Below are 72,089 nucleotides of genomic sequence, written 5' to 3' on the forward strand. Positions count from 1 at the left end.
ATAGCTGTTCTTTAAGCCCGGGTTTTTTGTGTGTTTTCCAGTTGCTGACTGTTGGTGTTGTTTATCAACCAGTAAGGTAAGGACATTCCTGAGTAAATTCACAAATCATTCCTGTATCAGTCAATAAACACAGGGAAAGATGGGACAGGCAGTGCTGAAATGGAAGTCTCCTCAAGGAAATGAAATTGAGATGTATTGTGACATAGAAAAGATATAGAAACATGCATGATATAGAAACCTCACTTTGGATGAGAATACAAGGACTTTCAGGGTATATTCCTCTTTTTTCTGTCTCAATTGATTAGCTGTCTCTTGATGCAAAGTAAACTTAGGGTGGACTTCCATTAGCATGTGTTGCTGAAATGAGCAAGTGTTGGAGCAAACAGCTGTTTTAAGCACATGTTTGAAGGTAGCATTTTAAGTCCTTACTTAACTTTATGTATTAAAACCAAAATAACCACAAACAACAGGATCTAGGGAAACTAACTTCTTTTTCATCTGAAACTTCTTCAAACTACCCACTTTTCTTTTTTCCCCAAAAGAACTTGATTATAAAGTATTTTTGATAGGTATTCGACAGCACTGTTTGGATCTTCCTCTGCACTGAGATGCATTTGCTGCCACAGTTTCCTGCTCTAGAAAGAAGAGTCAATTACAAAAGGAAATTAGAATCTGACATAAAGGTCAGAGAGTAGGTGAACAAGGGAAGGGAAGCTCTGCAATTACACAGCTATTCCAATTAAGGTCTGATAGTCCTTCTTCTATGGGTCATAGGATCTGTGACAGATTTGATAAATGTTTTAACTTTTATAACAGATCTATCAAGGATAGCAGTGGCAGAGGAAAATGTTCTTTTTACAAAATCACTTACAAGAAATGAGTAAAAAAAGTTTCTCTAGCTTCCTTAACCTCATTGAATGTGGGTAATTCTACTGCCACTTTCACTCTCAAAAGTTCTTCTTCCAGCAGCACAAATATTTGCCAAACTACCAGCTAAATCTATATATATATTTACTGTCAAATTTGACAGAAGATTTAAAGTTTTAGATTTCAGCATAAGTCACCTTTGATTTAGGATGCAAAATCCTGAAAGAATATATCACACTAGATTTCACCTAGGACAGATTTAATGAAGATTGAACCCTATTAAAATTCTGAGCATACTTCATATTCAAAATTCCCATATTTTAAGAGTTTGCTGTGCAAAACATTCTCTGAGTTCAAAACAAAACACTCACTGGTTTTGCTCTATTTGGAAGCAGATAAAGTCACATCAAAAGAGAAAACTGCTGTGATGATAAAAAAGGCAGTGAGACCAAAAGCCTAAACAATAAAAATGAGTTTAAAATAACAGCAATCTTACATTATTAGGATGGTCATAATAACTCTCTGTATTAACCCACTAATTTTGCATTCATGTTACTACTGAAAGTTACTGGATCATATAATGAATTCCGTTTTTGCATCACTGTAAAGCTCCCAACTGAAACTGAACTCTGGAGCTCTTTCTGAATGAAAAGAAGAAAGAAGGGGTGGGGAAAAAGGGATTAAAGAAATCGTTCATTCTCCTTGTAGTTGAACAGAATAATCAGAGCATTTTTATAATAGCTGTACTCACTGTTGCAGCATTGGTGAGTGGAAGATCACCTCCTTACAGCATTAGAGAGAACTACAACACAGCAAATTCTAGGTCTGGATGTGTGCTACTCAGTTAACCAATAAAAAGTAAAAAAGTAAATCCTGTCAAGCCCAGATAAAACGTGGAGTGTATTTTAAGAACAACTAAGGAAAAGATACTGACTACAGGGACAGAGAGGGCACAGAGTGGTTGCAATACTGCAAATATTTTTTTCTTAGGCATCAGAAAGTAGATGGAAGTCAGCGTCAGAGGAAAGGTTACAAAATGAAACCAGAAAGTCTTCAGAAAACACCAAGGGTGAAAGGTAATGGCTACCTTGAATAAGTAGATAAGATTCCTGAACACAGAAACAAAATGTACTCCACTTTCTCCCAAGAAAAGCCTTACAGAGCAGGAGAAATTTGATCCATAAGAGCATAAACTTGGAGGAGAATCCAACTGAAATGTTTTGCTGTCTCCAAGAAAAATATGTTTTAGGCAAATAAGAATTTAGGACAAGCGAAGAGTTAATTGCCTGATTGTCCTGGTCAAGTCCATTTTCTATACATCCCCTTTGGCCATCACCGGATCAGAATTCAAGAAACAGCACCTAATAAATAATGTATGACTTTAGGAATATTACCACCATTCTTAACCTACATTTTTCATACAGTTCTCCACTAATGCATATACTGCAAGAAGAAACAATGAAGAATTAATCTTATAGCCTTATATATCTTATCATCCCAAGTGAGTATGTGTAAAAGTAATTTGGCATAATCGTTTTGGAAAAAAAAATAGGTATTTCAGTTAATTATTATTTTTTTCCACTTTTTAGTATGTCTTTACATGCTATGGCACAAGCAGAACACTTAGTTTGTCCTCATCTGTATGATCTATCTGTACTTTTTCTTACATCTGTCTTATACTCAGATGTGTACAGTGATACAAAAGAAAAATGTTTCCTACATAAGAAATATGTTAGACATATAAGAAAAATCTTTCCTTTGACCTATAATCATGTATAAAATGCACAATTAATACATAAAAGAATAATCTCTCTTCAAATTTAGTCATTACATTCAATTGTTGTTTAGCCATAAAGTGCACTACAGGTTTTACTTTCAAGAAAACAAACAAGCAACAATGACAGCAAAAAGCCCAAACCCAAATAACCAAAAAGCATTTATTTGAGCAAAATGCATCAACAATTCTCAAATAAGAGTTGATAAAATATGATAAAATCTTTGTTTGTACCTTTGTGGTTATATTCTGTGATTAAATGGGACTGGAATAAGGTCACTGTTTTACCAACTGGATACTGTATTCACCTTGCCTTTTCCTTATGGTCTGATGACCTCTACACTGACACTGTCTTTACACTGGGCCCATGCCAAGCCTTTCACAGGGGAACACCATGCAATATTTTACACAGAAATTATGGACCATCCACCAGAACAATCTAGATGCATCAACTTTGCCAAGAAGTCTTGAGACTGATCATTTAAATTCTGGAATCTATTTCAAAATTCTATGATCCTCCATGGAAGAGTGAATGAGATTTTTTTGCATGTTTGCTTATAAAGAATGCTATCTTCTGAAGCAGAGTCTCTGAGCTGATTAAACCCAAGTGCCCCAATTCCTTGAAGCAAAGCCTGACAAGTGCATTTTCCCCACACCTTCTGCGGAAGTCAGCAGAAGGCAGAGTGCTCATCCTCATGAGCAGCTACCATTTCAAATTCCAATGCACGGAAGAGCTAAAAAGCACTTTACAGCTCATTCAGAAGTTCAGCTGTCAAGTCTGTGGAGACTCTTGCTTATTATAACATCTTGGTGTTTTTCTTCTTTGACAGGTAGCACACAGTATCTTAAAAACCTCTCTCTATCTCTCTCTCTCTCTCTCCATCAGTCTAGCATGTCTGTCCCCAGAGTCCTCTCCCCTCAGGAAGATGGCAACAGCTTGCTAAAGCCCTCAGACCACATCAGAGGAGGAGAGATTAAATATACCCAGTGCGTGATAAAGCCAGGGGCAGGAGGAAGGTACCTTCTGCCAGCAGAGCCTGCAGAGTGCTCCAATAAGAGCTCAACCTGGGTAGCAACACAAGAAACAAACCTCATTTCCCTCAGACTCACAGAGACAGTAACAGCTGCAAACACCTCAGAGGCAGTATTTACTGTAAAAATTAAATTGAGCTCTAGGGGACAGATGAGTACCAAAAGGCATTGGTGATCTAAAATCTGAGATAAAAACAAAAATCCAGGGCAGATAATTCTTCACAAGACTGCCCCCTCTCCCCAGCACACACACAGACACATTATGCAATGAAGAATTAGAGGGCAGTTTCAGAATCAGATTAGCAAGATCATATCCCACACTGCTGCTGTAGACAGATAAACTCACTGTAACGGGAATATGGAAGCATGAGAGAAAGAGCTACAAACGCACAGCTGAAATCACATCTAGTGAGTAGGTCAGATTTCCTGTGGGAGTCAGTCAGATATTTTTCCTTCTGTGTTGGAATGAAATAATTTCTGCACAAAGTCCTATTCCTACATTTTACTATTCATCTTGGCCATGATACCTCAGCCCCCAAACTTGCCAATACGATATTAAACATAGCATCTTCTCTACACCAGAAAATTACAGGCTAACTAGGTACCAAGTACTACAGTACCTAGTTCATCATGTAGATGCAGTTCCCTAGCATCTGCATCAACATTGTGCAACCTGTGATTAAATAGATAGTTCCTCATTATAGGTGTACCCTTTTCCAAGAGTTAATCCTGAAAAGAAGTTCATAAATACTATGTAGTCAGGAGAAATAAGCATTTAAACAAAAAACACTTTGCCTATTGATGGGTTAGTATTCAGAGACACAAGTGGAGTGCCACAGTCCTGAGCAGTGGACTTTTCCACTCCATCACTCTCTCTCAAACTCCCCCAGCCCCTTACTTGCATTTAACTTCAGCTTTGAAGTATGATAATCTTATTTCAAACTTTAAAGCACCTATCCTGTGCAATTAGAAGTGGTTAAACACAGCTGATTATGTTGCTGGCCCAGGACCAGAGAGTCACTTCTCATCCCAGCGGAGTACAGACCAGCACAGTTTCTTCAGCTCTGTAATTTCAATTAAGATTTATAGATATTAGTGAGAATAGGAATAGGATGAGGGGGCAAAAGTACTCAATCTACTTTCAGAGCCCCTTAAGCAAGCTCTAAATACACCCAGGCTCACATAAAAGCATTTAATTTACTGCTTAAATGAATTTCCATATATGGCGCTAAATTCAGATTCAAAAAAAGGTTCCAGAGAGGAGGCACTGGAAATGCTGTATGCCCTGTGCATTCTGTAGAGGTGAGAAACCTGCTGAGCTCTGTCCAAAGCACTTAGCCTTACCAGGAATCAAGCTGCTTTTTATGGTGATATTGGCTGTCCTCCAGTTTTAGATGGGAGCAGTATATACTTTCTTCAAAAGTTTGAAACTTCAATCAATAAAAAACCTAGGCTTGATCATGACTACGGTGCAGTAACAATAAAATTTTCCATGAGTAATGCAAGAGTAGACTTCTATATTGAATGAACAAACTCAGAAGAGAAGAAGAAATGTGGAGCAAAAATATTTTGTTCTTTGGTTAGAAGTAATATCATTGTGCATCCAAGTGTTCACAATGGGGGAGCACAGAAGAATAGACAGGTGCAGTTGAGACAACTGAAATATTTGATTTTGATTAATACTGCAATTCCAAATGAATAAAACAATTAAAATTATTAAATTAGTTTCAATGGATGAGGAGCCAGTAAAAATAAAGTACAAACAAAATTTTATGAATACTGGCAGGAACCCATATCTTCTACATTTCCAGCTATTCATGGGTGTGATAGCACAAACACACAATGAGGCCTACCCCAAATAAATCTTATGAAGCGCATCCTGCATTAAAAAAATGATTTTAAAAAATCACTCTGAAAAGAAGAGCATAAGGAGCCTGATGGAAGTTCTTGGGAGTAACACCTAGCATGCCATGAAAATATGAAAGCAGACACTTTGGTCAATGAGTAAGCGTTACACAAAGGAAAAGGAGGAGGGTGAAAGCGCGAGAAATGTGAGCACTGCAGCAACCATATTCTCCCATAACAGAAGAATAGAAGAGGAATGATGTTATATGTCTAACTGCACCTTGGACTCTAACTGCACCTTGGACCCATTCAGTCTGTCTCGAGCACAGCCACCAGATGTGTCACAGAGCTTCTGTGCCTCCCTTACCTGACAACATGGTCCTGCTTCATTTGTCAAATGTTAAGATCTGGCCTGCAAGATGCCATATTTAAACTTCTTTCTATGGGAACCTGTAATGTTACCTGAGCAAAACTTCTGCTTCCATTTAAAGACAGAGTTTATTCAATGATCAAAAGGTTCCTTATATTCTGGATGTCAGCTTAACACAAAGGATCTTTATACAAAATTATGTACAGAAACTCAGTCTAACGATAATTTGGATAAGATTTCCTGACTTCCATCTTTAGGCTGAGTCAGACACTTCCTGTTCTTGTATTTCTTTATCAGCTCAAATTTCCTCATAACTTGTTCTCTTACCTTCTTCCATTGGTCACCATTTTTAGTGACTATGATCCCTCCAGCCTGGGGTTCCATATGGAAATGATGCAAAGTCAGGAAAGGCTGTTCCAACTCAATATTTCTCCTGTTGTGTTCTAGAGCCTTGCTATCCATTTCCTTGTGATTTTCTACCATAACTCCTGTCTGCCAACCAGATGAAAATGAGATACAAAAACTGTGTCCTTTTTAAGTGCATATAACTTAATTTCCCTGTAGAATTCAAAAAGTATGGACAGTAACACATCAAACTTTCAGGCAGCAGAGCAGAGTGTAGGTTTCTGCATACTCTGAAGAAAACAAACATTTAAACTTGCAACTGTTAAGCATATGAAAATTCTCTTCCTTAAATGTTGTTAGAACCTGTCCACTTCAGTTGCATTTGCTTGGGGAGTGAGATGTTACTTTGTCAATCTGAACAAAACTCTGCACTTCCTCAGCTGGGGCTCTTAAAAGGAAGCATTAAATGGATTTTGGCATGTAGAGTTTTATGAAGAGTGGCTCTCTTTGCAATCCCATTTAGCACACATCAGTTGTTCTGAATGCCACTGGGATTATACTGACTTCCAGAAGTGTTTCAATAGGAACTGTATGATTTTCTGTTGCAGAGTAACTGAAGAAAAAATTGCCCTTTTTATTTTGGTGGGAAGAAACCACAAAAAACAAAAGCAAAAATCCAACAACTACAATTGAAGTCATGCACAAAAAAAAAAAAAAAAAAAAAGGCTGATAAATACAAAAGTATAGAAAAAGGTCCAAATAAATAAATACCAGAGAAAATACCATTCACTGTAACATTTGCTGACATCCAAACTTGGAACTTATATGTGCAAAACTAAATTCACTCCTCTTCCATTCTCAAATTGTGGCCAGCTGTTAACCCTCTGGAGACACTGCGTCTGAAAACAAATGAACTATTCAATATTCAAAGAAAGAGCAACAAATCTGTGTAAACTTCGCATTTCTTGGTGAAGAAAGTTGTCTTTCAAGACAACTAGCTACAGACAACTGCATTAGCACAGGAGTGACCAAGACTACAAAAAGTATTTTAAAGAAATAAAGGAACAGACAAATACTTGAGTACTAAAGTCTAAAATGGTATAACCCAGTAAAAAGGCTGGTCTTTAAATAGGAGATTTCAATGGATCTACTACCTATATCATGCTAGAAACAGAATTAAAATTATTAATCAGAGTAAAAATCTGTGCAAACTGGAAATAAAGCTTTTTTCAGCACAATTTAGAAGAAGCATTTAAACAGAAACTTATGGCTGAATTACAGAAAATACCTTTTAAACAAACCATTGAGAACAAGATGAACTCCCTTCTCTGTTTAGAGGCTTCAAAGAGCCTGAAATGGATGCTCTTATATAGAGAGCAATACAAAGCAGGGACCAGTACTGTTCACAAAAAAAATATTTATCAATTTGCTGCTATTTTTTTGTACATCTTTCAAGCTTTTGGTTTTCCTAGCTCAGTATCCTATAGCTGAGAAACAGCAACACCAAACACTAAAGAAAGGATATAAAAAAAAATATAAAAACAACAACCAGATATAATATTGTCCATGCAAATTTCAGCCTACTCCCTTATAATTAAGAACAGGTTTAGATTGCTACCAGCTACAGTGGCTCACTGGTTGGCAATTAGCAATGAAAGCAGCAGAAACATAAACATGAATCAATGCCTTCTGTCTTTGCTCTACTTTTCCCAAATCCTCTATTTTCTTTTTAATTACAGCACATTATGGATACAGCAATAAAATGTCCAGCTCAATAGGTCATACAGGTTTCTTTCTTTCCTTGAACAAGTATTTTTAATTTAGTCTCCTGTAAGAAATCCTAATAGTAGGTCACAGATCAGAGAGTCATCAGGCAAACACAAAGCTCTGAAGAAAATCATTTATAGCACATCTATTATTACAGTGGTGTAAGTTCCAGTTCTGCAAGAAACAGAAAATGCCATCAGCATTTTCTCCACGAATCACATAAGGGCCATCCCTGCAAACATTTACCCATTTTAATCACAATCTACTTACAACAAATCATAGTTTCTTTCTTTCATCTTAACCATAAAAATGCAACAAGTAGTATCATAACTTAGACATCATTCTGATTACATGATTAACTCTGCCAAGCTTTTTATAATGGAATACTTATATACAATTCACACCACATAAAGATAGGCAGCAGAACAGTTAAGATTATTTATGGCATTTATTCTATATTTTGTCAGTCTGACATTCTCTCCAATTATCTATCCAGACTCATTTGATTCAATGTTAACTGAAATAAGACCAAAACACCAAACATCCACCTTTTCTAAAACCATTTTTAGATTTTGATTCAACAGCAAAAATTTTCAAATTTTCTCATTAAGTGAAGGGGGACAAGGGGAGAGAGGGGGTGTTTGCTGGGCTTTTGACGATTTGTTAGTTTGTAGTTTGGGTTTTTTTTAGGAATACAGTGGCTGTGAAAACAAGAAAAATACTTCTATATCATTTAACTTTAATTTTGATGATAAACTTTTATTGAGATGTGCTTACTGTCTGTCCGTTCTTATTGTTCCCTATCAAAATGACAGAAGCCTAACTTTTGTAAATAGGTGGAAGTGATGGATACTGTGAACTGTTGGGCAATTTTGCTGTAATACAAAATTTGAAGTTTTCTTGTAACCAAAGAGAGAAACTGCAATTTACCGAGAAGTTGAAATTATATTAGAAATTATATTAGTTGATCAGCAGAAATCTATCTGATGTTGCAAAATTGCAAAACCTCTTTCAAATGCCTCTAAAGTAGGGAAAGAATATAAAATAGTCTGAAGACAGAGGCAATAATAACCAAAAGGAGAGTAATTCAAATAGATCTGAGACTGCTTGAAGTATGAATACATTGGCCAGAATAGGTCCACTAGGGCAGATTCATTCTAATAAGGGTTAACAAATGGGGCAGGGAGAAGGGAGGTAGCCTGGAAGGAAAGCTCAGCACTGACATGAAAAATCTGCTATTGGAGAGAAGGTAATTGAAGGGTTAGGTGTACAGTGAAGCTCTGATTTATGAGCACGAACAGTTGTGGACAAACTCCAGCATCTAGTCTAACTGTGATCAGTTCTTTAGTCCCAAGAAGGAACAGTATGTCCTAGAACCATCTGGTAAATCACACTCACTTGACCCATTACAAAGAAGAGGAAGAAAAAATTATTAAAAAAAATTTCCATCCACCTCCCAGTTGTTTTATGTGATAGACTCCTCTACAGAGGGGGCAGCCAGGGTCTGTCCCACTATAGAGCATCCACCACCTCTGAATATTCATATAGTTTTGTACATAGCACCAATTCACCCTGGTGGTCCCTGTCAGGCTTTCCAAGTGTCTCATTTAGATGCAGAACATTCTTGCCTCAGAAGGGAGGGAGATGAAAGAGTTTAAATGAAATAGTGAATGAATGGATAAATAAATAAAGTTGACAGTAGATTAAAGGTTCCAGAGAATTTCCAAAAAGTAGCTCTGCTGAAAAATTTCCTTTTCTTGTCTACATATTGCCTGTATGCTGCTCTCAAGACAGATTTTATTGGCAGTGTATAGAAATGAAAATACTGATGCATATGCCAAGGCATTTCCTATTTCAGACCTTAGATGCTAGAGATGCTATGGCAAGCTAAAAATAAAAATTCCAGAAGATTTTATCCAAGTACTACCTGTGCCACACTCAATGCACTACAACAGATGTGTTTTCTACTGTTTATGCCTCAGTTTGTCCATCAACTAATTAAAACCAAAACCAAATAACCTCTTACCAACCTTGCAAAATAGGAAAAATATCCACTGATATTGCCAAGCTGAGCATGATTCTCTGAGGACACAGGCTTAGCTTTTAGATGTATTTTCTTTGTGTAGTGACTATTAGGCTTATTGATTTTAGTGCACCGATTTTAGTGATTTTTAGGCTTATTCATTTAGGCTACCACTGGCTTCTATTGTGATACCAATTCAAAACCAATATAGCTAAGGGAGGTAAATTAAAGTGAGTTCCATTTCACCCTAAATCAATATGGCTGTTTGCTTTCAGGCAGTGGAGTGACACTGGTGTACAACTGCTGTTGCTTTTACTAGCAAAAAAAAGTGTATTTTCAGAGTATCAGAGTTCTTAAGTTTCTTCTAAAACTCTAGTGCATTTATGGCAATACATATTTTCCACAGAAGAACAATTGAAAATTAACACTGGACAGCCTTTGGATTTCACTCAGCTAGCTAAATCCACCTGAACTGGCAACCACTTTGTCTACTTTGAGCTCTTAAAATAAACAAAAATTAGATGAAACTAGGAGAAAACCTCATAGCTGTTCAACCAATGTACACTTATCTTTAGAGGGTCTAAATCTAGGGCAGTATGCCTTTGTAACAGGTGGAAGCCAGAGAAAAGGTTCAGCTTGAACATTCAAAGAAACAGCAGGACAATGAACCTTCTTTTACTTCTAAACCGAGCACATTTTTTTAGGAATAAGAGACATGGAAACTTTAAAGCCCTTCTATCTTCTTTTCAGAGTACAGCCAAACTTTGAAGTTTCCTCCAGAGAACCTATACTCAGAAAATATGATGTGGCCTGGGGTGGGAAGTCACCCTGCCTTGACACTGGGGATTATTCTGTGGCTGTCAAAACAGGTCTCCTACTGACACAGCTCTGCTTTTCTGAGGGATATTTACGGCAGCCCCACAAACAGTGGTAGGGACTGTTGCTGCCCCATCTGTAGCTCCATCCTGAGCACTAGCAGGAGAAGAAAACTTGATTGATTCTCCAAGACCCTCTTTTGAACTTCATTGTGTGGAGAAAAGGACCCCCTACACAGCAAACATCACCAACCTTACTGCTCACTCCTCCCTATCAAATTCCATACTAACTACCCTTAACATTCTGATTTATTGATAAAATCATCGGACAGTTTGGGTTGAAAGGAACCTTAAAGATCATCTCATTCCAAGCCCTCTGCCATGGGTTTTGCTAATTCCTAGATGCTGTCATCGCCTAACTCTGTCTCCTGAGGAAAACCTTTGTGGTCTTCCAGCTATTCCCTCTCTGTCTCCAGATCCTGCATCCACCTTGAGTCCTCCCTGCCTCTCCTCCAGCCAGCCTCAGCATCCCTCTCCCCAGCTGCCCTTGGGATGGCAAACCTGAGTGTTGCTGATCCTACTGAAAAGCTTTGTATCAACTCTGGCCTCATCCTCTCCACATTTCTTCTTTAACAATTAAATAGCTATATGTATTTCTTTAACTAAGTCTCTTTAGGTTGAAGGACAGCTACAGAAGGCATTGCATTTTTAATGAAAGGTAGAAAATTGGCAAACAATCTATAAATACAGCTACAACAATATTTTACTTTTTGACTCATAGAAACATTAATATAGTTGGGTTTACATCTCTGTAATCATTGATACACCAAGTAGAAAGAAGTACATCTCAGAGAAAACAATCATGAAAATTTGACTAATTAAATTAGTGTAAGCTTGCAAATCTTTCTCTCAACACTATTTGTATGAGAGGAAGACAAAGACGCAGAGAAACCTGCATTTCATGGAAGAGCAAGTGGAATATGGAAGAGCAGAAGTCCCTAGACTTTAGTTGTCCTCGAGCCAGTTCTTTACATTTTTTCAGGTAAGTTTAGCCTCCTGGACTTTAGTAGAGACCACATGTACCTGCACACCAGCTGTAGATCTGCTGTGCTAAGCCAGATTCCCTGCACAATTCTACCAGCATAACTGTTAACTTTATTGGAAATGCATTTTTGTAGCTGAGCATACTAGTGGTCTTACTGAATTTATTTTTTCCACTGTGAGGAAAATATTTTTATTTATTCCCTCAAGTCTTTTTCCAAAGCTGTTTTGTTTTCACTGCTCTTTTTTTTCCCCAGTTATCTAGCTAGAACATGAGGTTCCAAATGTAACTTGGCTCCACTTCATAGGTGCATGGTGAGTCTGTGGCTGTTTCCAAAGGTTTTGGAACGGAACTAAAGTGCTTTGCCCAGCTGTCACCTTTACCTGTCAGCAATCACCTGCTCACCTTTGACTATAGTGAAACAACCATGTTCAAATATAAAGTTGTGTCTTATTTTAAACGCAGAAAGAAGCAATACATGAGAGAAACACAAGTTGCTAGGCTGCTGCCTTGTAACTCCTAATAGTAACTTGGCTCCTGGGCCAAGCAGAGTGCACTCCCATTTGATAGATACACAAACGCAGCTGATGGGTAGTTAGTGTTTGAACCTAAAAACTGACCATAATTAGATCTGCCACACAATACAGCTCCACAGTTATCCCCCTGCATGGAAGCTCAGCCTAGTTTCAAGACAGTGCAGGACTTTGATGGAGACACATATGGGGACCCTTGATACTAATTTATTGCCTTCCTTATGGACTAAGTAAAGCTTGGCAATTCACTTGTGTAGAAGACAGATTTGCTATTCATTACAAATAAATATTTAAGAGAGCAAAACATTTCCTTTTAACTTATCCCACCTCCTCCCTGCGGGGCCGGTGCAGAGATAGGTTTTCCCTGCAGAACTCCCACCCCGGCAGTGAGTGGCTATGTTCTCACTGATTAACTGGATTTGCAATAGAGGAGGAGTTAAGATGAACGGCTGCTTTCCTGCCACCGTCACTCAATCATCTGGAAATCTAATTTGTATCTTATTTGGCAGGCAAGCGGCCATCTGCTCCAAGGATATGCTCCAAGGGCAGTTGCCAAATACAGACAGGCTTTCTGCCATGGGGAAAACTAATTGCCTTTATTGGACTAATACAGGTTGAAAGCTAATGATATAGGATGCTTCACCACAAAAGAAATAAAAGTATGGGATTTTTAAAACATAGTTTCCATTAACTTCCGTAAAAGCTGAATCTTCCAAATGAAGAACCCATTCTCATGGGCTTGTGACTCAGAGTTATATGTGCCAGAGCAGCAAATGAGAAGGTTGTCAGTCCCACAGGACTATTTCTGCCCTATAAAAAGTAACATGTGTGTGCAGATGGACCCTGCTTAATCTGCAGCCATGATGCCAATGGAAATGGATTAGCTGCACACAGAACAAGCAGCTTGAAAACATCACATCCCATGAGAGCATTATGTAGCCTACGTCACATATCACATTCTTGCAGGATTTCCAGTTTCAGCCAGATCAGAGAGGAAAATATTCTTGGCATTGCAAGACCATTTTTTGAGATTTTTAAAGCGCATGATACTAAGCCTTTTAAAAGGAGGGGGGAAATGGTGGGTATTGGGGGAAACTTCTCTAAATTAGTCAACATATATTTGCATTGAACATGCAAAGCTCAAGAAATTATTCTAGTGAATTCTTTCAAACCCTCCTTTACAATTCATCCTAGTTTTGAAAATGTTCTTGGTAAGTTTGATCGGAACTGATAAATTTCCAGAAATTTCTAGTTATAATGAATGGAATGTTTTTTTTCAAGTAAACTGCAGGGAGAAACAGGAGAGGGGAAAGGATACAGGGCAAATAGCCAGTTTTAATCACAACACAAACAATCCTGTCTGTTTATGTTTAGGGAAAATACCGGAGAGGTCACTTGCCACTGCTTTTTCTGCAAATGCTGCTTCATTGCTTGCATGTCATCAGCCTTCCCCTCACTGCTTTTTACAAACATAGCAACCACTGCCCTCATGGCTCAGGAGATGTTGAGGAATAATCAATCTAACAATCAGGATAACTGAAAACATTTTCTCTGCATTTGCTCAGGTGTGACTGATGCACCTTGGAATAAGTAAGGACCAGATTACAGACTAAGCTCTTTACAAAACACCCTTCTCTCTGACCATTCTTCCCAAATTAGTATTTCCCAAAGATCTGGGTAGGCAGTTCTAGGATCTGCCTTCTTATACTCATCTATGGCAAGAAATACAACAACAGTACACTGCAAAATATAGAGGCAACTTGTAGACAGAGAAACAGACACAAAGATAAAAAAGACACCATTCATTTCACATGTCCATTGACATTTAGCTGGACTTTTAAAAGAGGCCAGGGATGTCATTCACGACAAATCTAATCCCAGCCATTTCTGTCCAGAAAGAGCAAGATAGAGTGTGATATTTTTCCTGTACAAGCCCTAAAACTAGCAGTTTTTCTGCATTGCTAACCTGGAGTCAGTTTGAATCTTACAAATAAAGGAATCCTCCTATATATCTTTCCCCTAATTCCCTCAAAGATTCAGATGCACCACATGATAGGCTACTAAACCTCAGACCTCTAACTACACCTATTAGAAAGACAGGCACACATTGGTATGATTCCATCCTAACACGGTCTATGTTCATCGACCACCTTTGGTTCTTCACTGACAAAATAGGATTAGTAAATGTTATCCGACAACATAATGTATCTCCACATGATATTTTTGTTTATTGAAATAATGAAAAGAAAGGTGTGGGAAGGAAGGGGAAAGGGTAATGGAGGGAAGGAGGGACAATCCAGACGTGGTTAAAATCCCCACAAAATTATTTGCCAGGATTAGGTTTGTGTAAAAGGACAGAAGGGAAGAAGGAAGATTGATGAGAATTAAACCAACATGCTGTGCAATTCCGAGCATGAAAACAAAAATTGCTATCACGGAGAGGATTCCTTTTCTCCATTTTAACATGCCTTTACCACATTAACAGCAATAGCTGAGCATGTATCCTGCTCATGCCCATATCAAGCATACAAAGATGTATGGAAGGGTTCACTTTGCTGTTATGATGACACCAAGTTGTCATCACTGTCACTTGGTGGTGATTTGAATATCAGCCTTTTGCAGAAGGAGAATTTCTGCTCAGAGGAGGTCGAGGTAGCATAGGAAGGTCACACATAGTCTAGCAGCAACACAAAGTAGCTGATGTTAATGGGAAAGAGGAAACCAGACAAGATGGAAAGGCTATAAAGGTCTAAGAAAACTTAAGGATGTCAGATGGCTGTTTATACCAATAAGTCTTGGAAATGTGCATTGAGGTTGATGGGCTCTTCTCTTGTGCTGAAGGTTTTTCTCAATGGCAATGACACCAGAACCTCATGGAGGATAGTTTTGTTTTAACAAGTCACTGACAGGTAAGGGCATGCATTGTAGCAAACACAGAACAGAAAATCTAGAAAAAGCCGAGCAGAAGTTGTGAAGGGAGGAATAAAACAACCGTTCCAAAGATGGTAAGAAAGCAGGGCATAGCATTCTGCAGGTAACTCTCGTTCTGTATGTAACACTTGGCAGGAAACTTATATCCACATCCAGTAATATTTTTTCAACCGGTTTCTTCCATTACAATGATCTTTTCCTTGTACATATTTATTATTGTTAGGTTAATTTCATCTCAAGGTCCTTTAGTGGAGCAGGACATTGCAACTACAACATGAAACAATTACTTTGTTAAATAACTTCCCAATGTTGCAAGTCACGTTGCAAAAACCATGAGCAAAGCTCCCTTAAATGATCACTACATTTCATTTAGGGTCCTTATTTGTAGCCCGCATTTTTCTTCTTCAGTATGCCATATTGTCAACTGTAATGTCAAATAGTTTACATTAAATAAAAAACCAAAAAAAAACAAACTAGATTATTATAAACTTTCATGACTCAATTAAAATGTCAGGATCACTGCTGACATCTTTCATTTTTCACATAGTGTGAAAAAGCAACACTAAAATTGATGTAAATTTCTATTGTTCAGGATACATACATAAAATCCCAAACCAAAAACTTTGGATTCACATTGCTCTTTTTTATTCTTGGAAATCTGTTTTCTACTATTCATCTTCACAAGGCTCCCTAACTAGATTTTAGCCTACAAATAAATTAATTCGTGTTACGTATGTGTTCTGTTTAAACAAAGGAGTAAAAAGACACCAAGGTAACAATAAGCATTTCATACACACTTACTCCTGTTTTTCTTATCTGCTCAGGTCCTTTGGTGGGGACTAAAGTGTGGGATGCATTTCCTATTCTCGTTTTCCCTTGTTGTACTACATGTACTTAAACCCTAAAACCTCAGGGCACTTTACTCTCTTTGCCACAGCTCTGCAAGCCTCAATGGATGGTTCTTGAAAAACTCACTGTAGGATCAGGGATCAAATTATAAATCCCTTTGAGTAACTATCTGGAAGTGTCTGTGAAATGCCATATGTCTTCTGTAGCACTCATGATAAAAATAAAACCACTGCTCAGAGGAGGAAAGGCAAGTATCAGCTATCTCTCTGAAGCAGCTGATATCTCAGTCTCGAAAAAGGTTAAGTAAGGATATAGGTTAAAAAAAAAACAACAAACAGTAAATGTCACAGCAGTATTTCCTGGAAGAGTCATGTAAATGTTATATTTTGTGCCAGATACATTTCCAAAGCAGATGTCTTCCACAATCTATTTCATTCAGCTACATCAAATCAAAATATTTGCAGTTTCAGCCTTCGAGGCAGTATGTCCATTCACAGGTCTCTGTCAGGCCAGTTCATCCCAGCATGAGAAGAGCAATTCAGCTTGCTCCTCTGTGCTGCCCTTCAGCCTGCACTGGGCTACACTGCCTAGACTATTGCAGAGTGTGGCTGTTTGGGGAATTTGTATGGGAGCTCCTGTCCTACACCTGACCTAGGCACAGACTTCTCTAAAATGTCTGTCGCCCTAGACTCTTCAGTCAGAGGTGCTCGGGCTTGCTCTGCCTTTTCCTTCAGTATTTCCATCTCTGCTTTGATTGTAGGCAAAGATTTGGAAAGTCTGGGGTTTGGTTCAGGCCCAAAAGCTTTGGCATTGCATTTGGGCTTACGTGGCAAGGTTTTGGAAACAGGGGGGTTACAGGGGACCCTTCTGTGAGAAGCTTCCAGAAGTTTTCCCTATGTCAAACAGAGCCAGATCCAAGGGGGACCTGCTTCTGTCCCCCTTGGGGCAGAGCCCATCAGTGACAGCAGTAGCACCTCTGAGATAAAATATTTAAGGGAAAAAAACATTATTGTGCAGAACCACATTTCAGCCAGAGAGAAGTGAGAATGCATGAGATGAACAGCCCTGCAGACACCAAGGCTTGTGAAAAAGGTGGAAGGAGCAGAGATTCCCCTGCAGCCCATGGTGCAGACCATGGTGAAGCAGCTGTGTCCCTGCAGGCCATGGAGGAGCCCCATGGAGGAGCCACTGAAGCTGGGGGATGCCCAAAGGAGCTCATGGGAAGGGAGAAGAAAGAAGCTCCTGGCAGGACCTCTGAACCCCTGGGGAAAGGAGCCCATGATGGGGCAGGTTGGCTGGCAGGACTGGTGACCCCATGGAGGACTCACACTGGAGCAGTTAATGAAGAACTGCATCCCCTGGGAGGGACCCCTGAGGAGGAAGGAGTAGCAGAGACAACATGTGATGAATGACCATAATCCCCATTCCCCATCCTCCTGTGCTGCTGGTGGGGAAAAGGTACAAAATCAGAAATAAGATTAAGAATGGGAAGAAGGGAGGGGTGGGGGAAAGGCATGTTTAAGATTTGGGTTTACTTCTCATTATCCTATTCTGATATGACTGGTAATAAATTCAATTAAATTCCCCAAGATGATTTTTAAATTCCCCAATCAGTTTTGCCAGTGATGGTAACTGCCAAGTGGTCTCTCCCTGCCCTTGTCTCAATCTTTTGTTGTATTTCCTCTCCCCTGCCCAGCTGGGCATGGGTAGAGTGGATGGATAGAGTGGCTTTGGTGAGCACCTGGCATCCAGCCAGGGTCAACCCACCACAGACATCAAGTACAGAAATTTGTAAAAACATGAAAGTTCAAATAGAAGTGTTTTGTTTATCTGAGAAAGATGTGGCAGACAACTACCAGATTAATTTCTTTGTTTTGTGGTTTTAGACCCTACCACTTATCTAATCATATATTTAGGCTTTGTCAATCTTAGAAATTGACCATTTTTACAAGGCCCTGAGGTTGTTAGGTTTGAGTGACAGCAGGCTGAAGAAATTTTCAGTAAAAAAGATATTCTTCAGGGAAATTTTCTGCAGGGACATTTTGAAAGGTACACAGATCTACAACTTTCCTTAGTAAAGCCTAAACAAAAAAAAAAATTGAGCCAACCTGATACAAAGCATAAAGACTTTGATTTTTTTCAAATAAAATCAGCTATTCTGTTTTGGATGAGTTCAGCATTAATTTACATTTGTTTGAACACACTCTTCAGTGACAGATGACCTTAGCCATCCTAGGGTCCTGTTTCTTCTCTGCCCAGAAATCTTGCACAACATCTCCTATTCCACTTCCCTCCCAAGCAAGTACAAGATAAAAGGGAGATGCCACAGTTACAGGGCACCCCTTTGGAGGTGCTGTCTAACTACTGAGATCAAACTTTAGAGCTGAGGGAGCTCAATCAGATGAATACCAAACCCTTGATATTTTACATTGACCTTTCAAGTTGGTCCAAGTGTTAAAAAGCAAAAACAAACCCCCAAAACTAGTCTCTCATCAAGAGTGAAACTTAATTTACAAATAGTCCCATTATAGTAATGATCAAGCTACAGGATCTCACTTAGAATGTTACCGCCCTGTATACCATTAATACATTAATGCATTATAGCCTCTCAACTTCTCGTGTTTGCCTTTTTGTCTGAAATCCAGTTGGTACATACATCTAAAACCCATTAAGCTTTGAAATTGAATTCAGGCAGCACCACCAATAATAATAAGAAGTTCGTTTGTCCAGAGCTAAGGCGCTTCAAGGTTTGTTGCATTTGCAAGAACCTGAGCTGAACTGCACACCACTCAATAATCTCTTAATCTGAATAAAGGTCCTGATGGCCAGTGTCTGCACGCAGGCAGGTGCTGTTACTGCACCAGAGAGCACCACAGCACAGGGATCTGTAGGGCTTTCTTTACCACATTAACAGAGCTGCTTTGATCTACAAAGCTGAGAAAGAGTTGAGTAGGTCTGGTGTCCTCCCTGGGGGTGGCCTCTTTATCACACATTCTCAAAGATTAGATCCTTGTTGCCTTTCCCCATGCCTCCCCTATTTGTTAAATACAATAGCAACCTGCACACAGTGCAATGGAGTCCCACTACAGCAAGGCATACAACTACATCTAATTAACTCTACGCAGCACTGGATACAGTCTCCTTCAATCTGATTAGACTGTTTTCCAGTCTTTGCCCTGCAAATGCCTCCTCTCTATTTTTATATTTCTTCTCTTCAGCTTTGCTTGAGCCTGTTAGTTTACACTACAATTTCCAAAACATAAAAAATATCATGAATTTAGCTCTAGGGAAAGATTAATGGGTTTCAGTGACTCACCTCTTCTGTTTAGAGTCTGAGCTACACAACCACATAACACCCACACTTAGGGCTTCTCACAGGTGCATTGGTGTTCCTGTTGGAGAGAACAAAACTTGTTTCTACGGGCAGTTCAGTCCTTTAGCACAGGGTGTTGGATTTGAGATGTCTGGGTTTTAAGGAGGTTTTTGTAATGTACATGCCACTGCAGCCCTAGTTGGGCTCAAGTTATCCAGTCAATTCACAGACACCACAGAGCTGCCATCACAAGGCAATATAGATTATGATTAAGAGTGCAGGTATGCATCATGCTAATAGAGCACATTCATTGATTTAAAAATGTTGTCAGGAACAGCTCATTTCAGTTCAGTCAGAAGGGTAGTGATTCCTGCACATCATTGGTCACATTGAAATATCAAAGAAAATTTCCCACCCCCTCCCAAAACCTAGTTAATTCTCTCTAGCTCTCTCTTTCATTTTGTTAATGAAATGAATTAATTTCTATTTCTAAAGTGCCAAATGTCCTTATTTAATTTCACAATCCTGCACATAACCTGCATGGTTAGAAGCTGAATATGTGATTTTTAGATGAGTGAGAAGTGGCAACAGAATCCCTCTGAACATCTTTTCTTGCTTGACCTCCAAGCTAGCTGCATGTTTCACATCAAGAGCTATGCTAGTACAAGGAAAGATGTGTCTCCAGATGTCTCAAAGCTTAATCCTCTCAATCATTGATCTGGCATGCTGTTGGGGAGGACTTAGGAATGTCCTTGCATGTCACTCAGGTGGTTTGTCACCACAAGCAGGCTAACTTAGGTCTTCCAATACATGAGCATTCTGCAGTTTGCATATCCATGCTGTGCCTAGCTTGTGCAAAGTGAACAGTCAAGGTTTAAATCTGTACTGAGCATCGTATTCCTCCTTCGTGCAAAATAAATTTTACAACTGTATTTCAAGAAAGACTTGTTCTCCAGGAACACTGAGGTATTTAATCATCAATTAAGAGAGAGAAAAAGATCAGGAATAGTGCACTTTTGAGTCTGTAACTGTAACAAAGAGAGGACTTCAGAGATAGCTTTGGAAAGGCAAAGTACACCTTGTCTTTGTTTCCTTCTTGCAAGGTGAAAGTTTTTAGATGATCTTATAAAGCAGTGAAATTATATAGATCTGCTGCTGTCTGGCTTCACAAAACTCAGATTCGAATAAATTTGCTCAGGCTGAAAAAACTACCTTCATTATATCACATACTAAAGTCTAGACCCACAGTACTGAGAAGTTGAGTAGATATGGATCTACAACCCTGCTCAATTCCATCTTTCATAAGAAGTTCCATAGAAGAAAGATTAAACTCCACTGAAGAAAAATTTTCTATTGCACAGGATCTCTCCTCCCATCATTAATAGAATGGGCTAAAAGAACATCAGAACAATCTAGTCCACACCAACTCTCAGAAAGCAGATCAAGTGAAAGCATTATATGATTTTGTCAAATCAATACAGACACCGTTGAGATGGTTATGGTCCTCACTACAGCCTTTCCTGAATTGGACCATGAATACTGAGAGGGTATCCAGAGCTAAGCTATTATCTCAAGAGTTTTCAGGCAGAACCATGACTAGGGCATGCAGGCAACTGAGTATGATCTGAGTTAGCAATTTCCTAGGAAGAGGTAAGAGAGAAATGTCAATGTCACAAAATAAAATCCTCTGTCAACAAAGTGTGTGCCTGCAGTCCCCTTAAAACATGAGGTACTCCCGTACCAAGGATGTGCTCCAAGGATGTGAGAGAATACAAAAGAATAATAGGTGGCAGCAATTCACTTACAAAAGTAACAGTTTCAGCATGGCTTCCCTCTCTGTTGGAATTATACTGAAGCTAATATAGAACTTCACTGTCTTAATTAGTTAATAAAGGATTACTTAGAACCATGATAAATGGCTTCAGCTCAGTCACATCAATGACAGCAACTAAATATGGATAACAGATAATTAAATTAAGAAGGAAAATGTTCCATTTACCTAGCAAGACTCAGGCTACATTCTGTAAGAAGTGTTCTACCCAAGATTTGCAAAATTCTCTAGAACTGGACACAGATCTGATCTCCCAAAAAAGCATTTGGGAGTGTTTGCAATTATGTAGGGATCAACTCTGCCTTCCACTTGAAGGAAGCATCTGGCTGCATCTGGTTCTATGATGTTCATGTTTCTGGATGTCAGAAGCATCACTGGGAAGTATGACATATTTATCAGAGAAAATATTAATCTATATTATTTGTATCAAGTCTGTCTTGAAATCTGGGTCTGTGAAAGGTAATTGCTGTCCTGAATGAGGCAGTAAGACACCTTTAAGACTATGTCCTTCATTTTCCCTTGCCACCATTTTCAAAGCTCAGACCTGATTCCTCTTGACATTGATGATGACAATTAATGCAACAGTTTCTCTAGCAGCTTAGAGCAATCTTGTTAATGAATCTGACAGTGCCAAGGCTTGACAGTGCCTGACCACCACAACAAACTATCCAGAACCCTGAACTAATGCACTGTTTTACTTGATGGGGTTTAATACAAATTGGACGCCAGAATTTGTGGATAACATTTTACATAAGTCCATTTCTTACGCCAGCTTTGAGTAAATAATCACTTGGAAGCAGACACCAAGAATTAAACAGCAAAAGGTTTTAACCACCGAATAAAGTATTACAAGGATTCTTGCAAATTCTTGATGAGGGCCTAAGAACCACAGTGCACCCCCTGCACAGCCTGTCAACACAAACCCAAAAACCTGTTGGAAAGAGATGACAGTAGTCATTGCTTTTTATTTCAAATATTCATTAGAATTACTGAGCCTCTGAGCCAGGGGTTGACTAGGAGTCAAATGCTTTTCAGAATATGGGAAGCAGATAATGGATATAATATTTGATGTGTTTATACCAATAAACCAATACCGAAAAATTATTTTCTAGTAAAGAATATACATGAAAGAGGCACACATCATAACTTCACCATGTTGAAAGCAGCTGTAACATGCTAAATTATATCTTCATCAGCATTCAATACAATGTGAGGAGAATTTTGATTTAGTCAGCTTACATTGGAAATCTCAAAAGAATAAAACCAAAACACATCCACACCCTATAGTGCAAGACATGAGGATGACAATTCCCTAGGCAATTTTTCTATGAATACTAAATCTGTTCCCATTAAAGTCACTGGCTGAATTCATGCCATTGGACCTACTTTCTGACCACTCATTCAATAAAGATATTTAAGGTTTCCCTGGGATGGTAAGGAAAATCTGCCTGAAGCTCTGCGTAGACACACCAGGTTACTTACAGCTTTATTATAGGTAAAGTTGAGGCCATTTTATTTCAAGATTACCTGAGCCTTCCTTTTGCCTACAATCACCAGAATCTGACGACGTAGCTTGAAGCATTTTTTCCCCTTGAGCTGAATTATTTTGGAAGTTTTCAGTCACACTGTTCCATCCATTTCTGAAAACACCACCAGTGGAACATCTGTTTGGTTCCTATTAAAATCCAAGATGAGATACGAATGCAAATTGCTGCTTTCCTGTATCACTCTAAAGAGGCTGCAAGACACATGAAGTTATCTTTCTATTGCACTGAGCATTGATAAAACCTCATTAGGAATATTTCATTTGGAGGAAGACACTTCTAGAGTTATAAAATTCAGTCAAAGAACATGTAGGTGAGAGAAATGAAAATGATAGAAAGCTAGAACACATTCCCTACAAGAAGCAGATTAGAGAGATAAGCACTGTACAGCCTTAAAGGCTAAGAGAAGCCAAAAGTCTTCAAATATGTAAAAGGTTGCTACTAAAAGATAAACCAAACCCCACCCAAACCTCTACAATAGTATGACCTCAGTGTCCTCTAAACCTGTTTGTCTTGTCCTGTCCATTATAGCAAGATGAATATTAAAATTTAAAGATTAATTTAAAATTAAATTAATTTTTTAATTTTTTTGTGTAATAAATACTGCAATAGCATGCTGAAGCTGCTTGCTTGGTAGATTTGTCACCCCAGGTTTTAAGAAAAAGTTAAACAAACATCGTTAAGACTCATAAATGTATAATTGAGTCCACCATGTGATGCAAGACAACTCTTTAATTTTCTTGCACTTTATCTGTCTGTAGATTCCAACTACCTTCTATACAGTCAGTGCTTCTGCAAGTCAAGTTATAGGTGAAATACACACAAAAATATTAATCACCTCTGATGAAGCATAACTGAAAGGAAAGGCTTTGCATAACACAGAAACAGCTTATATAACAGTATAACACAGAACTGTGTTGTCCAGGACAGTTTTTAAACCATGGAATCATAGGATTATTTGGGTTGGAAGGGACACTTAAAGGTCTTTCATCTCTTCATTTCTTTAAGTTTAAAACATTTTACCCCTTGTTCTATTTCAACAGGCCCCACTAAACTTTTGTCACTATTTGTTTTTGTAGGCTCTCTTTATGTACTGAAAGGTCTCCCTTCAGCCTTCTCTTCTCCTGGCTGAACAACCCCAAACCTCCCAACCTGTCTTCATAGGAGAGGTGTTCCAGCATTCAGATCACCTTCCTGGTCCTCCTCTAGGCTCACTCCAACAGATCTGCATCCCTCCTACGCTGGAGAGCCCACAGCTGGTTGCAGTACTCCAGATGGAGTCTCAAGGGCAGAGGAAAGGGGAAGGATCACTTCCCTTGACCTGCTGACAACCACCTGGCCTCTTTAGGTACAGCACAGGATACAATTGGCTTTCTGGGCTGTCAGTGCACGCTGCCAGCTCACACCCAGCTTTTCACTCACCAGTACACCAAAGTCCTTCTTGGTTGGGCTGCTCTCAATCCCTTCAACCCCCAGCCTGTATTGATGCCAGAGCTTTCCCTGACCCAGGTTCAGCATTGTGCACTTGGCCTTGTTGAACCTCATACAGTCCCACTTCTTGATTTTGTCCAGGTCCCTCTGGATGGCATCCCATCCCTCAGGTGTGTCAACCCCACCACTCAGCTTGGTGTCATCTGCAAATCTGCTGAGGGTGCACTCAGTCCTGCTATCTGTGTCATTGCTGAAGATACTAGGTAGTACTGGTCCCTTTTATCTGTACACTTTGTCTGCCTGCAGAAGCAGTGCTCCTTTCCTGTGTTCCTACCTCATCCCTTTGTTAGACAGCTGCTGTGCACAGGCTGATGCAATTCCATACTGGGGAACCACTTAAGAGAAATGCAATTAGGGATTACATTGGGAAAGATACATGCTTACAGATGAATTAAGGCTGCACGGCCATGCTTCATGCTGGAAATATTTGAGACAGGCTTGGCCATGCAACCTTAATGATATTAATTCACTAGGCTGCATGTTTGAGCTACTTAATTAATTAACTAGCTGCATGTTTCAGCTACTGTTACTATGCAGCCCATTCAGTGTTCCTGCCCTTCTCTGACTGACTGGAAAAATTCTAATTCAGGTGGAAGAGAGAAATTCATCTGCTCCCCAACTCCAGGATTATTTGCCTGAAGGGTAACCTGGCCTCTCCTGTGGCTGTTCTTTACTGAGGAGCACAGATGATACCCACAGAATTGTGTTGGCAATACTCAGTTGTTTATAGGATTTTGCAAGATTTTACACAGTGATTTCCTGTCCTCCTTCCCAGTAAGGTTATTGATTTCTCCTCCCTCTCCTTCTCTACAGAAGGATTTGAGAGAGTAATTTCTGAAAGGGCTAAGGCCATTTTTGAGAACACAGTTTATTTAAGACAGAGATGAAACATTTGCCTCAGAAACCAGATGCAAAATGACAACAAGAATGTTTACACCTCTGACACACCAAAAAGAAGAGCTGGGACTGCAGATTTTTCTGACAAGGAACATATCTAACTCTGCATTCATTTACGGAAGAATCTTTGCAAAGCCCAGCAAGCAAAAGGGACAAGTGAAAATGGGGCAGGGGCGCGGAGAGAGACAGAATGAGAGAAGGATCAAGGAGCAAGAAGTTGTGTAGGACAGGACACCAACGAGGGAGTTAGGTACCTAGCAGAGCTAGATAGAGCTGAGAATAGGCTGAGGGCTAAACAGTGAAGCCAGTTGTCAGCAATATTGTGAAGCAAAGACAACCGCAGCAGTAAGCAGCTCAGGACATGTTACTCCAGAGACAGCATTACAGAGGCACCCTAACACCATTGCCACTGCCAGAAATGGGCTACATTACCAATGTCCATAGTTTTGCCTTAGATGGGCCCCCTGTAGAAGTTAAAAAACAAGGCATGATACATTTGGTTCTCCATTGGATTTCTCCCTCCAGACAAAGCAAGACTGAACTGCAAGTGCTAAAGCCCCTATCGCTGTAGGATTTGGGGTGAGGTGGGGGTTACAGGTAACAACAACAAGGACCACAATTATTTCTTCAGACAATAATTTGAGCTGTTATTTGCAATTCATTAAGGGCAAGGATCAATATCTTCGATGTTGGAGCAGCCACTGTGCCCATCTCCGGTTTCATGGTTTGCAGACCTTGCCAGCACACACAGAAGAACAGCAATTCCCTCTGGTTCTAACAAAACAGAGAAGAGATCCTGCTAGTTAGCAAGCACAGTCTCAAAAGCACCTATGAATTGTGAACTAGCGAGCTCAGGGATGACCACCACCACCTAAGGGTGTTCATACAGGACTTCTTGCTCCCAGTATTCTGCAGGCTCCAACCACCAGAGCAATCTAAAGTTTTCCAACACAGGGAACAACTGCTAGGGTCGTAACCAGAGCGCAAACAACTGACCTCCAACCAGCAGAGAGAAATCATGCACGTGGCAGTCATGCATATTTTGTGCTTTCTAGATCAAAATGAACACAAACTTTTATTGAAACTTATTTCACCCGTTAAGGAAGAGCAAAACTAAGCACACGGTTTTCAAATCCTACTGCGGTGACACACAGGCTTGCGTTTCCTTTATTCCAGTAGAGGGCAAGAGCTACACAAGGAAGAGTATTTGAGAAGGCAATTAGGTCTGAGTAAAGGGAAAGGTAAAAGAAAAGATTTTCCAGACTCATGTCGTCTAAATGTCATTTTTAATAGCATTAAATAGAATTTTTTGCAGGTTTCTTTCAGCTCTTACAATAACATGCAATACAACAACTAAAGCTTCTCTTCATGCCTTTAAAAAATCTAATAACATCACAGCAGTTCACTCACTGCTTTGATGATACATAATTCCCATCCCTCCAGACTGCATGCACTCATTTGTTCCACCAAGTTTACAGTGAACTGTTTGGAAAGATGATCTGAACTGACAACAATTCCATTGCACAAATTGACAGTGCTGTGCTTCACACACACCCCCCTGAAAAGCTCATACAGAAGAAAGATGCACAGGTTCCTTCAGTTTAACACTTGATAAATAACAATATAAATGTAAACGGCAATCTGGTTCTGTTTACTGGACAAATACACAGAAACACTAGGGCTGCACAATTATCAGGGGATGTGGCCCTCTTTAGCCATGAAGGAGGCAGTGAAGTGCTGATTGAGCTCTTGAGCACTGCTAGATTATCTATATGTCACTTTGGTAGAAATATCTGTGTGGCCAAAGTAATAGCAATAGCAATTTAGATCCAGTTAAAATACAACAACAAAAGCCAGAGTCTTTTAGGGGTAACATTAGGTTCCAATTCAGCAGTTTATATTTGATAGCATACATCAGAATTTTTAAAAAAAACAAAACAGGATCAGAATCTACGGAGTGCATCAGTTAAGTTTTAAATTTATAGAGTATTTAAATATGAGACTCATTCAACACATACTTTTTTATATCACTGTGAATGAAATTAAGGGAAATAGAATGCAATATGAACATCAGAAGAAAGTATTGCAAGAGTAGAGAGAAAGGGTGACATCTTCCCTCACCTAATTCCTTTAAAATTGAGCTGGACAAGCCTTGAGATCACACTGAGTGAAGGGCAAAGACATTCTGTAATAAACTGTGGAAATGGACTGACACGATCTGTCTAGACCAATCCTTTTTGTCTTTGAGGGAATTCTGTGGATGTAAGCATACTGTTGGTATGGCAATTAACATATGAATATTTGGCTCTGACATTTCTTATCAGCTAAGTATAAATTCCTGCCAGGTTGCTTCCTGCAACATTTGGCAAATGAACCCATTTTGATTAGAAGGTAATTTATTGCACACTGGAGTTCAGTGGGTGTGATCATTGAAAATGACAGATTAACAATCGACAGTTTGGGGAAATAATAGGAACAGCAACATATTTACACACAGAGATGGAGATGACATCTCTAATGTAAACACTTGCAAGCAGCTTTTCATAATGACACAAATCACAATGACTGATAAACCCAGGAGCCAACACTCTCAGCAACAGGACTGCAGAGATAGGCAGACTCCTAATCCCACAGGCAGCTTGCTACTCCAGTGAACAGAGTTCCCAAAATACCAAGTAAGCATTCTTCTGCTGAGAGAGGTTTAGGCTGCCTATAAAACAACCCAATGCAGAGTTAAACTAGCTCATTTGGGCAGTGGTGGCTATGCAGTTATAAAAGGAAGAACTGCAAAAGCAACATAAACTGAATAAATCCTTAGGGAACTAGTCCTGAATGGCTGCAGTTGATTTAACACCAAGCATAAACATTTGTGTAAGCCTAGGTTCTGAGATGCATTTACAAGCTGAGAACCTCAGTCTAGGCTGATTTTCAGAGTGCCACATCAACTTGAGGAAGCTGCCAGTGAGCCAGAGATACCTCATAACTTTGTACAAAAGATGTCAACAAAAAAAAATCCTGGTTATGCCAGCAATTTGTTATGCTTCCTTTGAGTAATTCTGGGTTTTTCTATATTTGGGGTACTTCTGTATAAAACATATTCCGACCTCTAACAGAATTGCTTTTAGAGGTTAACTTTTCCCAGTGAACAGTCTGCAAGTGAAAAGCATTTTGCTGCTGTTTAAGGGCAACTTTCAAAATTTGCTGGGAGGAAAAAATAAACTTGCACAAATGTTGTTACAGAGGTTTACAGTCCACAAATGCACAGAAACTTTGAAGGAAGAATCACTTATAAAACCACCCAGAAGACAGCAGACTGTTCAAGCAATGGTTGTCAGATAATGCAACTAACTGCTGCTGCAGACTCATCATAAATTTAGCAGGAGACAAATGCACTTCCTATTGACCCTTGCTAAATCTTTAAACTAACATCTTCACAATCTCTCCCAACCCCCTTCAGAGAAACTCATTCCTTTCACTGTTGCATCAACTAAGATGAGTATGACCAAAGGCAAAATGTGTTCAACAAGACCAGAGGAATAAGAGTGCACAAGATAGACAAACCTGGAATATGGCCCAGAAGCTATTAGCTAGCCTACAGGTTAGGCATGAACAATTTAAGTTTATATGAATAACCTAGAATTTAATAAAAAAAACCACCATCTTTATTTATATTTCAGCTTTCTAAATATTTAAATTTAAAAAAAAAAGGGCTCCAAAGACTGCTTAAAAGTTCCTCACCATTTGCCCTTATTAAGCTAAGAAGGAAACCAAAAAGTAAAACAATTGAGATGCATTGATACACTCAGATATGAAATCACCAAAAATGTCTTTAGACATTGGAGATTCCTGCAAAGAGGATTCCCATGGCTGTATTTTATTTAATGGGAGCCTAAATTAAGACATTGGTGTCTAACAAGCTATAACCACATCCAACAGGCATTGAAGTCAGAAGAGTCAGGCTTTTCTTTAATTCCAGTAAAACTAGTCTTGACTGTCACTGGAGAAAAGCTTATAAGCAGAGTTGATTTGAGTATTCTTAGCAATGTAAACACTACTAGAGGAGAAGGTATGACTGGCTTTATTATTGCTACCAGGTGGGATGAAAAGCAGAGTTAAACATTTGAAAGGAGAAATTTTTCTTCCATTGATTTTTCATTACCTTTTTTTCCTCAGCCAACCACTGCTATCAGCTCCCATATCCCAACACCTCTCCTGGCAGCAGGAAGTGGCTGCCAGGTCTAACACTGGCATAAAGCCAGCTAGGTAGCCACATTTTGCCTGCGCTTAAAATTAGGGGTAGATATAAACAGAAGAAAAATACAGATACAATTGCTTTATTAAGGAAATAAATTGAAAAAGGAGGTGGGAAGAGGAATAAAGAGAAAAAGAAAGTTAAAATATAGACTTGAAACCCTAACCTTTGCCTTTTGGAGTAATTAAGCAATGAGTCAGGTTCATTCTCAGGTCTTGTTGAAGACAGTGTTTAATTTCCAGCTGAGACTAAACAGAGCCAGGATTTCTGGTTCTCTTATGATTTCTTATACACACCTGTTTCATACGAAGTATAAACCTCTCCTTGACCAAGGCAGAAAGAGTTGTCTTCAAACACAAGCCTTTGAATTCCAGGTCAGATGAATGCAATATGACACTGGAAATGCCTGTTTGCCAGGACTGACATATCAGGTCTGCCCAAAGAGAAATTCAATGGCTTATTGCCTCCTGTAATGCAAAGCAGACACAAGATAGTCACTTAAAACAGGATTATGCATCACAGCTGCTGTGCAAAACAGCCATGCCACATTAGCAAATTCTTATCATCTAAAGGAGAGAAAAGAATTCAGAGCCAGCACTCCTACCTTAGTAACATCACCATACAAGTGCCTGTCCCAGGAGACAGAGCACCTCGAGGCACTCACAGGATCAAAAGAAAAGCAACTTTGATTAAAAGAACATGCTGACAGACTCAGTATCTATCTGCAAAACATGTAAACAGTAAACAAATACCATACTTCAAACACTGTCCAACACTTCCTTAAGTTACAGCTGCTGCACGATCAGGTCAGATCTTAAGCTCATCCTGCTCACAGAGCTCAGGATCACCCATGTCTGGAACAGAAGAAGGCAGAGAAATGCACATAAGGTGTGTGAGAAGCAGGTGTAGGTAGAGGTCCCCATCAGAAGCTAGAGAAGGCAGGTTCTCGCTTGGTTTATGGGTAACTGGTCACCTGCTGGGGGAAGGGGCTTTACTCTTTGCACCTGAAGGTTGACTAAAACCCTCCTCACCCCCTACTCCAGGTGCATTGTGCATCTTGGATCTGTCTTCTCCCCGTCTCCATAAGGGATGTGTTATGTATTTGCTTTCCTGATATTGATCTGAGAGTATTTGTGTTTTCAGAGTCCCTAGAGGAGAGTTTATTGCAATTTAAATATATATTGCATTTGCTTTTAATGATTTTTGTGGGATACATGTTTTCATCTGCAGCCTCTTCCTACGTTATACTGTTCTGCTTTCTAACCAATATTTCTAAACAGAGCATGTGGAGGTTTTTACTTGCCTTATGCAAATTGTATATTCCTACTTGAGGTGAAGACAGGAAAGCAGTGCCATGAGGTCAGTGTTCTTACAGAGTACAGTAAAGATGACAGAAGAAAAAAATACAAAGAAAACTCAAGGAACTGATGATTATTCTCAGCAAGAGAACTTTAAAAGCTGACCAAACATAGCAGAATAAAACTGGGAACACATAGTCAGGACTAGTTTTAAGTCCTCAAGTACTAATAAGAATTGTATAAAAGTTTCTTAGGCCGCATTAAGTGCTGGCCACTAAAAAAAAAGTGGAAATGGAAATAAGGCATGGTTTTTTTTAGGGACCAGATCTCCATGCATTTTCATGGTTTTCAAAGGGAAAGTACCCACATTTGTAGGCAGTTTCATCTTATGAGAATATAGCTGAGTTCAGCAGGTTTAAAGGATGGTACAGCACCTCTGCATGGTGACTGACCTCCTTTTCCTGGGATTGTGGCATGCATTTAGATTCCCTGCTCTGGATAAACCTTTTCATTTTGGCAGAGAGGCCATCAAAATCACCTGGAGAAGGGGAACTGTTTTACACAAACTGCAGAGGCTGATCATCTGTAGCACCTGGGAACAGGAAATCAGGCCTGTGCACCTCAGCCTGGTATTTGTTTCTGCCCTGTGGGTAGCAACCCTGTGATCCGGGGGTTTTTTTGAATTGCAGAGGGTGTGAGCACCTCCCAGGTTCCTCACCTGGAGGAGTTTGTAAAAGACACTCCAAGGCAGGAGCATAACCATTAAGGTAGAACAGCATAAAGTATCTCCTCCTTGGTTTTGGAAGTGTCCTACTCCCTTTTCAGACAGAAAATGTCCATTTACAAAGCCTTCAGGAACTCAGCAGGACCCACACTGTGCTGGAGAGCATGGTGAGCTGCACTGGCTCCCCAAGAGAGAAACAGAGAAATCACTGAGCCTCTGGGATGGCTCCTGCTGCTGGTTCAAGCCACACGGTTCCTCCCCTGCTGTGCGTGTCAGGCTCTGTGAGACCCAGCTGAGTCCTCAACTCACCATCAGATGGAAGTCCTCGCCTCTTATCACACTTTGATTCTGTGAGAAGCAGCTGCTTTTATTTCCTACCTTTTGCTGAGACCAGACTGACTAGGTTACCCATTTCTTGCCAGTTTGAGGTCCCCTCATCACTGCAGCCCGCAGCTCTGCAGGTGAGGTTCTGCTGACCCTGGAATCATTTTGCATCTTTTCAGTACAACTCTCAGGTTTCTAAAAAGTGTAGCCCCTTGCTCATCTTTCCTCCTGTACCTCTAAAAGCACAATACACTGCCGTATCTCTCAGCTAAGATTTATGAATAAAACAGTGTTATGAACCTACAACTCTGTTACACCTATGACTCATTTCAAAAGCCTCTCAAGTGGAGTGGCCCAATTAACAGGTACCTGTGCAGTTTCCTATGGCTCACATCTGTTAGACACTTTTCAAAAGTAGAGTCTTGCTGCAATATCATCAGAGCAGCCTCTTACCCTAAGGCTGAAACACAGCAGTTTTTCTTTAGAGTCTCTTTTTCTGTCCTTGAAACACAGTATCTTCTGCCTGCTCTATGCAGTGTCACACGTTTCTCGCTAGCACGGATTTTGTCCTACTGGGGAGTCAAGCAGATGTGAGAGCCCCATGCAACTTCACAAAAAATCAAGAACAGCCACTTGTGTTGAAATACCTGGAGTTTAATATGTGTTCTCAAGCAGTGTCCCCTCAGAGTCAGTGAGCAAAGCAGACAGGCTAATCCTGGTACACAATTTACAACACCCATCTCACATTACTGCTGTCCCCAGAGCAGAGGATTCTCAAGGACACTGTGGGGTATACACAATATCCATGACATGACACAAAGCAAAAAATCATTTCACAGGTCATTAAAACTCTCAGCATTCAGCCATTTTGTTCTTCATGTGTTGTACATTTAGTAATTTCAAGAGATTTCACGTATTTTAGTCTTTCAGAATTTGATTATTCTCTTCCTGCAAAGAAAGCTGAGAAATCAACTTTGAGGAGGTCCAGTGTCAGCACTGGAGGAGAAAATTTTGCTTCCAAAACAGCAAATAGGCTTGCATGCCTCCAAGCTCTTGTTCTTCCCCTTTGACATGATCTGCACTGGAGATGCCATTCATTGTTCAGGTGAACTAGCTCTAAAACACGAAGAGTGGTTTCCAAAAAGACTCCTCTCTCAGGAACTGCTGTGACTACAGTCTCACTTGCTGCTCTTCCTATTCAGACAAATCCAGAAAACTCTGTCCAGTCTTTAACCTTTAACTGCACATCTAGAGCTGAACACCTTTGGGCTGCCAAAAATCCTCAAAAATCCTGGATTAGCTATGGTAGCACATCACTTCTCACAAGATTTGAGATCTTACACCTCCTCATGATGGCAGAAATATTTGCACATTTTTAGTGCCACGACACATTGTTAAGACAACCTCATTTACTATCAGGCAGTCGTCTTTATTATGAATAATTTCTGAATCCCTCATTTTACTTTGATTTGAAGAGCCAGGGACATGCCCATAAATTATGCTAAAGCCACTATTTAAAAAATGTTCAGATTTTTCAGCCAACAAATCTTCATCAGTCTCAACCTCTTTGCTTTGTGAATCAGGATATGACCACATCCAAGAGAATGTAAGGTGAAGATTTATGTTAGGTGGCTTAGGTGCACAAGGCAGTCTGCAAAATGCTCCTGAGAAGAAAAGCAATCCCAGGCAGAACTCTCTGCAGCCACTGTCAGCTTTCAAAGTTATTTCTGTGGGCCAGTATTTTGCAGTGCAGATGTACTGGCAGTTCCAAGCAAAAATGCTTTGTGTACTGGGCCCAGGCTTTGTCTCTGTTCTGTTAGCTGTTGAATCCTTTGTGCATGCTCTTATTCTCCATAAAATCCAGCACTGCCCCTGGCTGGATGCTCCTCAGCTCTTATGTCAACTCCCCGCCTCTTCATCTGCTCCTTCTCTGCCCACTGCAGAGAGCTCTGATTACAGCGAACCTCTCTCTTTGCAGGTGGCATTGCTCTAGTGAGCTGGCTGCATGTAGACAGTCATGTCCCCACATGTTAATATCTCCATCCTTAGCACTGTAACTCAGATAAGAGTTTTGTTTCCCATGCAGTGAATGGGAAGAAGCATAAGCTGAAATCCATAACACAGGAAATACCGATCCAGTTTCACGAGCGCTACCGTGTGTCCTTTGCCACACGGACGAGAGAATTCCTTAGCAATCTGTCCACGCTTTCCTGGTTATCACAACTCAATTCCTCCTAATTTTGAACCTCTATGCAAAGATCTGGGACATTTAGAGACACGCAATTATAAATAGCGTCGCCCCATCTTGACCTGAGCCGGAGTGCCTTGAAGGGCAGCCACAGAGCAGAACTGATGGCTCTCATCAGTCACACGCGCCCGCTGCAGCAGAGCTGTGCAGAGCAGGATGCTGTGCTCCGGCCTCCTGCGCCCCTGCTGAGCATTAGCCTCGCTAACAGACCTGTTGGTAGAGAATACCTTTTCAATCGGTAAAGTCACAGCTGTAAAGGCTCCTGACCACAGAAATACAAATCCGTCACGGTCTTTAATAGCCGTGTTTTTACTGTCTGCTCTGGGCTTTGAATTTCTTATGTACAACCCAAAATAATTTAAGTAATGTGCAGTTAAATATAACCCATTTTAATCAGTTTGGGAGAGTAACCAAAAAAATGTAGTTATTATTTAAGTTTCATGCAACAACACCCAGCACAGTTAAAATGTTAAAGCCAGGTATGAACCTTTTGATAAATACTATTCTTAAAGGATTAAATTTTGTACTTATCAATCAGCCTTACAAAATAAGACATCAACATAAGGCTATTTTCTGTCTACCCAAAAAATCTCATGTAGAAAATTTGTTAATTCATCTTTCTTCAAGACATTACTCCCCCCTTTCAGTTATCCCCAGAACTCCCCTGGAGGGAAATAACACTTAGGTTCTGTCTTTTTAACTCGCCTGATTTACATAGCTCTAATGATATTTAAGTGCCTTTGGCTGCACTTTCCTTTCTTTTCCTCATTTCTTTACTCCCAAACTCTCAAGGCAGATGAAGTAACAGTTGGCAGCATCTTGCTCATTACGGCATTGCCTGTGCTGTTCTGAGTCATGCCACCATGGCTGCAGCTGGCTGAGGAGCTCTCCAGTCCTCCCAATAATTCCAGTTTTCCTTTGGGAAGACACTTCTGACTAAGTGTCTTTTGCAAATGGGGGAAAAGAGCTCTTCTTTGGAGTCACATTGTTCTCTCAGGAGCAAGGGCTGCAGGAAAGCAGAGAGGTGCAGAAGATCAGGGCAGTTCTCTCTCAAGCCTGACCTCTCCACTTGGATGAGTGATGGGGACACATCCTGTGGGCCTTTCATCTGCACAGTCTATGCCAGATATAGAAAACACAGACATCACTCTGCACAACAAGGCCAGAGTAGAGAAAAATTATAACTAACATTGATAAAAAATAACAGGACTGAAGAGATGCACAAGAGGACGGATTTGAATTTGGGAGTTGAATTTATAGCTTAGGGTTTGGGCAGACATGGAGTTGAAGAGTTCCTGTAGACAGAATGAACGGAATCTTGTTAAAGACAAGCACTCTCTCTCACTTGCTAAGGGTAAGTTTTGAGGTAGCCACCACACACCACCAACGTCTTTCAGGGATGAATATATTTCAATATTCACAGTCATCCACTGATAATTGCCCTTCCTTGTTATTCAGCTTTCCTTTCTTTTCCTGTTTTGATTTTCTTTCCATTTTGTTTTTTCTCTGTGGAAAGAAAATTGAAGCACGGGAAACAGAAATAACTGCTTTTCTTCACTGCTCCCCTGATAGTCCATATGGGGAAGGAAAAATAGAAACCATTCCTGTCAGTCCCAAAGTTGTGCCGGCAGTCAGACGTATACACAATTTCTGCTCTCTGTCTTTCTAAAAAGGGACTGGAGTCCTCACTGCACACACGGGCAGAAGATGTGGATGACAATCCCTGACTCATGAGCCCTTGTGATTGTCTCTGAAGTGATGGTTTCCAAAGGAATACGTGGACCACAATTGATATTTAAACTTTTTGAAGTGCCTTGAAAAATATCCTCAAAGGTGCCTAAAAACTATTTTAATCCATGCTGTCTTTCTTTCCTTTTGTCTATGACAGCCACATGCCACCTTCTGCACAGATGCCTGGCACAGTGTTGTTGAGAGCCTCTGCTGTCACCATGTCACCGTGATCAAGCATAGCTCTCTCTCTGTGATGGAAATCCAAGCAAACTGCATTCAGGAATACCTGAATTGTTGAACTTTTTGCTTCACACAGAATAGGTAGGTGCAAGAAGTGCAAGCTTGCAGCAGTTCTTATCCAGGATCTTAAACAAGAATACTGCTAAAACAGAAAAGCTGTCAGAATCACTTAGGTTCCCATGTGATCTCCTATCACCAGTCTCAGTGTATGCATCTGTGCTCTTAATAGTCCCTCACCCCTTCTTTTTTTTTTTTTTTCCAAATGTGCATTTCCCAAGAAATATTTTGCCCAAAGTATACAAAGTTATTTTTGTTAAACCAAAAGGAAAGTTTACTGTTCCATTACTTTCAGACAGCTAATAAAAATGCTTCTTTTTAACAGAAAATGACAGTGTTTCATGTAAAATCTAATAAAAGTAAAGATTAATGCATTCCTTTTATAGGTCACAATATCATCTCCTAAAATTTTGTGAGGACTGAACTATTGTGTGTGATTACATTTAACCAATAAAATCCTTTGAAAGGCAAATTCGTCTCTCTCAAAGGTTTAATGGGAACAAGACCCTTCAGGGTATTTATGTTATTACCTTTTTGGCTATTGTGAGTTTACTGTTTGGTTTAGAATAGATCAGTGTGGAAACATAGGAGATTATTCTCTTTTTACATTTTAGAAGAAATCTCTACCATACCAATGTACAGTTGGTACAATAATGGCAGAATAATCTTACAACCAATCCAATATATTAGGGTGTGACCTTGAAACCATAACTAAAACCATCACACACATCAGTGTGCTAGAGGAGGGAGTGCTTCTTGGCACACAGACAAAATGTTCCAAAGGATGAATCTACATCTCCCAAGTTTCTGGTGCAGACTCTGAATCTCTCTATCTGCCCACCAACACATCGTGATCTGCTGATCTTGTTTTCCAAAAATTAAAAGATGCAACCTTTTAATTATCTTAACACTGCTAAGGAACATACGTTCCTAGGTTGGGATGAAACCCCTGCATTATGAAAAATATTGGTTTGGTTTGGTTTGGTTTTTTTTAAAATATGATGCTCTTAACAGACAACAATTACATCCTTGCACATCTTTCGTTATCCCTGGATCACCCAGCCCATCATCTCCACAGCTCTTATTTTAAAATAGAAGCATTTTCTCCATTCCTGTCTCCCAGAGGAACACAATTTTTGTAATAGCAAAGGGCAAGATGCTGCCTGGGTACAGACGCCACCAATCCCTGTAAATACGTGAGCAATTTTCATGTCAAGAATTAGAACTAATCTAGGCAAAAGTTCATTGTCTTGGTTTTGGAAGACAGGTGTCTGTTAGTGAGGGTAGGAGCCTCCCTTGAAATGAAAGAATGTAGACTCCCTCCCTCCGAATGATTATAAATTTGAAATCAAGGGGCTTTCAGGCAGAGATCTGGGGATAGGAATAACAGTTCTTTACTAGTATAACCAGGCAAACAAATAACAATAACTACAGCATTAACAAGAAAACAGAACCAGGGACCCCGGGACAGCTTTCTCGGCTGAGATGGGAAGGGATGGAGGAGAGGCTTTGTTTCACAAACCCCCTCGGGCAGTCAGTTCTGGTGCTCCTGCAGGCCTCTGAGGAACACTCAGCTGGAACAGCAGGGATGAGCTGAGATCCTGGGCTGGTGGCTGAGGTGTATCAGCAGAGACGAGCTGAGATCCTGGCCCGGTGGCTGAGGTGGATCAGCAGCTCCGCGGCGATGCCTGGCACTGCCACACGTCCCGGCAGGACAGGGGGTGCGAGGCCACCGACGAAGAGGGAAGGAGGAGAAGAAGCAGCAGCAGCTCCGTCTGGGTGATGGCGAATTTCCTTCTCTCCACCGCAGCAGCTCTGCGCCCCAGCAAACAAATGTCTTTTCCCGAAACCGAAGAAAGCCAGCCAAAAACTGTCCCCACCCTCCTTTTTCCTGCCCCGCTTCCCCCCCTGGGCCCGGCCACTCTTTGTCCTTTGTCGAGCACCCACCAAGTACCCACAGTTAGGTTGTCCCCGCAACTAACGGGTAAAAATTCCACGGGCAAGCCAGAACAACAAAAAAAAGGACACCTAACCCCCAACATTCATATAGTACCCTCAATAAAAATAGCAACACATCTCCCACCTCAGACATTTTGTCCCCCCACTTCTTACTTTCTATTGGGAATTAACAGAAGCCATCCTCATACCTTTGCAGCAATCCTCAAGCCTCCAGCACCCACCTGGCTTTCCACTGTGTGGCTTGGTCAGAGCAGCACACTGCTCATACCAAACCATCTGACCCCACACCAGTCTCATCTTCCATCACACAGCTCAGAGAGAATGGTTTCTGGACCTAGAGAATATCATAACAGTAGAAAGGTAGCACAGGAGACCCAATCTCTGTTGAACATATGGTTTTGACCCAAATGGACTTCCACTGATCTGTGCCCAAGGGAAAGTCTTTTGGGAACTTTTTCTCTCTCAAGGACTGTTGTGAAAACAAGGTTTTGGTTTATCAAAATAATGACACACATGTTCTGAGAGTATTTTCTCTCTTGTCCCACCAATGGGATAAGGGAGGCATTGTTCCTTGTACCAATCTGGTTAACCTGTATCGGAACACCTTATAAAAAGGGTTAAAAAAACCCAAAATAAAGGCTTTTGCCTCCTGAAATAAACCTCAGATGTTGCGTGTGATTGAACCCTCGCTCTCTACTTCGTGTCCACTAGCAACAGACTTAGTAGAATATGCCTTCAAGTATAGTCTTCTTATTTCTCAAAAAAAAATAAAAATCTAGTTATTATTTAAGGAACTGGCTAAATTCCATCCTGTCCCACTATAATACCTCTGCATTTTCATTTGAAGACTTGCTTCTCTTTAATTTCCAATGTCCATTTTTTAAGCAGCTGCAGTGGAACATGGCAGAAATGAATGCCCATTCTTAAGGATGGGAAGTGAAGAAAAGCTTTAAACCCCTGTGGGATGAATGTTACTGTGACAATGGAAGACACAGAGATCTTTTTAACAACTTTCTGTTTTGTAATTAGGGAGCAGGATTTTATACTTGCTTTTATTTTATTTTCAGAGCAGTATTGTAATAAATATCTTCCCCTGTCGCTTTTGTTCCTGGAACTGCAGCATCACATAAGCCCAGCAGGACAAAGTGTTCTTGTGAAAAACTGATTTATTCTCTCATCTCTGACAATCTAAGATGGAAGGATTAAGTGATGATCCTCTGATCTTCCTTTTCCCTTGTCTCCATGCATATACTTTGCTTTTGCTAGCTTGCTGACCAGTCTTCAAATATATTGCTTGAATGGCCCCATTCCATTAGGGAGCTGACATCTCTCCCTTTAGAGTGTTATTAATATCAGTCCTTGAAAGCATTTAACCAATGACAATCTAACATTAGCTCACAATGGGATTTAAAGACATTACAGTTCATTAATTTATGGTTTAATGCTGCCTTCTTCCAATCTGTTGCCCTTTCTCATTACAAATGGCAGAAAAAACAAGCTATAATGTCCACAGTATCCTGCATAAAATGCTGCATAAGGACTTTATTTATTTGTTTACTGGTATGATTGAAACACACAGATCCTGTTCCTGTTTTGCAAGTCAATTGCAAAAGAATAACTGCTGGTTGTCTGGCAGATACTATTTTTGCTTCACTTTTCCTCTTCTGACCATTTTTTTTCCTGCCCAGTCAATTTACATATTATATTTACCACTCCTATAAAATATCAGTAAAATAAGAGAACCATAACACATTCCAGTCAAGCAGAATTCAATAAATAGAATAATATAGTTTAAAACATTTTCTAGGACTTCCTGAGGAAAAGGATAGATTAGCAGTTACAACTGATTTAAGAAATGCAGACAGAATGATGTAGCATTCTGTCATAACCCTAGTTCTTTGCAAAATTGGATCAATGTAATTGAGCTTTACTTGTTCAAACAAAACACAAAGAACAAAAATATGTCTAAATATCTTTCTTGGGAATCAGAATAGAATATTCCATGTCTTCATTTCATGATCTGTACTTTGAAGTGTGCTTCCTGGCAAGCAAGAGAGCGGCTGTGCTGCCAAGGTCCCAGGAACCTTGGTGGACACGGTTTGACAGTGTGTGCTGCCAGCAAGGAAAGCCAGCAATTTCCTGGGCTGTGGCAGCAGCAGCAGCAGCAGCAGCAGCAGCAGCAGCAGCAGCAGCAGCAGCAGCACAGACCAAGGGAAGTGATGAACTGCCTCTGCGATGCACATGTTGGACCACAGCTACAGAGCTGTGTCCAGGTTTGGTCTGCCAGGAAGGATGATGAGCGAGTTCAGCAGAGGGTCATCAGGACAGCTAGGGGCTTGTCCTCGGAGGAGAGACTGAGGAAGCTGTGCTTGTTCAGCTGGAGAAGCAGGGATTTCAGGAGACCTACAGCAGCAGCCTGTCTACAACCTTAGGAGGTTATGGGAAAGAGCCTGGATCTTCACAGAGCTGCATGCTGGGACACAAAGGGCATAAACTGTAAGAGGAAAAGTTCAGAACGGACATAAGGAAAAACCTTTCTCCATGAGGGCAGTCAAACAACAAAAGAGAACTGCCCAGAGAGGCTGTGCTGCCTCCATCCTCTGAAGTTTGCAAGGCCCAGCTGAGTGTCCCAGTCCAACCCCGTAGCTGACCCTCACTGGAGAAGGAGGCGAAACTGGAGATCTCCTGTGCTTCTTTCCAGTCCAAATTGTCCTGTCATACTGTAAACTCAACTGACTTCTGTTCCCAAATTCTTTTATACACATTCTACTGATAAGACTCTGGGGAAACAAGGCCTGGCACTAAAACTAAATTTATCTGATAAAGCAGTAAGATACTACAGCGTTCCAAGGTCAGAAAAAGGATGGATCTCTCCTTGACTCCAAAGTGTCCTTTTTCTCCTAATTTTTTCATTAAGTCTTGTGTATAATTGTTCTACTAAAGCTTTAGATATCAAAACTGCCTCCTTTTTCCAATTCTGCAGTATTTGAATTCTGGAGTTAATAACCATGTGTTATGAAAGTTAACAAGGAAAGCCAGAGATTATTGTATGATCTGACTGTAACCTCATGATATATGAGTATGTTAATATAAGCATTAGCAATGACAGTCATAGGATCAGAGACAGAACATGATCCCTGAATTAAGATGCTTACTTGAACATAGCCAGGAGTTTCTAGCCTCATATTAAAGCATAAAAACCCTGATGAATCAATATTACTTATATATATATTTTTAGAACATATTTTTCATTTAAGTAAACCTCTAATTGATATAAATCACTCCTGCCAAAACTAAATAAAGCTAATATTTTGGCTCCAGGGATGAGTTTATTCAGCAAGATTTAGAAGCGAAAAAAATATGAGTGGTGACATGCAACATTTGTGTAACTCTGTCCCATCCATAAAGTGTCAATTCTGCTCAATCCTCACGTTTCTCCACAAGGGATCCATGACATGCACTGCTTAATGGGAAGGGATTTTTCCTAATAAAAATAAGCAGAATATGTGTGTGGGCAACTTGGAGCAATCTCTTATGTCTTCCAGTACCTTAACAAGAATGGACTCTAACACCATTTTCATTGCCCTTATTACTCTTTTTCTTGCTGTTTATTGTCTCCTCTTCTGATTGAAACACACAGGTGTAATGAATAATTTATAATATTACACATTTACTCTTACAGAAAATGCAGACCATCAACATGTCTATATCAGTGATAAAAATGGGTAAGCAGATCCACTAAAAAGAGATAAATAACAAATGCTTACAGAGCTTCACCAAAATCATCAGCCATCCGTCCTTCATGACTGTCCTGTGCTGCTCATCACAGACCACTAATGCTTTAAGAGCCAGAGCTGCTCAGATCCATCACTGTGGATGCTGTGAACAGGCCAATTTCCTTTGAAGTCTATGAATACAACAAGCATGAGACAGTAAAGGGGGAACTTCTTATTTTATTTTGTTATTTAGCAAAGGCCTGTCCAGAGAAGACTGGGAAGACACCACAATTAGGGTACTAAATATATCAGGCAGTCTTTGCTTCCCCCTAACAGCTTCACAACATATGCATTTGTTTCTTGGTGAATACCTGTGAAGGATGTTTTCTATGAAAAAGAGATGGCTGCAGAAGAACAGGAATTAGAGAATTAGGTTTCTGTGCATATGCATCATCAGCATTCCTCAGTATTCCCCTCCCATCAGACACTAGAAGACTAATGTGTTTTTTTAGACAGAAGTGGGTTTTTTTTTAACTTGAAACCAATTAGTGATTAAACAGTAGATAGGAAAATGGTCCAGTTAATTGATCATTTTTAATCAGATGCAGGCTAGAGAAGTATGGATTATTCAAGCTTAGTTGATGCTTCTATTGAAAATAAAATGCAAAGTTGGTTACGTATCCAGAGTAGAAAATGTTCATTGCTGAAAAAAGAAAAGGTTTTTCCTTGCAGTATTGTTCAATAAATAATCAATTTCTCCCCATAAAAGTGAATCCAGAATACTGGAAATAGGAAATTAAATTTTATTTTAAGTTGCTGACACAGATCTAATGAGTTTGGTACTGATTCAGGCATTGCTACCAATCTAATTTTGCACACACAATGCTACCACAAGAAAAGAAATATTACCTTTGTCATTAGTTTTTAAAAATGTCAAAGAATTAATACTTTGCATTGTTATAATACCTCCTTTTCAAAAAGAACTCAGTGTTGGCAAAGACAAATATAATAAAGCTCATATTTTCTTTTAGGATTAGGTATCATGCAAGGAGAAATACTAAAGAATACTCATGGGCTTGTTAAAGGTTATTTAAGGTGTCTGTAGCAGAGTAAGGAGCAACACTCACACATTCTGATTTCCCCACCCTGTGCTTTTCCTACCAGGTCATCCTGACTCAAATTTTGTTATCTCTGCTTCTGTGCAATCTGGAAAACATTCAGCACAGAAATTGTCTGCTTTAAAGAGAAACAGACACTGGGATGTTCCAGTAAAAAAGTCAACACAGTGTAGCCATCTGCCTCCATCCTCCCAGTGCTACAAAAGCAGCAAGGTTTGCAATCCTTCTGCCACCTTCCTAGTTCAGAAATTCAGGCTGCCCCTGCTCTTGTTGCAGTGAAATTACTGACCATGTGTTCCCTAATGTGTCATATATTCCACAAATGAATAATTAAAAAAAAAAATAAAAATTATGCTGTCACTCATTTATTTAAGTGAATAAAGAATCAAAAGTAATATATATATATATATGAAGAGGAGAAAGTCAACAGTGAATGAAGTGAGTATGAAGAGGAATTACGACTTCAAGTTTCCTTTCATGTAGGATTCCTACACAAGCAACATTGACTTAAATGCTCTTAGATGTATTAACAAATCTGTATGCAAGATGCAACAGAGTGCATAATAAGGTGATAATCATTTTCCAACCTTGGCCTCATGCTAATATCTTGCTATCAACACGGCATTGCATGATTTCTTCATCTCCCCTGAGATGGAACACTAAGCATGAAATGCCCAGTATCACTTTCAGGACTATCATTCTTCTGAAGCATTTTTACAAGAGGAAATGTGAACAATCTGCCACCCAGGAAAACCAGCTGCCACAGCAATACCAGAACTTCATGGTCAGGTGCAGATGAAAATCTTGAAGCAGGTGCTTAAAGGAATACACACAAGAAAGTTCATTTTAAATACAATGTTTACTGATTTTTATGCTGCATTTATGCATCTGGAAAAATGCATAATGTGATAGCAAAGGATATTTACTATTATTAAAATTCTTCTTTAAAGGAAAGTGCAAGATTTTAACTACCTTTTGAGTCCCAAATAGAATATCTCAAAACTTTCTGCTAGAATGGAGTACTAATCTGTAGAGCTCCCTAGACTTTTTGGTTAAAATTAAGATACAGCAATTGTCATTATGCTTTCCTTTCATGAGTTAGAATAGAGATTATGAATCATCAGGTAGAATATGGTTTATTCAACTACTATTATCAATGAGGATACCATTTTCATAACCACATAGGAAACATAACACTACTTTCAAGAACAAATTACCAATTTATAAGTATAAAACTAATTAAAATATGAAAACATTAAAATTTTAAAAATACAAAAAATTATTTAATATTTCTAGAACTTTAGATGATGTTTCACATTTTTGGTGTGATGTGGAAAGATTCTGTCCCTTCTGATTGGCCATTTTTTTCCCTAATGATTTTTGTATAGATTGTAAGTATGAAATTCCCATATGGGGTCTGTGTACATGAACTCAGAGGTGTTTTCTCCCCAGTGTGGACATCAGGGGGCTGCTGCAAGGGGCAGGGTCTGCACAGAGGCAGAGCCCCTCCAACAGGAGGGGTGAGTGTGTGGGGGAAGCCGCTCAGCCCAAAGAGGGACATTGGGCTGTTGCCCATAGAGGTGTGGAGGTACAACCACCTCCCTCCCCCTGGGGCTGTACTGAGACCTCAGAACCTGAGAGAACAAAAATGAAATGTGTTTCATGGGTACAAATGTGTTTCATGGGCTGCAGCAGCAGCCCATGTGCCCCCAGGCACTTTGGGGGATGCACAGGTGGCATTAGCACATTCGGAAATAGGTGAAGGAGAGTATGCAGGCATTTGCAGATGCTCATTAACATTTGAAAGTGCCTGATAGTGTGTTGTACTATTGATACAGCTTCTGAATGTGTAGTCCAAATTATTCACATTATGTACTTCATTGTCCTTTAAATACATGTTATTAATAAATCAGCCAACTGTTTCCATCTTATTTGGTTTAAATCACTTGAAATGACCTGTTCTACTCTCTATCAAACATATATGCTATCATGCCACTGCAACACTGTGTTCCTTCACACCTCATTTAACCCTGAAGCAGCTTTTTTACTAAATGTTTTGTTTCACTCAAACGTTTCTAAAAATACTCTTTTTTACAATGTATAAAAAAAATCAGTGGCAAAGCTGAAGTATGAGCACAGAACTTTATGACATAATGATGCAAAGGTAAATTAAAACAAGGACTTGATGACAATATTTTGGCATAAATGTAATCCTTATCTAGAAAATTAATCAAAGGGAACAACACTTCAAAATTATTTCATGCACTAGTGTTCATTTGGCTTGAAACACTTCTTACTTTACTGTCAATGAATAAAATTGCAGTAACTTCATTTGGCTACTGTAGTTTTTATTATTTGACTGAGGAACCCAAATTTAGTGTGACAGCTGAGAGGAACTGGGTCTCCTCCACCCTCACTCCTGTTCTCTCACACTTGCAAGTACTGATCACTCAATCCCCTGTTTGTAAAATAGTTATATTCTGAAGAGGAAATCTGAATTCTTTGATTTTTTCCTAATGAGTTTAACTCCCTGAAGCAGCTCATTGTAGAATACTGAGAGACTCAGTAACGAGCTGAATGAGGCTGGTGGGAACTAATGAGGCTTGCAGGAACTAATCTAGTTCTACCTCCGATTCTTAATTCTCTTTATTTCTTAAGGTTTGAGGAACTTGCTCAGTCCATTCCTACCTCAAATGCAGCAGCTGAAATAACATTTTCCTCATTTCTACAGATATGGGCAGACTGCAGAAACTTGTTACGTGATGATTTTGCTGAGGTTCGGATAAAATTTAATTGCAACTGTACATATAAAGACTTTAATGAATTGTGACAAAATGGATTAAAATGTGTTAGTATAATTTAAATGCTAAATTCCAAATTACAACAATTGGATTGAAATTTGGGAATATTTAAGAGAAGACATATGACTTGTTTCAATTAACGTTGCTTCCAATGATAATTTCTAAATTAAACCTTTGTTCCTGGGTTCTCCTTTTGTTTCCCCTTCGTTCCATTTCAGAGGTCAACATTATCTCACCAATGCATCTGACTCACTCTCTTTCCTAGTTCTACACTGGGCCATATTCTAAGTCTCTGTCCCTACCTGTGAGGTGCTCAGGAACATTGCTAATTGCACCAGAGAAAATCCAGGGCCAACAGTCCACACACACAAGAAGAGCTCACTTCATTCCACCAGTGCAGAAATCACAGGGTTTTTAGCAATCATCATAAGAGAGTGCAACCACCACCCAAAGAATAGGAAACCTACTTATCACAGAACTACCATTTTCTGCTCAGGCTGCCAGGCACTGATCTACAGCCTTCTTTCCCTCAGGAAAACATATTGGAGGATGTACATTTAAAGAAATAGGCTGGATTTCCCTGTGCATGCCCTATGAGAACAGAAACAAATCACAGGCATGATTTCTACCTCCCCCAGAAAGAATCAGAGAGAAGCAATTGTGCTGTTTCCCAGATTAAGTGAAGGAATATCAGCTCTGACTGGAGTGCTAACACTGTGCATGGAGCAGAGCAGGTTACCTGTGACTCTTAGCTTCAGCCAAAGAAACATGCAGGGAATGATTCACCATCCTTTCAGGAACCCACTGTGCTGCAAAAAATTAAATCTCAACAGAATTACCTCAGTGTGTAAGTCTCACACTATCTGGACATACAGGGCTCAGTTTCACCCTCATTAATAGTTTTTACTCATTTGATTAAAGGGGTATCTGGTATTAGCTGCCCTTAAGTCACAATTAAAAAGCATTTTGCATTTAGTCAGTTATTTGATAACACAGACAATTTTTCTCTGTTAAGGGACCTATTCATAAAAATCTAATCTATATAACAAAGCCTGACTTAATTTGTCTTTATGGAAGGATACACCTTTAAATTCAACCTTTAATCAAAGGATATAAAAACATCTTACAAGAGCAGATGAGAATTATTATGCACTACCAGAATTTGGAGAAGCTCAGGTGTGGGGTCTGTAATGATTTTTTCAGCATCGTGTTTCAAGTCAGTGGAAAAGCAGAGACTAAAGGAAGATCTCCTGGCACTCAGGATCTTTACATCAGCTGTTGTATTAAACCACTTCTCTGTTCCCTGTGTGGTCTGCAACTTGGAAGAGAAAAAGGAATAAGGTAAACAGTCACCTTAGTGGGGTCTGACAGGTTACCACAGCTCATCCAAACCACACTCTGTATTTACCCTTATTCTGCCCTCAATATGAAGAAATCTGATCCAGTTTAAGATTCCTCTAATGCTGACTAAACTAAATCAAATTTACTTTATGATTGCCATGGGCTAAGAGCAAACTCATAAATAGTACTGAAATCTGGCAGTATGTGGTAGCTTGGTAAACCATTTTCTTGGTAACTTTGCTACCTGATAAACCCTGTCTTTTGATGAGGTATATGTCAAGACCTAAAAACCCTAATAAGCTACTGACATAATTTATATTGACTGATTACTGACTTATCTGTAAGTGGTCGCTATTTCAATCCCTGATCTGATGTCTTTCCAAAATATAATATGCGTTTATAATGTACGTATTCTAAGTATATAGAGTACGTAAAAATATGTACCCATCCTGTACCCATCACCACATCATGGAAATAAGCAGCCCCAGATTTTTCATGCCCCTTCTTCAAGCAGCCTTGCAGAGGGTAAAAATCAAGGAAGATATACAACAAGTATTTGAATCTTCAAAAAATTTAAGTAGCAGACAAGGCATGAAAGCAGATTTCCCCTCCTGCCTTTCTCATTCAATTTTGCCTTCTGGAACCTGTTTTACTTTCTGTACTAAAGAATATCAGAAGCTATTTTCTAACTGTTCCATTTCAATCTGTGATATAAAATACCTATTACCCACAGTGTCAGACTGTAGAGGACTCTCCAGGGAAAATCCTTTTTCTTGAGCTACAGACTGGACTAGAGCACGAATTACAGTGGCTAAAGCAAACAGACTGAACAGGATAAAGGTCCCTCCATCCTCATATTTATGACAGGATGAGTTGGACTATTTCAGCTACATGATACTCTCTATGAGCAAACACAAACACAAACAGATGCCAAAAGAAAACACATTTCTGTTTGTGCAATAACAGCAGATGGAGGATTGTCATGGAGCCTGCAAGGTAGGGCATTCATTTAATATAGATTCATACTTGCTGATGATGCTCATGCTTACTTCATATCACCTCATCTGGTGTTTCTCTTACCCTAGTTTTCTGCTTGGAATCATAAGAGTGAATATTTTAATGTGCTGATCTTCTAGAGACAAGCACAGACAGAATAGTTTCCCATCACTTTAATTATTGGATAGCACACTGTCTGGAGTTCTCAACAGCCACAGTTTCTATTTATTGGAAAACCTTTAACTCTCTGTGAGGAAGATCATTATCTGATACTCTGCAAATGAAGTGTTTGATGAGAACATGATTAATCAGAAAGTATTCTGAGCAGCTCAGCTCTTGGTGACAGGCCCATAATCAAAGAGGCAATAAGAATATGCACTAAAGCAATTTTGTGATTAACATATACATGATTCTGGCCACTCCTGTATGCAAAGCAAAATGTTGAGGACAAGTGGACAGAAAATGAACAAAATGTCTTATTTCCATAATTTTTCAAATGAAACCTGAACTGAGCAGGAATAAAACTACAATAACCTTCTGCCTTTAGCCTATGAGAACAGTAAATGCAAAATCTGGTAAATAACACATCTCCTTTTCTTAATTCCAAAACTACTGGTACTCCTTATTCATTTTCTCATAGCCTAGAATATGTCATGCAGTCGGATTTCAAAAGAAGCTTTATATTTAGCTGAAAGAAAAGCTGGGCCAGGCATGGCAAACAGGCATTGATTAGTATCCACCTGCCAAAAAGATTCTGCAAAGATCTTGCCAAATGACAACATCCTCCCCCACACCCCTCATCCCCATCTTCTTTGCTAGCCTGATAGTTTTTCTGTTACCTGTTTTCTTTGTTCATTTTCATCAATTAATTAAGGTGGCAGTTTGTCTTGCAGTCTTCTGGGCAGCCTAACCAAGAGCCATGACAGAGCAGTGATTCTATCCACCTGCTGGGGACAACTGAAAGATTTCCAGAAAGAAAATATTACTGAAGGAAAGAAGGAAAATAAGCTCACATCCAAAGCTTTCTTTCATATATAAAGAAAGCGGGCAAAGGACCAAGACCTAAAAGTTTTAAATTCTTTTGTTTCATTGAACTCCTGTGTTCCTTATCATATTTAAAATATTTGCTACAATATTGCAGCAAAAATTAAAAATATGATCACTTAACTTATCAAAATACCTGAAGGTATGAAAGAGTTATTGCAAAGTTCAGCTGGGGTATTAATTTTTACATTGTTTACAGTAAATAACATACTTAATCCTTCTTCACTGGCAGATAAACTACCTTAGGATCTAAGAATATGCACATAAGCCACAAGCTGCGAAGTAGTGTCCTGCAAGTTTGTACCTTTACTAACATCACAGTAACTTTGCTCTGTGACATGTTCTAAGAAGGGGAACTGTGGATATATGTGTTAGGGGTGCTTCCACTCTTGAATTAGTAAGTCTATGTCTATAGGCAAAAAAAGTATCTCAAAAATTGTTTAAGACAGATTCCCCATTGCTGCAATCTTGGTACTACCCTTCACACTGGCAAGGAGTAGGTTTAAAATACAACAGCAACTTTCAGCCATTTTGTCTTCATTTTGCACAGATGTAAATGACTGCAAAGGTGCAGAGTTATGGAGAATCTGGCACTTAATAAATATTAATTAGCAAAGAATTAGACTGCCCCGTTGTGGTGCTAAGCATTATCATTCACACTTAATAAATGGTTCTGCAGTCGCAGAACAAGGTTAATTTACTAGTTCACAACAGCACCAGACAATGACAGAGCCAGGAATAGAATCCAGGTGCCTAACAGCTACTTGTTAGTCCTGTGAGCCCCACAGCTGTGCTTTTCTTGTGTTTGCTTTTCTGACTGTGTCTGTTCCCCAAAACAGCTAAAATTACATCATATTGCTGTCTCTTTACCTGGGGAAAATATGTGAAGATTCCCTGCAGCAAAAAGCTGTCAATGTCACAACACAACACAATCAGCCAGGGATGGTTTCCCCTGGGACAAGAGGCATGACAACCAACAAGTTAAATGAGCAGCTCAAAGGGATTTTTTTTGTTGACAAAAGGTTAGTTTAAAAATAAGTAATGTCATGTTAATCGTGGTATTTCCATTGACTGTCCAACATCAAAAGACTTAAGAACACACCCTGCAGAGTCCAGTGTTTGAGATATTTTATAAATTGTAGACAAAATTCAAAGGATTGAAAGGGTTGATTCTGCACCAAGAAACTTTGATATTTTGATGAACCTTGACTTTTTGTGACTTGCAATGCCAAGAAAGCTTTTCTGTGCTCTGGCCAGAAATATGGAGGGTAAGGGAAAGAAATAAAAATAAAAGCAACTTCTCAGGAAAAAAGGTGTCAAATACTCTCAGTATTTGACAATATCTGTCACATCAAGACACAGATAAAAGGGACATTGTAAATGAAATGTTTAGGAGCAGAATAAAACTACACAACTGTTCTTTAATCTCTTCCAAAGACCAAATAGCATTCCTATTTTAGAGATGTCTTATGTCAATTAAAAAAATTCTTTTTAGCAGACTGAAAATTACCTGACTAGAATTCCATCATCAGAAGTCTCTGTTAATTTGACAGGCATAAGTACAGGATATTGGGGGTTTCATAGTCACACTTCCCTATTACAAGACAGCTGATGCAAAAACTTGAAAGTTCATATGAAGGACATCACCATCCACCAAAAAATACGGGAGTTAGTCCAAAACTTCTGGAATAAGCAAGAGGACACTATTCTGAACACAAGTTATCACTGAAGAGAACTGTCCATACCTAGCATGAACTGCTAGGGAAGCAGAGAATAAAATGAGTAGCTGAAGCTTTCTCATCTCTACAGGTGGTAATGCAAATACCAGCTTGGTGGTATTATACAAGTACTTTCTCAATTCCTGCAGGAAACAGAAAAGGTAATTAAATTTAACATTACACTGTAGTGACACAGTCAGGTGAAGGAAGAAAATCAAATATGGAGCAACAGTATTTTATATCCTACCAGCAGTTATCTAAAAGAAAACTCCTCTTTTCTTTTTGAAAACAAAATTCTCCAGAAGGATTTTGGACAAAACGATAATGACAGATCTGAACATTCATTTGCATTACCAAACCACTACAATCTAAAATTAAATATATTAAGACCAAACTGTTTCTCTTCAGCTCCACTTACATTTTAGTGATAAACTATCCTCAGTATGAAGAAAATCTGAAGCAAATTGAGGTGAAACAGAACTGACATGGATTGAAAGCTGGCTGGGTGGCAGGGCCCAGAGGGTGGTGATCAGTGGCACCAAGTTGAGTTTGAGGCCAGTAACCAGTGTTGTACCCCAGTGGTCAGTACTGGGATCAAAACAACTTGACATCTTCAAGCATCTTGACAACACAGGGGGCAATGGGCACAAAGTGACGCAGGAGGTTCTGGCTGAACTCATGAAAACAGCTTTTTCCTGTGAAAATGTGAATGACTGTGCACAGGCACAGGTTACTCAGAGGCTGTGGAGTCACCGTCCCCCAACACATTCAAAAGCTCCCCAGAAATGTCCGTGAACAACTGCCTCTAGGCAAATCTGCTTGAGTTGGGGTTTGGATCAGATGATTCCAGAGGTCACTTCTGACATCACCGTTCTGTGATTCTACAAAATATAAAATCTTAGGTCCCAATATTACTACTTATCCTATCAGAATTAGCACGGAAAATGGCAATGAGTGAAAAGCTATTACTTGACTCCTCAAAGACATCAAGTGAGAATATGCAACAGAGGCTTAATTTTTTCCATAATCTGCATGTTAGTTCCTATTTTTAAAAGGAATATAGTACAATGTAGAGGTGTTTCAAATATTGGTGACTAGTGACAGTCTCTAGTGGTGCTCCACTTCCTGGGGATAGCTGGAACTTGGCAGACAAACAAGAGCCCAACTTTTATGAGAGGAGAAACCCCCACTGCTCTACCTTCCATTTGGAACAGCTCTGTTTCCCTGTCAGCCACGAAACTGGGGCATACTGAGCTTTAGTATTCTGTGCTGCATTCATCTTGCACTGAATTTCTGTTGTCACAAAAGGCATACTGCAGCTTTGTCTGATATCACTGAAAAACCCTTCTCTTGACCTCAGCCTGCAATGAACAGGTACTAAATTTATGAAAGTGACATCTGGAAGACAATAAAAATAGTCAGGTTTGGGGACCCTTGGCATGTTGTTTAAACTCCTCAGTTTTATCTGTGTAAACAAATAAGCAAACAGACTACATTGAAGAGCAGCTTTATTTATATGGGATTCCCAGACAAGTCATTAGAGGAAATTTTGGTTGTTTCATGACAGTATTCAAAAGCTAAATGTCAGCTGAAGTATCAACATTTCTTTGCTGATCACTTAGGCAGTTTTAGAATGTGATGAATAAAAGCAAATAATCCCCAACATTCCTTTTACTTGTAAAATTCCTGTAATGAGTCAATAAACATTCCTCTGAAAAGGAGTAGGGGACATATTAAAACTTCAACTAGGCAGTTCTTTAAACAAGCAGAAACTGCAGTAGGAAAGATTAAGTTAACACTAGGGGTGCAACTCACAGTACTCAAACAAAAACACACTTGCACAGTTTTTGTCCCAGGCATTCAGTGTTCTTTTCATTCAAGTTCTGAATACTGGATCTGCTATCTACCTTATTCAGCTCTCACCTCAAACAACCCCTGAGATATATCTCCTGTGTCCCCATTTGCTTCTTGTATCTGACAGTGTAAAAATACAGCAATGTTACTCTGTGAAAAATTTTTCATGCAAAATGTATCTCAAAGCAGTACTCAAACTTAAATTAAACATTGTATTACAATATAGAAGAAAGATGTTATGCTGCCAATTTAGTCTGAAAAGTGGTAAGAAAAACCTGAGGAACCTGCATGCTTACTGTGTCTCATTAGCTATACTAAAACTGCTCAGTTTACCAATAAAAGTGCCCTTTACTCCCTAACAACACTGCTCTACTTAATACCCTAAAAATTAGCTTGATCAATGCACTGTGTTGCTTCTTTACTCATCTTTCCAGCATTTCATTTTGCAAACTCCCTGCTAATATTCATTTTGAGTGCTTTTGGTCCTGGATTCAACCAAAGGTTAATGATACTTTAATGGAGACTGCATGTTTCTCCAAGCTGATGACCATCACTGACATTTTGACTCAGATTCTATACTGCTCTGTATCTTTGTAATTAGTGCTCCTGCACAAATAAGATGCAACATTAGAAAATAAAAATGGTTGTGTTTTAAACTCTGTAAGAAGAGTGTAAATGACCATATAGAGAAAAATATTTTTATATCAGAAAACAGAATTATGTCCTGTGTTGTTGAAGAAAATACATGCATGCCAAGACTAAAATTTTGAGAGCAATACTTTTGAGTGCAAAACCACATCAGCACATTCACAGAAGAAAGATATAATACAGAAGAGTCTTGGCTGCCACCTTTTCAAATACTACAAACTCTCACTATTGGTTTAAGGATTGCAACTTCTTTTTTTTTTTTTCCTGACAGCTTTTCCTGTGTAACTAATGCACAAAAGTAAGGTAATTACTCATTTCATGCACCTCTTTCTCTTCCTTTACTAAAGATATTAAAACCCAAACATTGGCTGCAGACCATGTGGAGAAAAAAAACCAACAAAAAAACAACAACAACAAAAAAACCAACAAAACCCAAAAAAGGACAGTCCTTGACTGTACCCAGAAACAGAAAGAAGCAGATGGTGACCTCAGTATTAATGGCTCATAGCAGTCAAAATTCCCATTGGCACAGAGAGGGGTCCGTGACATTGTAAAGAGCACATGGCACTTCATAAAGGCAATGCTGAGTAACACAGCAGTGTCCTTCCCACCGTGCTTAGGGGAAATGCACCAGCATCAGCACTTCCCTAAGCACATTTCCCCAAAGGAAATGCATCCAGAGGGTTGTTTAGACATAAAACACTTGTGTTTCCCAGTTCATGATCCCTTCCTCATTTGTTCCTTCAGTGTGTGAATGCAGGAACGTGTCCTTCTCTTCCCACAAATCACCCAAACTCAGGGCTCTAGATGAATGATGTACTCTACACCAGCATTTGACCCAAAAGCCAGCTGAGAACACTGAATTCAACAGTACAGTCTAACGCTATGATCACATAGAGAAACATAGCAAACAATGGGAATAAACGCCACACAAACAATATATGTAACAATGCACTTTTAGAAATATTGAGGAATACATTCAGTGCCGGTAGCAACACTGCTTCCCCTGAAAAGTGAATTTAGCAATCCTACTTGCTGTTAATAAAAGCAGACACTTCTCAACAGAATATACATTTTTAATATTGAATTAGTAGTGACAGGGCTCCTTACCTACCCACTCACATGTCAAGGAAAGGAACTATGATGCTGTCCTCCTGCTTCTTCACTCTTAAGTTCTGAATTACGCATACTCAATATCAAAATATTATGAGCCTCTTCTCCTACCTCTTTTAAATGTTATATCACTAACACAATGTAAAATTGGTATTTCTGAATTTAACTGATGGCACCAGTGTTACACAAGTATTGTGATTAAACTTAGTGAGAGACCATAAAGAGGGAATTTTTTTTCAGTCAAAATTAATTTCACTCAGTCACTGTCCTTCTCTCATGGCTTTAACTCATTAATTCTTGTAGAATCACTCTTTCATATCCATATATTCACAAGCACTAAGTAGCCTGGCCATGATGGACAAGGACAGTGATTCTCAAAATCTCATAATGTCTTCTAGAGCCTTCTTACACTGGAGATTATGGTCAAATGTTTGGACGTGCCTTTTATACCTTTGGCTTAAGGACTTTCATCATTAAGACTGATAATGACTGTGAAGCACTGTCTTTTCATATTGTCCTTCCTGTCTGATGATTTCTGATCTGTCTGATCTTTTTGTCTCCTTATCTGGGTGTTTTATAGCTCTAATTCCTTCTTCCTGCCATATTTTCTTTAGATGAGAATAGTCTAGCAAGAGTACTTAAAGACGAGGCCAAGACTTGTTTGAAAGGTCCTATGAAAGGACCCTAGCAGAGAACAGCAAACACACATCAGCTAACTACACATTGCTACAGCTCAGGACTAGCACATGACTCGGAAGAAGTCAGGACTAGAAAGGTCCTCCCACTGCACTTTCTGAATTGGCAGTAATTAGAAATGGCAATCTTTATGCTGATGCAGTCCCCAAGCACTAGGACCAGATGCACTGAACACTTGTAGTTCTGAGACCACCTGCCAGGGACAACGTAAAGCTATCATTTGCTGAACACAACAAGGGCACCTGCTTGATAAGATGCACTTCCTGCATAACAAGTTCACTGTACCACGTTCCCTAAAGCACTAAATAACATCATGATCTTCAAATCTACTATTAATTTTTCATGCAGATTGTCAAATTTGTGTGTGATTGTGCAAGTGTGAGAACGCTATGAGTAAGTGTGAACAAAAACAGAGCTGAGCTGCAAGAACTGGAACGAACTGGGAATAAATCAATCTTAGCCCTACGTGACAATATAAATACTTCTCCAGTCCCATGTATGGTGAGAAGACACTAGACGCCATTTCCTCTCACAATCCACGCATCCTAGCAGATTTTCTGAAGCACAGGAAGAGCCCTGCTTGCCTACAATCTGTCACAGTCAACTATTTCACTTAGGTCTCTTCCTCCTTGCACCACAGAGAACTGCACATTTCAAACAAGCCGAGTCATCAGAAGCTTTACAGACCTTATCACATAAGCAGAATATCACATAGCAGGATTACCTAAGAAAAATACAGAGGCCAGAAAAGAAAGAGATACACATTTCTGTCAAAATCGCTGAACCAGGCACAGTGTTGGTGCAGAAGGGAGCACTCAAACAGCAAAAGCTGCAAAGCATAGGTTACACCTGCAGGAAGTTATTATCAGCTCTATTATCACACCAAAACCAACAGAGAGCCACACCAAAGATTAGCTGAGAGGTTTGCTTGCAGACAGGAACTATAAAAATACTAAATGCCCAGAAATGACTGATTTGTAGAAAGGCAGCAATTGTATGGTCTGGATCTGCCTGAATCTCATTCTATAAGATAATGTAAGAAGACAAAAGGCTTTCAAACTGAAGAAGGGATATGTTATATGAAACAAACATAAATAACCCAGTTTTTAAATTGCAAAAAATTCCAAGTGACCACATCAGACAGAATGAAAATGAAACAGTTTTCCAAACAAATCTCTTCTTCTCATTGTGACCTTGGAGAGAGATCCTTGCTTGTAGGAATCACCCTAGAGAGCTCTGTGGCTTTCTGGATTGCACCACACATTGCCAGTCTCCTCTGATCCCGAGGAAGTTCACTTGGTTGTCTCTGGGTCCTGCCTGTGCCCCTCAGGGTGGTCTCTGTCACAATGAGCTGCACTGACTGCCACACCTGGAACCTTCTCCCCAAAACAACACCCATCCCCTGCTGTCCTTTCCAATGGCTCTCCTTTTCCAGACACTTCATGTAGGGACACAGCACACAGCTGAGAACATGCACACCAAACACATACCATCTGTCACATTTGGGAATTTAATTTGTGTAGGCATTGACCTGAGACAAGCTCTGTGGGCAAGAACTGAACTACGTGCAATCTCTCTGGCTGAGCTGAGAGGCACAGACATAAATTTCCTTCCTCTAAGCCACTTCCTTCAAATCTCACAGTAAACACAACACATTTTCTGCAGATCTTCTATTCTACAGGGGGGTGAATTATTTTTGGCACAAGCAAGTCCCATGGGCTTTGATGGAAGCAGCTGGGGCCAGATCTCCCCATCCCCTCTACATGTATGAAGTTATGTCACAATTACACTAAAAATATCAGTGCATTCCACAATGATGGAGACGAGGGTGGTTGATCCTGTAACACTGCTGCTGCTGCACTGAGAGGGCTCCTATGGCAGGGCTTGACATCTACTCTTCTCACACAGCCAAACCTGCACCCATCACCTGAACTGCAGCTTCTGGATGGCTGTCTCATCACCCATCCCTTGTGTGATGGGGGTGGGAGGAGTAGAGAGAGCAAGGTTGTCTTGTCTTCTGAGGGACCCTGAGGAGTCTGGCAAGAGGAAGGCAGGTTGATCATTCCGGTACGAGAAATCTGGTCTGCACCAGGGAAGCTTCTCACACTGCCCTGCAGTGAGAATGAATGTGCTCTAGTTCAGTTTGAATTCCCTGTATCTTATTCAGTTCCAACTGCTCCCCATCAAGTGATTAATTCAGTAGAGGTAGAAAAATGAGGAAAAAAAAGCCCAGCTGCACCAAATCCTGCACAGAAAGTCCTGAAAAGAAAGTAAAAAAAAATCTTCCAGATTTGGGAGTCAAACTTGTAGCCATGGGCAAAAAACCTGGTTTGAATTTCCTGTGCCTAAGGATTGAGTGATGGTAATTTTCTGGAGAGTTTGGATAAGGAAGCCTGTTCTTTTTCAGAAAATTTTAGCTGGGATACATCTAAATAGTTCTTAAATCAGAAGGCCAAACTTTTGGCACACTATTCTAGCCTTTGGGCCTATTGAATTTAAGTGCTTTCAAATTCTACTTGGACAAGTATTCAAATTCTATTCTATTCTATTCTATTCTATTCTATTCTATTCTATTCTATTCTATTCTATTCTATTCTATTCTATTCTATTCTATTCTATTCTATTCTATTCTATTCTATTCTATTCTATTCCATTCTATTCTACTCTACTCTACTCTATTCTCTATATCTAAGGTTGCATGAGTTTAAATCTGTTTGTAGATAGAATTTCCCCCTTTTGAAGGGAGGCATACCAAGATTTCATAGTGTAGAACTGAACTACAAAGGGATGGCAATTTCTATTATCTGTCTGATTTCTGCATGGGATTTGACTTTGGCAAACAATCTGGGTATCTCCATGTGAATCAAACTATTTCAACAACTATGGGCATCATGGCATCTTCTCCACTCTAAAAAAAAAAAAAAAGAAAAAAGTTTGCAGTGGCAAAACAGCATAGCTTTATTAACTATTTAAGAGCTCAGAAAATTAGAGACACATTCATTTTTATTGTGATATGCTATGTCTCAAGTTCGTAAGTAATTGGAATTTTCTATAATAATCTCTGTGACTGACTAGGCATCTGGGAATATGGAACCACAATACCAAGTGCTTCCTCTTTGAGAAACATATAACTGCCATGTCAGGTGACAAATGTGGCAGCTTTATTGATATTACAGCCAGAAGTGGTACAAATGCCCCTGCAGCCAAGACTGCTTTTTTCTTGTTACCCTTTATATTGATCAGGAACCCAAGGAAAGTCTAAGACACTGTACTTCTGGCAGTGAAAAATTACAGACTCACTTAGCAATTTCTTAAAACTCCAGTGAATTGTCAGTACAGAAATCAGGCAGGTGGCTTGGCTATCCAGTTCTCATTAATCTGCCCTCTGGCACATGTCAGTGCTCTGAGAGAATTTTGTTTTAATGTGCTTTATATGCTTTATTAAAGCCATTCAAGAAATATTGAATATATAAGCATTTTTTCACTGAAGGACATTCATGTGGCAGTCCCAAGACATGAGCTAATTATTTTTTTCCTTGAATATTTTTAAAATAATATCTGGCTTCAATAAGGAAAGAGTAATATTTTGTCATCAATCAGACTCATGTTATTGGATCTGCTGGATATTTAGAGGACACATATAACATAAACAACACATATAATCTCACTCATTTAAATGAGACAACCCTTCTAAGTTATTATGCCTATGTTCATTCATTTGCAATTTCCAAATTATTAATGAATGAGAAACAGAGTTGAATAAGACACAAAAGGATAACTCCCTCAAATTCTAAAGAATATAGTCAAGGTAATATTTTTTTTGTTTCCATGCCACTTCTTTATTGAACATTTATATCACTACCTCAAGCCAGTAAAATATCAGAGATGGAGGAGATAGGGAGAGGACCATGTCCTCAGTATATCTATGTGGGTGTGTTTGCTATCTTTAGCCCAGATTTGGACTTTCACAAGTCTAAAATAACAATCTTTTTTTGGTTTTTGCCATATCAATACTTGGGACCTGTTAGAAGAATTCTAATGATATTGTTTATAAATGTTCCACTCGAAGGAAGACTGGATCTTATAACTTCAAAGATTAATAAAGCCTCAGTATAAAATGTCACTGCTCATTTCCAAAATTAATGATATTTGATGTGGAGAAAGGAGAAATGTGAAGTCCCAGAAAGTGTGCCAATTCAAGTGACTGCAGCACACACAAATGAAATGCCAGTTAAAAGGCCCTGAAAAATTTCAATGTTTCAGAAAGGTCATCCGTTTTTTTTCTGCTAGTGCATGGGCAGTTTGCCTGACTTATGCAGTGCAGAAAAAGCAGGTTATATTTTACAGTGTGAGAACCATATGATGAAAGGAATAACCATTTAGCACATCTGCCAAGAAGAAAAGCCAGAAGGAAACATTTCCATGATCTATTTCATATACTTCTCTGCAATTATATTTTTTTTAACAGGTGCACTGTAGGACAGAAATGTTCTGTCAATTCACTGTAGATTAAAATCAATAAATCAAGCACACCAGAAATTCTCTTCTGCTGGCTTTGTAGATTGTAAGGAACTATATAGGTACTTCTGAGTCTTTGCTGCCTCTTTCTCAAATATGTTTTGTTATTCTTCATAAACAAAACTGTGAAGGTATTTTGTGGTTACTCAACAGAAGCATGTCAGGGTAGACCAAGACTGTCAGAAAGTTTATGGTGTAGAATCGTGCAATTTTAACTTCACAATAGCTAAATGATACACTACAGACCCTACTCATCCTGATGGCCCGTCAGGCCCTTGGGCAGAGATATTGTAGAAACCATTACAATGAAATCCCTTCTGCCTTTCCTCTACATATTCTTAATGATAAAAAGTTTAAAGAATTAGTTTCTAGAGAAATTTCTAAACCTTTTTTCTTTTTCCCAGTGCGGTGTGGGGAACAAAAAAATCGATGATGATGATGATGAGGATGATGATGATGATGAAATATATAATCTGAAAACTGAATCTGGTAAACATTTGCTTGGCTGACTTCCATTCCTCTATAGAATAAAAAGAAGTTCCACTACATATTCACTTCCCAATTCTTATTTTCCCATTACGGGTACTAATCTCTCAAACCTATCCAGTCTTGTAAAGCAGACAGTACTGGCTGATAGATCTAAGCAAGCAGCCCTTAAAAATAAACAGAACTGGAAGGCTTCCAAAACCTGGAAGGATTTGTTTGTCAGGGACATTTGAACTAAGTAACATTCAGTCAATCACTCAGGAGTAATTTGGTTTGGAAGTAAGAATTTTAAAAATCCTGCAGAAACAACAGTTATTCAGCCAGTGTTCACTCTTGTAGCTTCACAAAGCACACAAAATTTGAAACATAGATGGACCTCCTCAAAGTTTGTCATGCACTGTCTTGCTTTCCAGATTTCAAATTCATTATCACCTACAGGTGTCTCCCCACCCACATCTCAGATAATGTCCAGCATGTCTGTCTCGGCTCTATCATGTTAGCTTTTCTCCTTGACAAAGGAATACTTACCTTATCTGAACTTTCTTGAGAACTATGGCTAAGTGTTCTTTTATGTACAGCCTGACAAGGTGCCCTGAAAACTCCACAGAGAAAAAGTTCTGAAAAATTTACATGTTCCCCTGCTTTTAGATGTCTCAAAAATTTTCCTGTACAAATCCTGTAATTAGTTGATTTGACATAAAATGTAACTTTAGGTGTATGTGTAACTTACAAATAATAATGTTCTCCTGCTCTCACGTAGGGAGCACTAAAAGCCCCAGAGAACACCTCCTTTCAGTATGACTCCGGTATGAGCAGCCAGAAGATGTACTTGATCTGTGTCTGGTCAGCTGATATCCTGTTGGACATGTATTTATTGTGCACCCCTGTGAACTACACAGAGATCTCAAAATTACAGCTTGGTGGGTTGATACAGGCATTGTTTGTGAACAAGGTGCTCTGCTGCTTGTTTACAAATAAGGTGAAGGCTGAGGCACACGGGTGTGTGAAGGGTGGGGGCTGCCCTGCCTGCAGAGACCATGAGATGGTGCAGATCGGGATCCTGAGAGACTGGAGAGAAGCAAGATCACAGCCCTGGACGAAAAGGAAGTACACAGAAGGTGAAAACAGGGACAGGTAACCTGGCAGGAATAGAGAGACACTGGCCCAAGCATGAAAAGACAGCCAGAAAAGCCAAAGTCCACTGGAAGCTGAACCCAGTGAAGTCTTTTACAAGTGTGTAAATGGCAACAGATGTAGCAAAGAAGTTTGGGGTCCAAAACTGTTTGGCGTTTTCATTAATGATCTGGATGATGGGGGAGAGTGCATTTTCAGCAAATTAGCTGATGACACAAAGTGGGAGAAGGGGCTAAGCCAGAGGATTGTGCAGCTATTGAGAGGGACATCAGTGCCAGGGAAATGGATGACGGGAATCTGATGGAGCCCAGCAGAGGGAATTGTCCAGTCCTGCACTGGAGGTAGAATAACGCCATCCACCAGTACAGGTTGTGCAGCTGGAAAACAGCTTTGCAGAAAAGGATCTGAGTTTCCTGGTGGACAGACATTTAACATGAGACAGCAATGCCCCCTTGAAATGAATAATGACAGTATCTAGATCTATATTAGATCTGGGTTTTCCTACATTTTCAGATATATCTGTTATTTCCTTAACAAGATCACAGCCCTGGTAGAACAACATATTACTTATATTTTTAAAAGGAGAGGTAATAGAGAAAAAAGCAGTCAGTCAGAAGAAAAGAAAGGTAACCTAACATTACCTAATCCTTCCTTTGTTTCATATCAAGGTTCTTTTTATTTTATTTCATTGTGCAATTTCTAACTTTTTAAACTACATGACTCAGAAAACATTTAAATTATGAACACTGCAAGGGAAAAGCTTTAGTAACAAAAACAGAATATCAGTGACTTTCAAAACAATTAACTTGAAAAGGTCAGAAATATTTTGGCACTACCCCACTGTTGTAGGTACTTAATAGAGCCTTTTTTCTCCAATCCAGGCTGTTGGAACCAACATTGCTACTTTCTGACTTTTCTTAAATTCACTCACTAAAGATTTTAAGGCTTCTTCAGAAAAAAACAATTTTGTAACAAGAACAGAAAATGCACCAGGTATAAGTAGGTAATGACATTTATAGTACTGCTGGTTTTTCTACACTTCATTAAATGTTCACCTTTATGTTGTCTCAGATGGAATAGGATTAATTCAGACACGGACAAAACAAACTTGCCTCTGTTTTGCAGTTACTACACATGCTTTACATCCTCCAAAACCTGAAAACAAAGCTGTTGCAGTCTAAATAACATAGATGAAAGGGACATTTGCTCAGAGGACAGCTATTTAGTATGTTATGAATGCAAAAATCAGGGAGATTAAAAAAAAAAAAGGTTAATACGATAATGCCCAATCTCAAAAATGGCACATTAAAAGATATCCAAGAAAAACTAAAATCAAAACATTCTCAAACCCTTTTTATCATATCACTCTGACACATGAAGAATTTCCATTCTTAAGCTTAGGTTTGAAAAAGGTCTGTCCACACAACTGAGAAAAAATGCTGGGACTGTCCTATATACAGAGACTGAAAGACAAGCTGTATTTAATCATCATTTTAATTCCCATCCATGCATAAGGTACCTAATCTTATGTATTATCTTTGATTACAAGATAATAATTCTCTCCTAGCATAGAAGAAGCAAAATATATTTCTTTTTACTTAGAGGTATTTATCTGGAAGGGTTTATCTTCATTTCACCACAGAAGCAACCTTGCCAGCATCTTTGACACTTTAAGTGATATATGCAGCAAAAAAATCCCCATTAGTATCCCAAACAAAGCAGTTGAAAAGACATCCAGAAAAAAAAGAACTTAAATGTAAACCTGGCTTCATCCATTCATACAGCAGAAAAAACAATATCTGCATATGATCATGCCCAGGAATATCTTGTTTGTTATGTCGGTAAACAAGAAATCTTGTGTGCAGTATATGGGATTTTCATGTATAAATTACAAGTTCTGCAGAACCTAACTAGGCTGGTTTTCTCTCACATTTATGGGTGTCTCTGAGATCCTCAAGTAGAAGATACCAAGAAACATAGAGCAAAATTTTGCTAACACAGTGTATATATATTTGTTGATAAACATGTATTGTGCACAATACTGTTAAAATATATGCTAATAAAAAATTGATTATATTTTAAACTAGCGAGGATGACCAACAAGTAGAACCTTAAATGGATTCTATTTAAAAAATTCTTTCTTCAATTCCTATTTAAAATTTATTTCTTCCAGAGAAAGTAAATCTGGGCATTGTAACACTGCTATTACAATTACAGTGACTCAATACATTTTGGACTGGAAAAAAAGAAATTGTCTTAAACTGTGTTTAATTTGAAATATAGACATCACTTCTATGTCAGAAGCAGTTTATAAAACAGACATCAGGGATGCTACCTAACAGTTGGGGTTTTTTTGAACAATCTCACATACTCAGTTATTATATCTCTACTCAGTTATTATATTCTCTATGGCCAGAGTTCATTTTTTACATAGAATATAATCCGTACCTTTGATTTAATTTAGAAAGTAAATATAATCTGTTTAAAATTAGCAGGATTGGTTTTCAGGATTTTTGTTTGTTTTTTTGTTGGTTGGTTTTGTGTTTGTTTTTTGACATGAACAATGCAAATAGATTACTTTTCTGAAAAGACTTCTTAGAAAATTTAATTATGTGACAGTGCTAGCTAGCATCAAGCACAAGCAGAACCTATGGAACCTTTGTAGCACATAAATACATTTTGAGCAACAAAGCTATCAGATTCCATGTGTTTATTCCTTTTGAACTTCAAATCACAGATCTGTGCAACCCTAGTAATGCATATACTTGTGTTCTGACTCAAATTTAGAGATTATTTTCCCAGAGACTCTGAAAATGGACCTAGAGAATGACATATATATCCTACTTTCTTCGCCTGAAAGCTACAGACACAGCTTTACTCCATGGCACCCTAATATCCAAGTAACAGGATTATTATAGAACTTGGAAGTCAGTTGTAACAAATGACTTGATGATTCTCAGAGGCAGGCAAGTTAATCATTAACAGCTCTGCACTAACATCAGTGCATTAACAAACAAGAACAAATAAAACTCTGAAACCATTGGCCCTTGCTATTGCTGAGGATAAAAAAAAAAATCTGACATAAATTATATGCCTACAATCCCACTTAAGGATCTCTGCAGATTCTTAGGTCATTAGTGTTTCCTTCATTCTCTGCATCTGCAGCCCCCCTGTCGTCCAGTTCCTTTCCTGTACGGCTCAGAGCTGGTTCAGTCATGCCTGACCAAGCTGTATTGAGCAGAACAAACCCAGCCGAGGTAAGCGCAGCTGTGTTTGGCATGTGCAAGGCCTAATTGCACATCTCCTTGACAAACCAGACAACTTTCTTGCTTTAAATTACTAACTGCATCGGGAAGAGGGTTTATTCCATTTGCCTACTTGCAAATGTAATCATGTCATACCTTCTATACATTTCAGAATAAATGCAGAAAACATACAGTCCCCAGAAATGGAGAAAAATCTGCATCATTGGCATTTCTGCAGCTCGTGATTTTGCTTCTCACCAAAGTGCATTCCAAATGATTACCCAATCAGTGTCAGCACAGTATGCATTTTTTCATAATTTGCTGTTATTTACATTATGCATTATGCATTATTAACAAAACTTGAAATACCCCCATATTTTTCCTCTCAAATGCTGTCTATTTTTAGGGCCATATTTCCTCCAAAGTTCACAATAGAAACTGAAGGCTGAATAAGACAATGTGATAATATAGTTTCAAGTCATTGTCATAAATTCTTTATCATTCACATTCAGAGCTGCATAACAGAAAGAATTTATGCATCAATTACTCAGCCTTCACAGCATCTGTGTCAAAATTAGAGGTAAATGTAAATTTGCCTTAATTAGTGCAGGCAGAGTATTACACCAAGCCTCTCCATATGAATGTTTTCTCTGCTTAGACTCCACTGGGTGTTTCACCAGTACCTTTCATTACCAGGGTGCCAAATATCATCCAGTAAGCAAAAATGGGAATCCTAACTGGTTTTTCTCACTGCTTTGCTTGCATTTTCTATTTCATAGGGGCTACTATCAACAACAGAATTGAAGATTAGAGTGTCAGACATCAGCAGTGACAACACCTACCTTCTGAGAATTCTCCACCTTTAGCAGTCAGGGCCTCAGTCCTCTATTTTTATGTAGATGTGGGTTAACAGAAAAAAAAAAAAAATTCTTTTTTTCATGCAGGTATCTCACTGAACACATTTTAAAACAAGAAGGATAAAATTATTACCATATATATATACATATATATATATATAGTGTTTACTTCTTAAAAATTTCCAAATACTGCACTTATTATGTACACTGACTAAATTTAAGATCCTGATTTTTTTTTTTTTTTAATCTAATTACTTGCAGTAATTTGTAATAATAGTTTGTTATCACATCACAGCAGCAGCATGGACTTGCAGCCTTTATATTCAGTAACTTACAAAAATCTCTTTCTGAAGTGCAAATTAAGTAAGGGAAGTAGTAATTTGTAACGTTTTATAACTCAATGAGAATTTTGAAGTATTTACAAGAAACCTGTCTCCTGCTGCAGGTCTTTGAGCTGGGAAAACTTTAAAGTTGATGAAAACAATAAGGTATTAAGTTTTGAGGGAAAAAACCTAATATACTACAAAAATCTAACATAATGGAAAATGCTAGGCAATTTAAAGAGATGGTTCATTATCAGTGTTCCAAATAATTATTCCACATTTCTTATTTTGTTTCTTTCATAACTAAATTAGTAGTTCACTGTTCATTTTCACTTTCTGCCTAATAAGGTCTATTCTTCCCTTGCAGCCAAAAAAATTTGAAAGTCCTTTAGAGGTCTTATCAAAATATGTACCTTTTCAACTTCTAGCATACATACAAGCTTATGGTAGGGTAAAAAGAGCTCAGGCTTTTCAATGCAGTGCAATAAATAAGCTTTTGGTCCTTACAACAGTCCAACAAAATTGTCTCTATTCTGAAACTGTTATTTTATACTTATTGATGAAGTTTATTTGAGATTTCTTTGAATGAGCTAAAATACTTCACAGCATTGAAATGTTTTTGCCGCATGCACATATAGTCACCCAAAACCCTAAGCCAAGCTTTTAGGTGTTCCTACAAGAGCAAAATAAACTTTTAAGAACTTATGCTCTGTGAGCTCTTTGAACAAACATGGATATCACACAAAGCCTTCCATTTTCCCTTCATTAATCTCACAAAATGCCATTATCACCATTTATTAATATTTTGTTTCTTTAGTTATCCATTCATTATAGCAATTGTTCTGGCTCTTATTACAGGAAAAAACAAGTACACCAGAAAGTTTTAAAATTAAATTTCAAATGGTAGTTTGAAGAAAATTCCTTAAATTCTGAAATGCATGCTGAAGAGCTCTGTGTTTCTTTTTACATGATCAGTTTAAGTTTTAGCTGAGAGCAGACAGGAAGAAGATAGTGCTGGAACATTGACTCAAATAGCAAGATGAGTGCGTATGTTAATAGCGCTGAAGACGAAAAATTTGTGAAGTGGAAGGAAAGAAGCAGCTCCATGAGTCTATGTAGACAGTAGCTTTAGATAATGATCCAAGAATTTAGCATTTCTGGCTCAGGGAAGCAAAAAAATATGCAATGAGGAATGTCAGGACTGTTTAAATCTGTTCTCTCAGATGCATTATGTTCAGTACACAAGGAAATTTAGGGCAATACCCCTGTGGTCAGGAGTATCAGTTAGCATAAAAAACACTGCACACCCCCAAGCATGCTCATCAACTGCATCATTCAGCTAAACTCAAAAGCAACCTAATGTGGAAGTATCTACAGTTAATGTGTGATCAAGCTACACAAATTGTAAAACCAAAATGGCTATATACCATTCCTTTGGTTGGCTGATGCCTTTCTAAGACCATGGATACAGACCATAATTTTTACTACCTGACTCTTTTCAGGACTATATTGGGCGTTATGTTACGCCAGTCTTCATCAGTAACAATTTGTTCTAGGCTGGTTGCCATCAAAAAGAGCTTTAAAAGCAAGGTAGATCTAAATGACCTTTTTTTCTGAAACACAAGGGCTTACAATGAGCTGCTGTGCTTACAGAGCAGGAAAGCCACCACTAACATTGCTCTCAACAAATGTGCCATGATGATTAAGCAACTTTTCCAGCCTATTGTTGAAAGTCTTTTCAGATTGATAAAGTCTTCTTTATACTGCACAGGCAGGCCTCAGTGCGTGTCCTTGGTTAAGGAGGATACTCTTTTTGCTTTAAAATATCTGATAGGTTTCCTCCCCTCCAAATCTTCCTCAGGATGAACAATCCCATCTTATTCAGCATGGCTGATTTTTCAATCCCTTAATCTTCTTCATGGCCTTTCCCTAGACTCATTTCAAGTCCACATTTTCCTTGTACTGTTGAGCCCAGACCTGAATACAGCATTTCAGATGCCCTCAACTGGTGCTGAGTAGAGGGGAGTAATCCTGATTTCCTGACCTGCTGGGAATAATTTCCTGATGCAGCCTAAGACAAATGCTAACATTTGTTGCTGATTCATTCACCTTATAATCCAGCAGGACCCCCAGGGTATTTTTTGCAGAGTTCTTTTTCAGCCACTTGGTTTCCTGTGCTGCTCTAGTGTGTGCAGAACTTGGAACTTCCCCTGCTGAACTCCACCAGATTCCTGGCAGCCATTCTCTGGGCTGTCAGGGTCCCTTAGAATATCAGGGGGTAAAACAGGTGCACTCTGCCCCATCATCCAAGTCTTCCATGAAGCTGCTAAATGGTATTGGTCCAACTGGTTCTGGGTACACCACCAGTGACTGGACTCCAGCTGGATTTTGTGATGCTGCTGAAAAACCTTTGACTTGAGGATGAATTTCAGACTCTGTCAAAAGCTCAGATCAAGATAAACAACGTTCACAGCTCTCCTCTCATCTACTGAGCCAGTCAACCTTGCAGGCTGCCGGGCTGACTGAGCAAGAAAGTCCTTTAATAATTGCACACCAGCTCCAAATCACCTTGTCTTTAATATGTTTAGAAATTGTTTCCCTGATTATCAGCCCCACTAATTCCCTCCCCCTGAAGCAAGGCTGGCCAGTTTGTAGCTCCCAAGATCCTCTTCCTTGAGGATAAGAATGACATTTGCCTTCATCTAGCATTTAGGAATCTCCCCGAAACACAATGACCAATTAAGAGTGACCTTGCAATGACATCAGCCAATTCCATCAGCACTTGCTGTCCAGTCTGCTCATGGATTTGTGTACATCCAGTTTGTTTAAATCTTCCTTAAACCAACTCTCCTTTACCAAGGGTAAGTCTTCCTCACCCCAAACTTTTCCACTGGTCTGAGAGGCCAATGAGAGATACCAATCTCACCCAAACATATTTCCATTTTAAATGCAAGAAGGTGTGGCTGTGTTGATGCTGTCAAAGATGACTGAAGACACCAGTACTCACAGTAGTGCCTGAATTAACCTTGGATGGGGACACTGCTAATCCTGCTTTATGCCAGATCAATCTGAATGACAAATACAACGATCAGAAACTGCAACACAGCCTCAGTGAATCTTCTGGAATACATTCGCTGCAGTACCATTTGAGTGCATGAGACTAAGGGAGGAACATTGATTAGCAGCTTCATTCCTGCTGGACTGAGGTTATGATCAGGAATTAAACCCTCGGTGTTTAATAGTGCAGAGAGAATTATCATGCTCAAATTGTGTTACCTCAGTGGGCTCCCCACTTATGCTGTGGAAAGGAGTACCACTAGAAGAAGAATTTTGTCTTTGTCAGGAATGTCACATAGCAGTGCTTTGCAGGACAAATATATGACTTAAATTAAATAAGTAATTAAAAAATTGGGGAAAATAAAGAGTGTGTCAGATCTCAAGACCCTTCTGTGGCAAAGTGGAAAACAGATTTTGCCTAAAGGAAAAAAACACCTCACAAAATTATTTCTCCTATAGGGTTTTCTGGTTTGCAGCAGAATTTTTTTTCATGCTCTGAGAATAATCATAACATTATTCAAACAGTGAGCATCCAAACAATTAGAAACAGGGATAATGAGGATGATGAAAAGTTTCGTCTTACAAGGATCCACCAGCAAAGCATAACAGGTCATAAATGACAGGTAGCAAATGAAAAGAAAACTTTTTATCTATACTACCTTATCCTTGGAAGAGTAACAGAAAAATGAAGTACAAACATAGAGAAAGGTTCTATTTGATTAAAAATATAACATTAATTAAATATCCTTCAGTCCTCCCTTAGAATTTATTTCCTAGAGAGACAGTTGTCACAAGTAAACAGACTTGAAAAACTCCATTTTTTAAAGAGCACATACACTTCAGATCTCTTCACAGGACACAACACTAAAGTTCATCTGCTAGGAAGCCATTTTTCTTTCAAGGACAAACAAAGCAAATAGTACCTCCCCCATGGCTATGACATTTTAATTAACCTATCATTTCTAGAATATAATAGCTTGTCAGCAGAAATTGTGAACTGATTTCAATAAGGTTCCCCATTCCAGATGATAAGTATCTTTAATTAGTATTTAAGCACTACTAGGTAGCCATATTTGGATGGTTCAAACTGCTTTTATTAGGCTTGATAGCCATTAGGAGTTTAAAAAGAGCATCTTGCATTAAACTTTGTCTTCAAGACATACTCTCAAAAGAGCAACTAGGAAGTTCCTGCTGGCCATCTTAACAGTAATTTTTTCAAGTGCATCTACAATTAGGACTTCAGTGCTGTGTAGGTGTGTTTAATCTAGAGTTACACTGAATGGAGATGTAATCAGGCTACAATGACTTCCACTTTATTGTGGTTAGCTGCTGTTTCCCTCCCTGGTGTATTAAAACTATCTGAAATATATCTGACTACAAGCCACTGGAATACTGGCAACAGACCACTGAGAAATAGATATACATGACAAACAGGACTTTTCCTACAGCTTTACCATCTCCCAGCAGTTATGGACTAAGGCACTATTAAAGCAAAATTCAATTAATTTATAATTATGCAGCAATAATGATTATATTTTCTTTTTCTCTGAACATCTGTCATGAAATGTTTTCATCCTCACTGAACATTAGTCAAACACCTGCTTCTCTGAGCTGTGATGCTGTGGGGAATTATTCTCCTGCAGGGGTTTAATATGTGCTGAAATGGGAATGAGTATCTGTGCCTTTAATTAACAAGGAAAAATATAATAACATCAAAATCCTCTAACACCTCTTGGAAGCTGAAACATAAACTTAAGTTCTCTTTCAAATTGTGTTGAACCAGTTGAAGCCATTTCAAAACAAGGATCAAGACCAATTAGGAGGGGTTTCATAGCTGAAAGACAGTGCACTATCATTAATCTTCAGGGTTCAGAATTCCTCCTCCTCTTTGTCTTTGACTTGTTTAATTTCCTATAAAATCAGGATCCAAGCATATTAGAGTAGTTTAAGTGCTTGTGCTTTTACTTGGCACATGTAGTTCAATGTATATTTCCCATTCTCATTCCTCATATATAAATTCTACCTTGTTTTTACATAAAATTGTCAATTACTTGGATTGAAAATATATAAAAATGTACATGGCAACACTTAGAAAACAGTAATATTTTGTTTAACAAAAAACTTATTAAACAATTACTGTTAATAAATGGTGACACAGTATGAACTCAAACATGAGGTTCTTACATTTCACATATTTTAAGTCTTGTATTACACACCAGTAGGCTGAAAGCTGAATTAGTCCTGCCACTGGCCTAATTTAAATGATGTCAGGGCAGATGCAAACAGAGATCACCACCTGGTGACATCTTCATGAGTAATGCATTAGCATTATTCAGAATATATGTGCTCAAATTAGGCATATTTCCCAGCCTTTACAGCCTTATCAGAGTCAACTTCTGGACTTTTTAAAGCATGGCTCCTTAAAATAGAGAAACAAAGACAAAACCATAGTATGCATAAATGGCAATGCAGTCGAATAAATTATGATGGAAAAGTAGTGAATCAACCTGAATATGAGACAGACTGTTATAACTCCAGTAAAGAAATTAGCAAGCTTCAAGATGGTTACAACCATACCTACAGGGACAGCTAAGCCCTTGTTCCTTTATTCCCTTTCTGGAGTGAGATTCCTAAACACCAGATTTTTACTGCAAACTTCTCCATACATGCAAAAATCCAAGGCCCTCCTGAAACACACTGCTAGATTTCAACTACCACTTTAGACACCATATTGTCTGAGTGCAGTCTCCATCCAGAGACTACAATTCCAGCATTATGTATGCACAGGCTATTGGTATAACCATTTGGAAAACAAATTTCTGGGATCTCTTCTCTAACCATGAGAATACATGGAACAGTGCTGGATGTGAGGGTTTTATCGTACAACAAAGCAAACTGCTTCCTGAGTTATGTTTAGTACCTGTCCCCTAAAGTTGGGTGAAGATTATACTAATTTTGACCTCCAAGCAATTAAATTTTCAAAGGGGCAACTGTGTTTCAATAATTTGCATCTTTTAATTCTGCTGAGCCAGAGAAGGACTACTGTAACTTTTCTCAGCTATATTATCACAGTGCAATAGTAGCTACAGATAGTGTGTGGCTGGTGCCAATGGAGACAAGGCTTTGCAATAATGCTAGAATCACTGCAAGCATCCTGAGCTAAACTTTGAATCTAGTTCAAAATTCTGAGACTTGCAGTTCAGGTCTCCTTAGGGCCTTATGCTAGCATTGTATCTAATTTAATGAAGAATGAAAAACTTACACTGGTTTCAAGATAATAATTGAGCAGGCTCCAGTTCTGGCAAGATCAAAATATAAAACT

Source organism: Poecile atricapillus, chromosome 1 (genome assembly GCF_030490865.1).
Source record: "Poecile atricapillus isolate bPoeAtr1 chromosome 1, bPoeAtr1.hap1, whole genome shotgun sequence".
Taxonomy (NCBI): domain Eukaryota; kingdom Metazoa; phylum Chordata; class Aves; order Passeriformes; family Paridae; genus Poecile; species Poecile atricapillus.